This window comes from Pyrgilauda ruficollis, unplaced genomic scaffold (assembly GCF_017590135.1).
Source record: "Pyrgilauda ruficollis isolate IOZ18807 unplaced genomic scaffold, ASM1759013v1 scaffold10, whole genome shotgun sequence".
Taxonomy (NCBI): Eukaryota; Metazoa; Chordata; class Aves; order Passeriformes; family Passeridae; genus Pyrgilauda; species Pyrgilauda ruficollis.
The window spans coordinates 3,416,757-3,487,825 of NW_024508101.1; the positions used below are offsets into that span (position 1 = coordinate 3,416,757).

At 44.8% G+C, this 71,069-nt stretch overlaps 1 protein-coding gene across 2 annotated transcripts; it reads left to right on the forward strand.

The window, feature by feature from the left end:
* Positions 1–1,253: 1,253 nt before the first annotated feature.
* SHQ1 (SHQ1, H/ACA ribonucleoprotein assembly factor) lies at positions 1,254–40,190 on the forward strand. Of its 2 annotated transcripts, none has more exons than XM_041466436.1 (12): positions 1,254–1,280; positions 3,348–3,530; positions 3,988–4,052; positions 4,491–4,613; positions 5,389–5,537; positions 6,207–6,319; positions 8,321–8,448; positions 12,956–13,110; positions 14,339–14,392; positions 16,256–16,379; positions 19,111–19,231; positions 39,095–40,190. In XM_041466436.1, exons 2-12 carry the CDS (start codon positions 3,388–3,390, stop codon positions 39,741–39,743), a joined length of 1,824 nt encoding a protein of 607 aa, XP_041322370.1. In that variant the 5' UTR covers positions 1,254–1,280; positions 3,348–3,387; the 3' UTR covers positions 39,744–40,190. The 2 variants fall into 2 exon arrangements, with proteins under 2 accessions (XP_041322370.1, XP_041322378.1); XM_041466444.1 differs by lacking the exon at positions 39,095–40,190 and adding an exon at positions 20,106–20,233.
* The last annotated feature ends 30,879 nt before the right edge of the window (positions 40,191–71,069 follow it).

The following is a 71,069-nucleotide window of genomic DNA, read 5'->3' on the forward strand; positions in this document are numbered from 1 at the left end:
CTGAGGCCTTGGTCCAAACCAAATCAGCATCTGAAATTAGATATCATTAACTTCTTAACATGAAAAAAAGCTTTTTATATGCCATACATCTTCAATTTCTGCACGTGGAAAAACTGGGCCACAAGGAAGTTTAGGCTGAATATTAAAACCATCCATCAGTTTTAAATCAGTGGGGAGAAATATCTATTTTGAAGCCAATTATTTAATTTTTATGAGTACATGACCTGCTGGTTCAGTTCAGTACATATTCAGTGGATTTCCAGTGTGCAGGATTGTCTACTTTTTTTTTTTTTTGAAAGAAAACTTTATTAGGAGAGGTTACATAATTATGCTTTTTCCCTCCAGGAAAAATATTTGAATGCATTTCAGAGGGGGCAGTAAAACAGTCAACGGCATTTTAAAATTTAGAGAATTATCTAGAACCAGAATTCCGCTCATAGTCCAAAGGCAAAAAAAATAGATTAATTCTACATTAGGTGATATATTTAATAAATTCCAGCTTTTAAAACAACTTTTCTACTCTTGGATCTTCTTGTTCTCCTTCCTGCTGTATTTGTTTTGATCCATCAGGATCTGTCCCCTGTTCACCCTGTCAATGTTTGCATTAATCCAGAAGCTTAGAAGAGCTTTATGTAATTGGGAATTCCTCATCTGACAGTGCTCATGGGGTCACTCTTCTGTTTACTCATCTTCTACCTTATGTGCAGCAAAGGGAAGACAGAGGAGTGTAAACATAACAGAAATAGCACATTTGTTCACAGGAATAGTGCTGGATTAACCAGTGGCATCACAGAAAAGAAACAAACCATCTCCCCAACACACTCAGGTACAATTTCCACGTTTCTTTATGAAAAGCAGCTGCTGAAGCAAAATACGCTCAGTCTGTGCAAGATGTATTTTGCAACAGCAGGTAAGAATTTATTCATTTAATTTGTCCAGACGATGGATTATGATGTTCACCCTAAATGACCTAGCTTTACACAGCCGCACTGCCCACATCCGTACTGCCTGCTAATCGCTCCCTTTCCAACAACTCCTGCAAACAGCAGGAAACTCCACCAAATTTACAGGCAGCAAGAATTCACATCAGCTCTTTGTCTTTCTACACATTTCCCGCACAGGAGCCGAGCTATAAACACCGAGCGGCCGGGCAGAGCCCACCGGGCGAGAAGTGCTGAGGGGCAGCCATGAGGGGGGCGGGCCCGCCCGAATGCGCATGCGCGGCTCCGCCCCGGTGCGGGTGGGCGCGGGAAGCGGCGGCGGGAGCGGCGCGGGGCTCAGTGAGTGACGCGGGCGGGCATGGCCGGGGCTCTTCTCGGTGCTATTCCCGGGATTCTCCCGCTGCCAGCAGCCTTCCCTGAGGGCTATGTTCCATTGCAGGGCTCACTGCTGTGTGGCTAAGGGGGGGTATGGCCGCAGGTCGGCGCGTGGCCCGTTGTGACGGCGCCGGCGGGAGTCTGTGTTTAGTTCTGGGCTCCTGAGTGCAGGAAAGACAAGGAGAGGGAGTGATGAGGGGTCCGGAGCATTTCTCTGATGGGGAGAGACTGCGGGAGATGGACCTGGTTAGGCTGGGGAGAGAAAAATGAGATTAATGTACATAAATACCGCCAAGAGGTGTCAGAGGACGGGACCAGACTGTTAAGGGGTGCCCAGCGATAGGACGGGGAGCAGCGCCCGTAAAATGGGCCTGTTCTTGGCCTCAACGCGAGGAAGAGCTTCGGCATGGCGAGCGGCAGAGCACTGAGCAGGCTGCCCCCGGAGTGTGGAGCTTCCTTCTCTGAGGACGTTCCAAGCCCACCAGGGGTTTCTGTGTTACCTGCTCCAGGTGACCCTGCCTTGGAGGATTCCCCAGGCCCTTCCAAGCCGAGCAATTCTGTGTTTTAACACATGCACCACCCCTGTCCCGGCCCTCTGCCTTTCCCTAGTGCAGGAGAGGCTGGGGAGGGTGATTATTAGCGATACTTGGCATCTCAGTGTTGTGTCCCAGTGGTTCCTCAGCTGTGAGGTACCAGTTATTTGTGTAGGAGCCCCCCAAGAGGGATTTGGGGTGATTAATTTGGGCCAGGGATGCTCCAAGTGCAGCAGGAGCGCAGGGCAGGGAGAGCTGGGCCTGCTGTTTATTTATGGACCTCTGACTGGGGAAAATAAAAATGCACACTGGCAAGTCATCCCTGAAGAGTCCAAATGAGCTGTTGGGCTTTTGGTCCTTCTTAGCTGTGCTTGTCGTATTGAGGGAAGAAGAAAATCCACAGGAAAGTGCATCTGGTGTACTGGTGTAGGTGTTCTACAAGCCAGGTGTTTCCCATTTAGATAAAATTCCATAAAACACCTGGCAGCTTCTCAGCCTGGAATGGGTGGGAATGTTAACCCTGGAATCGTGATATTGTGAAATGGGAAGTTTTAATATTTTTCATGTGTACTAAATAGGGCTAATTACCCATATGAGAAAAAGGGTGCTCTGTTAATTTAGCCTCATTAATGGTTAATGATTTCTGGCTGTTCATGGAATTGTCAGAATGAGGATATGTTTAGTAAAGGTAACTGAAAGTGAGTTAAAAGTAGTTACTTCCCAAATAATAGTTCTATTCTAGTTTTATTTGTTTAAATGTTTAAAATATTTTGGTTTAAAAAGCTAATTTTCAAAACTGTGTGACCTTTTGTAAACACACCTTCCAAAACAAACAAAAACTCCCCAAACAATCCATAACTGGGTTCTAAATAAAACCTGAGATGAGAAGCTATTGAAAGGTCAGACAATTGTATATTAGGTGAATAGTACTATATAAATTCCTTTTCTTGTGCTAAATATGTACATATGCCAGTGTATATACATACATATGGTTTGAGGGATGTTACCTAAACTGCCCTTGAATCTGTTGCTCATATTCTGGCTAATACGTGTGTGAATTACAAAACACAGCTCTATTTTTTGAAAGTATTATTTGTTTTTAGGATTTTTTTTTTAATAGTGGTTTGTGTTCAGTTCACCAGAGAACTGCAAAGGTCTAAGATCTGCTGTGTGTGAAATTATAAGTAACTGTTAGGAAAAGCTGGAAGATTTAGGACTGAATTTTAATGTGGTTTTCCTGTGGCATGTAGCAGGTGCTTTCCTTTGCTCCAGCTCTGCATTCAGTTGTTTCATTAAGGTGCAGAGAGGTGGTACCTTCATCTTTTTGGTAACACTTTTATGCTGTTGGTGTTGTCATCAGTGTTTTCTTCTTGAGCACATGGAGGATAATTATGTGGGAATCTGAAATGTTCTTACAGAATTTTGGAGAGACATCACTTGCTCTCATAAATTGGAAGTTACAATAATCTTTTTTTTTTTTCTTTTCCTGTTTCTGCAGGGCCACACAAGCAGAGTTTGCTTTTCCTGCTGGATTCATCATGATAACTCCAGCTTTTGAACTGACCCAGGACTCAGATTTCCTTACAGTAAAAATCAGAGTGCCTTATGCCAGAGCTTCAGAGTTTGACATTTACTTTGAAGGGGAAGACTTCAAATTTTACGCTAAACCATACTTTCTCAGGCAAGTAGTGGAAAAAGTTTTCAAAAGTTGATCTTCATAGTAGGAAATGAACTTAATCTGGTCCCTTTGGAATGTTCCTCATCTGCAGCTTTTATTCTGTTGACTACAGACAGCTCAGTTCATGCAAAGATTTGGTTTTTTTGGATCTGGCCTCTTTGTTCCTAGGCATTAAATCATGTTAAAGGGAGTTGAAAGAAATACTTTTCTAAATTTACTGTACAATGGCTTTTTAATTGTAAATGGCCAGACAACTCTGTGGGTGTAGATTTTGTAGAGTGTGTCTTTTCCTGGGGGGAATCCAGGGGGATTGAACTGCATGGATTGCATCGCTGTGAAGAGGAGTGTAGCTAAGCCCTTTGTGCTGCTTTTGGAATGTGCCTTACATTTTTATAGGCTGAGACATTAACTTGCAGAATTAGTCAGGCTTTCAGTGAGGCATCTCATTTTTTGCCTGCAGATTGACACTTCCTGGAAGAATTGTAGAGGATGGCAGAGAAAAAGCATCTTACAATACAGACGAAGGTATTGGTATCTGTGTCAAAAACTGTTGTTATTTCCAGTAATTTATGCTTTAAAACAAGAAAAAAAAGAGATAAAGCAATAAATTTGTTGCTTGAACCTTTATTACATGACTTAAGACAATAATCAGGTTGGTGAATGTAGCTTCTGTGGATTGTTGGTGTAAGGATTAAAAATTAAATAAAGCTTGCTTATGTTGGTTTGTGTTTATACAATGTAAGTCAGGAGACTTCAAGTAGTTAAATATTCTCTTTCATGTTTTATCATTAAAATCCTGAATTGTTTTGAAATAAGGTTAAAAACATGCACAGGGATCAATGAAAAATGAAAAGTTATCTGCATGTGTCCTACTTACTCTGAGCCTTTTTCATAGAGGAAAAATGCACATTTGCCTGTCTCAGATATTTTAATTCAATAATTATATTCCTACTTTATTTCAAGGTACTTTTACAATTCAGTTGCCCAAGGAGGTTCCTGGCCAATATTTTGAGGGGCTGGACATGCTGACATCTCTTTTAGCACCAAAGAAATCAAGATCAGCAAAACCTCTGGTAGAAGAGATGGGTATGACAAAATCAATCTAGTTTATACAAGATGATACATGTGTCTAATGAAACAGTTATTGATCTGTAGAGTGATAAATTTAGAAAAGTACAATATTTTTATTATTGACTAGTCCAAGGTATGAGAAGGGTGTGAATAAATAAAAGTATGGATAAGAGCAGAAATAAATATGTTGCAGATCATACACATGTCAACTTTAGGGGTTTAGTTATGTTTAAATCTTTCCAAAATATGCTTAAAATGTGCTTTAAAAAATGCTAATGCTCTGTAGGGCTTTGTACCCCTCTAGTGGCTGTAGAACACACACACAGTTCTGCTTTCTACAAACTACAACTGGACTATTAGCTCAAGTGAGAAGCTAATTAAAACCACAGGTTCTAGTGCATGTCTTGCTTAACATCAGTACTTAACAGACAAAAATGCTTGGCTGTCTCTGATTTTTTAATTCCTGCCTTAAATTACTGATTATAACATCACTTAAGTTCTGTCAGGGTTCTCCTAGGATCAAATGCTGATCTTACTGAATTCAATGGAAAACATATTTCAGTCTAAGGGAGTGAATTTAAAGTTTAGTGTTCCTGATGGTCCTTTTAGAAAGTTGGGGAGTCTGAAGCAGGACTTGTGGGTTGGAGATCTGTATGATTCAGTGTTGAATGAGATTTCTTAAAAGATGCAGTAAAATAAGACAGGCAAACACCAGTAGCACAGTAAATCTTCCAAGGAAATACCATGTATTTTTCTATGCAATGATTTTCTTTTTCTGACCATGCTTTAGATACAGCTGCCTCTGCTGAGCTGTCTGAAGAGAATGAAGAAGAATTTGACTGGGAAATGGATCAGATTCCTTATGAAGAAAGCTCTCCACCACTGCAGCACCCCTATGGCTTTGGGAATTTGCGCTCAGGGGTGTTCCAGAGGCTGCAGGTAGATGCATTTTGTCTTCTCCTGTCCTAGAAGTTCTGGGTAACTTGCTGTGTAGGCTTCCTTGCTCACAAGACAGAAACTTCTGAGAAGGTCAACTCAGTTATGTAACTCTAACCTACTATTGTATGAATTACAATCTTCACAGGGTTTGGAGCAGGATTGCTGTTTATTGATAAAGTATTTACAGTGTTTGGACATGGATGCTGCTTTTTACCATTAAATTTGTGAAGAAATTTCCCATCAGGAAATGGGATGGGAAATAACTACCTAATAATTTTAAAAGGGCACTGCAATTGCCTATTAATTAATGTACAGCCGCTTCAGAGAGTGAGACTATTCTCAAAAGTCACAAATGGTGTGTGATTCTTATCTTGTCTTTATTGGGGTTGTGTGCTTTTGTTTAACATTGCAAATTTATCATAATGCAAAATAACCTCCCTGCCTTATGATAAAATAGCCTGAATAGACTTGATAATATCATGAGTTCTAAGGAGCTTCAAATAATTGCATTTCCTTGTTTTATTTGCATAGTGGAGACTGAATTTGGAGACTGAAGCTTTTCTAGGGATTTCAATGCAATGCTGATAAGCATCCTTCTTGAATTCTTCCTGAATAAATCTTGTGTGCCATACCAGTGGCTTGGTCCTATAATTCTGTTGCCATTTGCAGGATGAGCTCAGTGATGTTATTGACATTAAGGATCCTGACCAAACTCCTGCAGAGGAACGGAGGAGGAGACGTTTGGCAGCTGAGGCTGCCAAGTTTGAGCCTGATCATTACCTGTGAGTACTGATTACCTTCACCTGGCTAAGTGCCTCTGAAACACATTCCCTTCTCACAAATGTTTGGATTTAAGATCACTTTTGGAAAGAACAGTTTTATTTTTGGTCTGGTTTTGTCTCATCAGAGCAGACCTTAGTGGGTATTTTTAGTATGACACTGACACAAAACATTGGTCATTTGTTTTGGGGTTACTCAGCTGTTTAATTACTCTGTGTTTAAAGGGGGCTGCTGTCAGCTGTTGCACAACCTTGTTTCATACTTTACCTCTTTAGCAGCTGAGCAGCCACTCCCTGCTGGTATCTTGGGTTGACAGACTCAGAACTTTGTTTTCACCTTGTGAAAGAAGGATTCATAAGCCATGCTTGTCTAGGAGATGCTAATTTGAGTTTTGAAGCTATGAAATTTTGTCTTGGCTACTTTGTTTTTTTTTTTGCTTTCATTATGTGAAACTTGGTTTACAGCAGAATGAAGAAAATGTCCAAACCAAAACTTTGTGTTTCTTTTATGCTTCATTCCATGTAGTGAGGTGAAAATGATTCTTTATGCCTTTCAGGCTGAAGTATTTCAGGTGAAGTTAGGTTCAGATAAGTAAATTAAAGCCATGAGACTTATTAATAGATTCCTGCAAGATGGATCTGGTGGGAGAAGAGGGTAGTCCTCAGTGGGGAGAATTAGTACTGTGGTGTGTTTTGTGGGACAGGAAGGCTTAACGCATTTTGCGTTGTTTCAGAAGGTAACTTTGCAAAGTTAACCTGGAATTTTTCCTCAGTTGGATATTCCAGAGGCATCCTCATGTCTTCCTGTGACACACAAAAAACAGAAGAGCTTTGTTGAACTACATTCACTGAAGTGAAGTAGCTCCTAACCTCTAATGGGATGCAAATTGCAGTAATTTCAAGTTTCAGTTTTAGACTCTGTGTTCTGGCCTGGCAGAGCTACACAGTTTAGTGTAATGGCTGTGTCTTGGTTGTTTCAGAACAGATGATACCAGCCTTTCTTCAACAAAAATTGTGTTCCTGAGGAAAACAGAAGCTCTGGTAGAAATGGGGGCAAACAACGGCCTTGAGGAGAAGGCCTTGAGAGTGCCCTGGCTGATAAGTTGCTTTGATATTGAAGGGAGGCAACAAAAAAATCTGTCAGCGTGAGAGGGAAGCAAACTGCATTTTGTGCTCAGGTTTTGTGTGAGGATGAAGGTATTGAGAAATTTCCTGTGGTTTTTTTTTCAGTTCTTGGTATTGATACCATTGTTTGGCTTGAAGAAGAAGTTCAGATGGTAAGAGGAGGCTTAGGACTTGAATGCTTTAGGATAAATCCTCCGGGATGAAGAAGGTATTGAGAAATTTCCCATGGTTTTTTTTCAGTTCTTGGTATTGATACCATTGTTTGGCTTGAAGAAGAAGTTCAGATGGTAAGAGGAGGCTTAGGACTTGAATCCTTTAGGATAAATCCTCCCAGAATTACTAGATTGAGATTTTTACCACAGTGGCTTTGTGCTGAGATGGAGGTGGTCTTTCTTCCAGAATTCATGTACAACTCTTCTTTTTCCACCTTGTTGCTGCATGTCCTTGTTTAAGTCCATCCCCATCCCTGATCCACCTTTATCCTTCAGCTGCACGACCTCCTCCCAAAAAACTCCCTGGCTCTTAAGTGGGAGAGCTACCCAACAAAATGATTTGTCTGAGAAGCCTTTGGAGTGTTTCCCTTCAGCTGCATTCAGAGCAAATCAGGTTGGTTCAGCTTCATGTGATGCTGCAAGCTCATTAATTCCCTGGGCTTCTGGGTGGCCCAGGGAAGGTGGAGGAGGTAAGGACTATTGAAACACAGGAGAATATTGGGGTTTTTAAAATAACTATTATTTTTTGCTTTAAAGTCAACATATTTCTAACATGGAAAATAACCTGGAGCCAAGTGAGATGTATTCTCTGGATGTGTTAATATGTACCCACATACAATATGAATTGAAATAAATAGCATATGAAAGTTCTTTTTATTTTCCCTAGAGCTGATTTTTTTGAAGATGAAACTATTAAGCATCTTTTAAAGTACAAACCCTGGTGGATGGATGCTCATAAAAAGATGACAGCCTTGCAGGGAGGAAGTCATCAGGAACATGACAGTCCTGCATTTGGTAAGAATATACATATATATAAAAATATATATATGCACACACATCTGTTGCTTGAGTGATAATTGCTGTGATGCCATGTTATAGCTTATTGTTCTTAAAGTAAATTTATTGCTCTGTTACATTTAATATTTATTACTTTATTACATTATTTTATGGGTCTCAGGGAACTTTTTTCAAAGAAAACTCTCTGTGTCCATTTAGAAGCCTGAAGTAATGTTTCCAGGGTGAGTAGGTGACCTTGTGGGAACACTGCTAACAGATAACTGAGGCTGCCTCCCTGCACACAGTGATTACAGAGAGCACTGCGAGTTACTATTGTGCATTTTCTTCTATTGTTCTTTGTTCATTTCCTATGTTGTATGAAAATCTGATATTCCTAAAGCAGATGATGATAATCCCTTCACCACGGGTTCTCAGTGCACTGATAATACCTGCACTTCCCCATTTTCTCTGGGAGAAAAATAGAATTTGGATAGATGTTGTGTATTTTACTGTGAATGTAATCTGATCTTCATTCCTGGTGTCTTTGCAGCCTCTGAAATTGTTAATTATGTCCATCATAAACACTTGATTTAAAAAGCAGTGGACAAAGGTACAAGAAGCTTGAGAATACAATAATGAGGGCTTCCTTTGTTTGTTTTTATCCGTTCACTCCTTAGTAAATGAAACATTACTCCTGTTTGCTTGGCTTAAGGAATATAATCAAAATGAAGAGCTGCTGGATGATTTTATTGATAAGGAATGTTTCTCTTCCAAATTGAGGTACTGAGGAAAAACATGTCTGTTGTTGTGTTTTAGGGTCAAAACCAGAAAAACTCCTCAAAAGGCTGGCAAGGCTGCTAATGGAAATTACACAGAAAAGGGATTTTATAAAGGATCATCTTTGCTGCATACCATTTGTTATAACAGATATCTATTTCATAAGAATGATCAAAAAAATCTTGCCTCCATGGGGCTGAGTGGAGAGGCTCATGCTGTTTTGTGAATCTTGAGGAAATTTAAGTAACAAAAGAGGCAATCTGGAGTTTGGGAGATGCTAATGCCAACAAACCCACCCTTTTTTCCTTGGAGAAACCTCAGTTTTGGTAACATTTGTGCTGTTTGAATAAGTGACTGAAATCAGTGGAGGTTCCTAGCCCTGAGTGAGCTGTGGTGAAGGAAACCACCATGAGAGGGAGTGCAGGTTCTGCTGGAAGGTCTCCTGTGCATGGGAATGCAGAAGGGCAGGAGGTGGCTCCGGGCTGTTCCACCTGGGATCTGATCAGCAGCAGGATGTATCCCTTGTGCTTTTCTACTGCTGTGCCCAGCCAAAGGAATGGTGCAGTTCATCAGCAATTCCTCTCTGTCCTGTGGGAAGGAAGGATTTGGTTTTGAATAAAGACATGTTGCTCCTCAGGTTAAATGTAAAAATGAGTTTATGGTGGGAAAGAGACATAAAAATTAGCAGATTCTTTAAAAAATTATTTTCTTATTAAGAAACACTGAATAAAGGGAATTATTTTTCTTTCTTCCTTTTCCTGACTTACATTGATGTCTTTTCAGTTGTTGTCTTTATTGGTTTCTTGGAACCAAAATCTTGATTACTTTTGTCTTTATAATGTCTTTGGTTGCAAGAAGTAATTAGAAGTACAGATGGCCTTTTTTATTTTTTGCGTGACATTGCAATTAACTGAAGATTTTCTTTGGTTGATTACTGCTCTTATATTTATCCCTGGTTATTTTCTCTTTGTTTTTAAGTCATCAGGTTCTTCTAATGTCTCATTACCAATTTTTTTTTCTCTTTTTGGTTCATCTCTTCTCATTAACATTTAAAGTTTTCATCTCTCTTCTGTCCTTACTTTCAGTCTATTTTTATTTGACCTTTTTACTTTTTTTCCAGCTTGTGTGCATAGTTTGTGTATTTTGCCTTTTTAAAATTTTTTCTTATCCCAAATGTCTTTTCTTTTTGTCCTTTTTGTACATCTTACCGTGTATTCTCTTGTTCACACTTCCAATGTCTCATTCAAGTCAAGTAATACTCCATAAAGCCTTATTAATTACACAGCCTTTCCCATGAGGGGATAACATTTTTGGAAAGCTTCCTTGCTGCTGCTGCTGAAGTTTACATTAGTGTCTTGCTTCTACAGATTCCAGATGAAAGGGTTTGTATTTTCTAACAGTCACATTCAGCTTGGTTAAAAGTTCATTTTTATTCTACTTCCAATTGCACTACTGTAAAAAACTCCTCTTTAGGCAGCACAATAATCTTCAAAGGCTCAGGCTGACATATGTATTTAATCTAACATTTATATGCTCCAAGGAGATCTTATTTTGTTCAGGGTAACCTCTCATGCTTACAGTGGCTGTTCTCTTTCTTATTTCTTTATAGAAAGAGAAGCAATTTCCTCTCAAAGTTCTGCCTTTCAGTAAGGCTTGGCTCAAATATATGCCATTACTGGTGGATTCATAAGTTTAAGATGGATTACTTTCCTTTTTTTATCAAATTTCTGTCTACCTGCTTTGCTTAGTTTTCAGGGCTTTGCATCTTGTGTTCCTTCCTGGCACTGCTCTGCTGCAGAGCAGTTTTTGTTATGTGAGGAAATTCTGCTTTTTGTTCATGCAAAACTCTAAATGATCAGGCTCCACTGTAAAGTAGCTCAGGTTTTAAAAGGCAAGACAAATATCAATAACTAACTTCATTCTGACTAACCTGCTCTCTGCTGACTATTCTCCTTCATCTGATGTTGCCGATTCCTTAACCTGCAGGGGTAGAGGCACACACTTAAAAACCTTAAAATTTTAACATAATATTTTAGTATTAAAAAAATATATATATAAATATATATAAGGAGGGGTCAGTTCTGCTCAGTTCTTTCCCTTTGGGAGAGCTGTGGGATTCAAGACTTGGCTTGACAGGATTATAAACTGAGGGAGGCTCTGCTCTCACAGCAGATTATCAGAGGTGCTTCCTGAGCTGTACTTTCCTGACTGACCACTGAGTCAGCTCTCTGTGTGGGTCCAGCACATTTTATCTAAGTGCCCTAACACATTTAGAGCTGGAAGTGTCATAGTAGTCTGGAGATACTGATCTCCCAGTGATTTAAGTGGTGTTATCACAGTGTAAAATAGCAGTAGGGCTGTAACAAAACACCCTCTGGCTGTCAGACCTCATCCTCCCCTCAGAGATTAAACTCTGCTTCACTGACACTCTGCTACTGGAGGACAATTTGAAGTATCTTATTTTTTAACATGAGGAATGGCCAGCTTAAAACAAGGAAAAGAGGTGATTAAAATGTAAAGGTAATGTCTGCAGTCTCATCTGTCAGAAACTTTGTGAGATGGAAGTCTGACTCCTTTAGATGTGGGTATATTAACACATATTTATATTCTGGCATGGTTTTGCCATTGGCAAATACACTAAACAATTTAAAATCAAAGTTACAAAAAAACTTGCCAATTTAGCTTTCTTGATAAGTAGCAGCAAGTGCTGCTTTGCATCAGATTAATACTGATTGTGGTACAGATTGTTAGCTAAAACTTGGCAGTGTAAGTGTACAGAAGTGTACAGGCTTAGTACAGCAGAAATGTAATTACAATTTTAATTGTTCTGGTAATTTCACACCACGTACTTGGAAGTACAGGGAAAACAAAGTAGGTGGTGGCTTGGACATGTTAATAATGAGTTTCAGGCTTGGATAATTAATTTTCAAAAACTTCAGGCAATTGACAGGAATTTTTTTTCAGCATTGAAGTATTTTCTCAGAGAAAGATATTTTATTTAGAACACCTGGCACTTTGCAGCAATTTAAGGAGCATCTTGTAACATTTACCTTTGGGAATTGTCTAGTCTACGTCTTATTTGATGTTGTGTAATAGACCTGGAATTTCTGTGTTTATGGTCCAGTTGTAGATGCTATGATGCTTCAGAGTTTGAATTTTAAAGGAAGAAAACTTTATTGCTAGATTTCATTAATTTCATTGGGAGTTTCTTTGGTGTTTAAAAGTGAAGTGTGGTTCATGTTTACACTGAAGAATCAGCTTACAAAGAAATGTCCTGATAGAGTGAAGGGGCATCATCTATAGTTGTGATTCAAGGGGTGATACTGACCTGCTTAGCAGGAACAGAAAAAACAGAGTTAGAACAGCTATAGTCCTTCCAAATTGTCACTTCCCTCTGGATTTTTGTCCCATACACTGTGGGCTTAAGAATCCTTATTTTACTTGGATCCTGATTGTGCATTTATCCCTGTGTAAGATATCCAGGCATCCACAGAAATCCCTGGCACCTGGAGAGGTTCAAAATCATCAGTGTGTACATGCAGTGCTTGACATTGAAATGAATATACCAGAGCTTAATAAAAGTTAAAAGAGAAAGTAAGAGTGATTTAGGCTTTTTTCTTGAGAGATGGGTGACTTGTGATTAGTTCCACGCTCCTTTTTAAAGACACTGTTGAGGTACTATTACCACCTATTAAAGTGAATGTGCCAGCTTTAAATTCATAATCAATTATCCTTTTACTTTTTATAGTTGTCTTCTCTGAGGAAGAGAGAGAGCAGATGAGAAAGTTCACAAATAAAACTTATCTCCTGGATAAAAGGAGCCATCGCCACGTATATCTTGGATTAATTGATATTCTTCTGGCATATTGCTACGAGATCCGTGTCAATGAAGGGGACAAGAATGTAAGTTCAAAAAGTAAAGAATATAATATGTTTTAGGAACTTTGTGCTGGACCCTGTACTGCTATTTAGGGAACATACCTTTTAACATGAACTTATTCCCTGGCATTAAACTTACATGATGAAGTTAAAATGAAGGACTTTATATCTCTAGATTTGGTGCACATGGAGTTTAGTAGGATTTCTAAATACCTGTGTTCTTCTGCAGCAGCATTGGAATAGGAGAGATGTGGAGTAGCAGGAGATTGCAACAATTCTGTGTAGTTCTGATTTGTGTATCTTGGTTTATGCAAATGCATGTTTAACACAATAATTGTTCTTTCTCATTCTGTGTGGATACCTTGCCCCCTTGGAATTGCTTTCCAAGTACAACTTTGTGCCTCACATCTCCTGTGCTGATATGAACCAAGGAGATGTGTTTTCAATGCTTTTAGCCAAAATACTGGCACATGTAATTAAAACTATTCTGGCTTAATCAGAATGACAAGCAAAATGTTCAGACCTGCTGATTCACCAGAATAATCTGGGATTGTGGTTGTGTTGCAGAATTGCAAATCTGCCAGGACCACAGTTGTGCAATTCTTTATTGGTTTTGCAGTAACTGTGTGATGTGTGTGGAAAACACACTGGGGTTTTTTCTCCTTTCCTCCCTGCCCTTGTTTTTATTCCTATTTAATAGGAAAACCAAGACATTCAGGCCACACAACTCTTTACCAGAGCCAGGATTATAGATCAAGGCTTTCTGGCTTTTTGCCCCAATCATCCCACTGGACCACACTTCCACTCAAATGCTATGAATCTGTCACATATTAAGAATAATGACATTTTACATGTACTGCTGGCTTCAGGACTCTCTCTGCAAGCCAAAAGTCTTGAGCTGTTTTCATGAAACAAGGCATTTGAGCTTGGCTTTTGTTGATTCAAGTCTCTGTTGCTTTGTGCAAAGGGACAGAAATCCACTAAAATACCATTTCTCTGTGTATTGCTGTTATATTTTAAAGATTTTGTGCATGGGCTGGATCATCTTACTATGGAAAGCAACTCAGTTATTCAACATCTGCATTGCAATATAATTTTTAATGCTGTCCTGTGGCCATTTCAATGCACATAATGTAATTACTGCTTCTTATTCACAAAGGCTCTTAAATTGCTGCCAGAATGTTATCTTAAATATTTTGCCAGCAGTGTTGGATTAGATAATACTTGTTTTACTGTCTTCTCTTAAAATCAGGTTGAATCATCTTGGAACATCAGGAAACTGAGTGCAACGTTGTGCTGGCTGGAGGTAAGGTAAAAGTAAGGTTTTGTGTTGTGTTTTTACTGGGTTACATGGGGTTTTTTTGGTGTTTTGTGTTGATTTTGTGCCAACTTTGCTCTTTCAGTATTGAAAATAATTAATTGTATATCCTGTTTTTAGTGGTACCAATTTAAAAATTGATTTCTGGGCTCCAGAAGTTAGTGGGCAGATGTTGCTTTACCTGCCCCCTTCTTTTCAGCCATACTCTTGGAATAATAAAGGTTGGAAAAGACCTTTAAGATCCTCAGGTCCAACCATTACCAGCACAATCACCGTGTCCACCATTGAACCATGTCCAAGTGCCACTTCCCTCTTTGAGTTGCTGCTCATCCTTTGGAACCAACAGAGATCAGAGGAAAGCCTGAATTCCATCTCTCCACGTTCAGGTTGTTCACTGAAAGCACCCAGGCCTGTGCAAAGAAATTGTTACAGACCTGGGGGTGGAAAGGCCTGGATCTGTCCTGAAATCCATTAATTCTTAAAATGCAGGAAGGTGGAAAGGCCTGTCCCAGCTCTGAGCTGAGTCTGCTGAGCCAAGTCTCACTTTACAGGATCAAAACTGAAAGTGGACAGAATTTTTGGGTCCAGTCCTTCAATCTTTTCCACTAGTGTTGAATGTTATATTCAGTTATAACTTGTCTTCTGCCAAGGTTTTCTTTTCTTTTGAGTGCTGCAGTAGCAGGTTACAAAGGAGTGCAGTTAAAATGCCCTGTCTTAATTCACTTTTTTTTTGTTTTCCCATATCCATGTCCTAACATAGTGAAGGAGTTTTCTGCACATGCTTACCCTGTGATAGAGCAGTTTTTGGTGCAGCCTGTGCCAGCAGTGTATTTCACACCTAGAAAACTCACAGTCCTGGCACCAAACTCTTAATAACTATCTCTGTTAGACAAACCATTAGGGCTGGGAGTTTTCATCATTCTGTACAAAAAAGAATGCCTCAGCTCTGGTTTGTTTGACTGCCATTTTGCTGGCCATGACATGTACACACCTTAGCCTCTAAATATTCAATCACAAACCATAAATGATTTAAATGCTTGCTGGTGATCCATTAAAATGAACAATGGGTTGAGGTAGACACAGAATGCAAAGAAGTGCTGGCTGTCAGCAAAGTGCTTTTATTAATTTTAATAGATTGAGAGTTCAAGATGAAATAGGTATTTTTTTTTTTAAATTCATTAATAAATGGAGCATTTTGTCTTGAAAAGTGAAAGCTGGAAGGGAAATCACTTTTAAGAAAGTCTTTAATAACTCCTTAATGCCTCTGGCCTGAGTAAATTAGAGGTGTTCTTCACTCATGAAGGAGGACAATGAACTGTTCTCCCCAGGCAGGTATATTTATCCCTGTCTTGAATATCTAGAATTTTCATGAAAAGCAGAGTCATGTATCATTTTTAAAGATCTTACATGTACACATGTATTTGGTTAATATCATGTGGATTTAATTTTCCTTTATTCTTAAAAGGCTTTTTATAGCTTCTCCTTAATATATGTAATAATGTGGGACAGATGTAATTTATTGCTTTAATCTAAAGGATGGCAAAGTCTTGACTGAGATGTTATATTCCCATGTTCTCTACAGTTTTTTTTTAATCCCAAACCACTAAAATGTACAGGACTTCTGTTATCTTGCCATGCAAACTCAGTGTGCAGTGTCTTGTTTCTTTTTAACATGTACATTTCCATATCTATTCAAATACAGATTTTTAGAGGTATAATAAATCAAAATGTGCTTCCCCCCCCATTCTGCTATGGCTTTTTTCCTTAAAGGAAAACAAACAAGCACACGTACTAATGCAGTTTTTCACTGGTGCACACAGACTAATGCAGATTTTTCACTGATGCACACAGAGTTTCTCCAGCATCCATGATGTCCTGGTATCTTTTGGAAGAAGAGTGCTGTGCTATCCCCTGTACAGGCATTTTGAGCTGGTGACACGTGCCTTCAATGACACAGTCGTGATTCTGCAGCTGGGTGAGTGTTTAGGGACTGGAAGTTGTACAAACCATCTTCATACCTTGGCTTGTTCAAGTTACCTGTAGCTTCTTCTCTATTTAGCATGAGTTACTTCTTTGAGAAAAGCATTAGATTTATTTTTTGGACAGAATGATCACTGAGAAGCAGTGCTTCAGTGGTTTATTTTAAATGTGAGTTGCAGGATTAAAAACCCACACAAATGGCAATATTAATCTTTACTACTGCCAAAAACTGTTGCTGATTGAAAATCCCTTTGACATTATAACAGTCAGGGAGTGAAGTTTTAAGGGAAAGATGGATGCTGTCCCTCCTCACTTATCTGCACTGCCTTATGTTGCTGTTCATAAGTGTGAAAAAGAAAATTCTGATAACAAAACTTCAGTGATGCAGTGCTGACAGCCTTTGGGGTTTTTTTTTCTGAGCAGGATACAGTGAGAGGTAAGAAATTTGCTTTTCTTTTAATGTCACAATAGAAAGTGGTGTTGCAGTGAACATTCAGTGATCCAGTGAAATATTGCCTGACTGGGTAAGTTATTACCAGGATGTTCTAATTTAAAAGTTTGTAGAGTTCTTTTCTTGTGTCTCAGAATACTGTTCCGTTAAAAAGAGAATAACAGCAAAGTTCAGTTTATCTTTAGATGAATGCTCCTCCTTCAAAATGTGGAAAAACACATAGAACTCTGTGGGGGGAAGAGAATGTAAAATAGAGATATATGACTTAAACTTTCCTTCCAAATACACAGGATGAAAGCTGGTAGAATTTCATGATGGTGTAAAATCAGATTATCATATCAAATGGCACATACAGAGCTGGGGTCAAATTTTATCCTCATTTTGAAAGAGTCTGTGGGAAGAGGAGTGGATTTCTGAGTCTGTAAAATTGAGGTTTCAGGCTGTTGTGTGGCAGCTCTCAGCAAGGAGCTGCAGAAGGATCCAGTGATGTGCAGACACCTTCTCTGACTTCCCTGTTGCACACACTGGAAGCTTTTTTTTATTCATGGTTTTAAACGCAACTAGTGGGATTTTTTGAATAATCAGGAAGTAATATTTGCACATAAAAAGCAGTTTATTTATTGATCAGTATAATGCAGAGCTGTAACTATGCAAAAAGTGTTAAATATCATGGGCCCATGTTCTGAAAGCAGACATTTGATAGTTTGCCTGATGCAGAATCGCCTGTTTCAAGTCTGGCAAGATTTGCAGCCTCTCATTAGAGACCCATCAAGCTACTATAATCCAAAACTTTGAATTTATGAAGAAAGACATTTTTAGTTGGGAATTAGTGTAACATTCACTGATGTACATTGTTACTTGGCAGATGAGTAACAGGAGTGGATGTTGGAAATGGTTTGGGCTGACAGCTTGACAGCTGGAACCTGAAAAAATCAGCAAAATTTTAATTCCACACATCATTTCTTTGTAAAAGAGCACACTTCTTTTTAGTCAAAATAGTGATGTTTGACAAGCATTGATGGGGATACAATTTAAAAGTTACTAGTTATATTTGGGGTTTTAGGTTTTCTTTGCTGACTTGGTTTCCAAAACTGGTGGGGTTTTTCTGTTCTGTTTGCCATGGCTTTTTGCTCTCTCCATTCTTCCTCCTTATTGCCATCTTCCTCACCCTTAACTTTCACTCTCTGGCTGTATCTTTTTTAGCATGGAATTACTTACAAATAAGCAAACAAATTTTGTGCTTGAACAGCAGGGGGAGTTCTGATCTTTTTTGTTTCTTTTTTTTTTTTTTCTTTTTTTTTTTTTTTTTTTTTTCCCTCTCCTCTAAATCTGTAAAATGTAATTTCATCCCTGTTCAGGTTTCATAGCCTAGGAGGAGCCAGCCTCTTGGGAGAGGGTTATTAGATTCCATTTGCAGTGGTGGCTGTTTTCATTTGAATGTGGGTTTTCTTTCCCCACCATTAAACGGTGAAAATAATTTTTTTAAGTGTTCCAGCACTTAACCCTTTAGCAACTGTCATCAGAAAACTAAGGGGGGAGATAGCAGCTAATTGGAATGTTGAATATGAAGGAAAAGTCAAACTGACAACGGAAGGTGTTATGGTTGTGCACTGAGAACACATTTTTCATCTTTTACTGTATTTTTTGGCTGTGTGTCAGATAGCTCCTTCCTGAACATGAAGTGAGTTTTTTCTTTCATTCTGCCAAACTATTCTGTGACTAGCAGAAGTAGGAAAAGTTCTCCCTAATTCCAGGCCCTGGCCTGCTGTTAGGTAATCCTTACATTGCCTCACACAATTCAGTTCCATGTGCTTGGCCCTGCTGTGAGCTGTGTGTTCCCAGCACTGGTATTTGTGTAGGCACAAAGGGAAAAATGCTCCTCTTAAGAATGATGGTGGGGCATAACTTCTTGTTATTTCTGAGCTACTTTTCAGCTTAGTTTGTCTCTTTTTAAATGCAGTGCCTGTGTGTGCTGCAGTTTGGAGCAGGGGAGGAGCTGGGGGAAGGGGCTGCTTCAGCTGTGGAGAATTACACGCATGGCTGGGCCTGCAGGCTCTGGTCTTGCAGAGATTCCTGCTGAACCCAGGGGCTCCCCATCCCCAGGGATGTGCATGCTGGAGGACACAGTTACAGGGCTGCTGTTCCCAGCCTGGGAATCAAGCCCAGTTTCCAAGGAGGTCGTGGATGCCGTGGTTATTAAACCCTCGGGTGGGAGAGGATGAAGATGATCTGTTATGATTTTTTGTGAATCACAAAAACAGAAATCTGCTTCCAGGAAAGGCTGCTGTGTTGAAGTGTCTGCTGGACATTCACAAGATTTTTATGGAGAGTGACCCTGCCTACATCCTTAATGATCTCTTCATTACAGACTACTGCATCTGGATCCAGAAAGTCAAGTAAGTTCTTCAGTAGCTGCTGATGTGGGAGATGTTTTTAGCATACTTTATCTCTGAACAAATATCAGTAAAATAAATTCTGTCTCCTATGTGTGGGAATGTGATCAGTTTTTCCATTTAGTAACTGTGTCTGTCCAGCACTTCTTGATACACAAGCCAAGACGTTCAGTGCATTTTTTTTATACAGGGACACCGTTGGAGAAGGGAGAGAGGAATTGGATTCTAAATAAAAATATGGATTTTCATTAATATATTAATAGGGGTTTTGGGAGAAAAAACAGTTTGTGGGGATTTCTCATTCTATTGTGATCTTTCCCATGAAGATAAATGTTTATGTAGCACTTACGTAACTTCAGGATAAAGGCTGGAAGCAGCTTCCAGTTCACAGCTGACAGCACATGCAAAGCATTCCCAGCTGCATGGAGCATTGATTTATGGGCTGTAGCAGTTGCACCAATTGATTATTAACACCAGAACAAGTGTCACAAATCCCCATGTGCTCTGTGCTCCTGCCCCTGCAGCTCTCCCTGGCACTGTGGGAAGCTTTGGCTTCCACTACTTCAAAGGAAGGAGGGATTTTGCCACCTCCAGACAAAACCCTTGTACTTCTGTGTCTCACCTGTGTTCTTTTAATGGACTCAGCATAGCTTATTTCCAGAGTTTTGTAGTTTGCAGCCAGACTGGTTGGAATACCAGCATGTTTTAATGGCTTAAAACCAAAAGTACCAGTAGGAAAACAGTGGGACGTGGATTAAATGATTAAAGCAAAGCTGCATGTTCAAATCTTACTAAGCTTTATATTGTTCTTGTCAGATTTATTCTGTTTTTCTTACAGCTTTTATATTATTTTTCCTTCCTTTTTATACCTTCACAGCCTTCTCTGAAAGCCACAAAAGGTGTGAGTTGGAACAGGCATGACTAATATACACACAAAAGATGTCATTGTCTTATTTGTTAATACAGCAATGCAGACTCCTGGACCAGAGGCTAAAATAGTCTTTGTATTTAACAGGAGACTCTGGGGGATAAAATATCTGAAGTGCACAAGACAGGGAGGGGATATAGAGGGAATTTGTGGTATAGAGGGGATATAGAGGTAATAATTGTGATCAGAAGGGGGAATGAGACAGAATTGAGGCAGCCTCCACAGGCTGTTACGTTTAGGTGTGATCCAGCAGTACTTCTTGGAAAATTAAAGATCCTCAGTTCATAGCTGTTCATGATTGTTTGTAGATGTTGATTCTTACTCTCTGTGTGCTTTCAGTGACTCTGTTCCTATAGTTAACAATACATAAAATAATTTAAAACAATTACAGGTATTTCCAAATATTTTGATTCATCAATCCTGCTGAATTCCTGAAACAGCCTGTTCATTTTACACTGTCAAATTTGAAGAGGCCTTTTTCAACCACACCTTAAATGTGTGGGAAATTCACCAAGTATGGGGAAATTCAGAAAAAGTGCTGTAAATAAAGGAGAAAGTTATTTCATGGGTCTTTCACAAAGAAATGAGTCATTAAGCAGTAATACCCTCTGCTGCCCATATCAATGAATATAATGACTAGCAAGTCAGTCATAAACCCAGTTTTCTTTAAATCCAGCCCAGGAAAATGCACAGTAGCTATAAGTGACTGATAGATTAACACATTTCCTCCCAGACTCTCACATTATGTCCCAGTTAAGCAGAACTGACAGCTGCTGGAAAGAGGGCAATTAAGCTATCTTATTGTCAGAGTGACATGGCACAATGGCTGTCTGTCATTAGGAGAGCAAGAGAGAGAGAGAGGAGCTGCAGAACCCAGTCCTATTTTTAGGCCTGAATCAGGACAGCATTTAAGCATATGCTGCAGTCATTGCTGTGCAGTTCAGCAGTGTTTGAAGTTCAGCAAGTGCACAGGGAATGGGAACACTTGGTTTTGTTCCTTTATGTTGAAGGGAACAGCTAAGCTCTCTTGTCATTCAGGGCATACCTTGACAGGGTGGTGATTTGTCTGTTCAAGCAAGGGGTCCCAGCTCCCCAAGGAGAGGCACCTGGAGAGGAGGATGGTGCATCTTCCCTTCCAGGGATGAAGGTTGTGACATCCCTCTGGTAATTCCCTCTGAAGCCCTGGCACAGGGTGCCCAGAGCAGCTGTGGCTGCCCCTGGATCCCGGCAGTGCCCAAAGCCAGGTTGGACACTGGGGCTGGGAGCAGCCTGGGACAGTGGAAGGTGTCCCTGCCCATGGTAGGGAGGTGGATTAGGGTGAGCTTTGAGTTTCTTTCCCACCCCAACCATCCTGTGATTCTATAATTGCTGTTGTGGTGGAAGAGTTTTGGGAGGGGAAGGTGTTTATAGATGTTACTGTGGTGGTCATTCATTGTTAAAGTTATTTCCATCTCCAGTCAGTCTGGATACTTCCCCTGTTTCGTTTCTTAACTATTATTTGCTCCATACATGCTTTATTTACTTCCTTTGTCTCCATTTCCTCATGTCTTTTTGTGGCTGAGGATAATCTCAAAATCCATGGAGGGTTTTCCTTCTCCTTTCCCTGTAAGCAACAAACTCCTGGTGGAGATTGGGGCCTCTGTTTAAACTGTTAAAACAGATTGTAGGTTCTTCTTAGTACTGAATTTGGGCAATTTAAAAACAGCTGGAAACAAGCTCTTCAGCTCACCTGTGCTGGCACAGATCTCTGGGTTTAGGAAGAAAGTTTGGGCACAGGCAAAACCATAACGGATATATCCAGTGAAAGAGAGCACTCAGTCCCATTCCAGATGAAGAGAAACACCCCTAGCTTTTAAATATGCCATGTGGAAAAAAAGTCCTTATAGCCAGCAGGGTGTCAATAGCTGATTACAAATTTGGTTTGAGATCATAGTTTGGCTGTGGGTAAATTAGATGAATAAGTGAATGTGTCACTGGGCTGGCAAAAGCTGATTTATTTTAAGCACAGTGTATCCAGAATTGGAAATTATGAAGGTGCTGAATAAAACACATACAGGTGGCTAATAGTCAATTGGGGATGGGGAGTACAAGCTGGGTCTGGAATTCTAAGGATTTTTTTAGGGTTTTTTTTTTTTTTTTTTTTTTTTTTTTTTTTTTTTTTTTTTCCCCAGCAAAATTACTTTATTTCAGGTGCCTGTTACTAAGCAAAAAGTAGATTCCAAAATGTCTTAGACACTGGAAGATATTAGCAAGTGTAGCTAAAATGTCATCTCTCTGCTTGCAATCTTAAAGACAGTTTTACCTGCTTTCTAGGTTCTTAGTATTTCTCTTCAAGCTGCTAGTAAAGTGACTATTAATAATTCCATCCATTGTGTAAGTGGCATGTAAATCCTTTTAAGTGTTGTTAGGTTTAGAAGAAATGGAGCATGTTGCTCAGCCAAACTTATCAGAAAGGAGGAAAAGTAAATGTTAACCTGGGTAACAAAAGCTTGACAAAGACCTATGAAGGCAGCTTGTGGTAAATCTCAGCAGGTGGTGTCAACATTTCTGTTGAAAAGCCAGATGCAGCCAGATGGAAAATTGCATCTTTAACCCCTGAGGTCATAATGACATGTCATCACTTCATTTGATCCCCCTGCTAAGTGAGCTTATCATCCACCCTGCTGTCACTTCTGTTATTGCTTTCATTTCCATAATAAAATTAAATTTAATTTGCCTGGTTTGCGTGCTTTTGTTCTTCAGGTCCGAGCTTTTACAAGCCACTCTGATACATATGGCAGCCTTTCTGAGGTGAAATTAGAACTGAATTTTTGTTCTAAGACTGGGGTTTTCTCCATCTTTCACACCTTCCTTGAAGCAGAAGGGGATGAAGGAGAGGAGAAGGGTTTTTGGGGAACCCACTGGTTGGTTGATGGCTGCAATATGGGCAGCTGGGACCAGGGCAGTCCAGGTGTGCATTTGGTGCAGGAGAGCTTTTTCTCCCTCCTGTTAGTCTATGTCTGTGACCCCACAGGAGCTGTGTCCTTTAGAGAAGTCAGAAGAGTTTACCCACTGTCTCTTGCTGTGCTGAGGTTCCTTTGTGTGGCCTGATGTCTTTCTGCAGTGTTTTGTGTTCCCCTTTGTGCCAGGCTCTATTCACATGAGGGTTTTTGGCTGCTGTTGAACACATGTGCCTGCTGGCCGTGGCACGGGTGGGAAGCTGAACAGCTTCCTCGAGTCCTTGGCCAGGCAGGCAGTACAGGCAGTTCTGCACTCCTGCTCAGGGAACAGCTCCAGCCCATGGCAATTTAAAGTATTTTTACCTAATACTGACATGCATATTTAGCTTTAAACGTGTACCGCTTTAATATTTGTAAATGACTATTATCTGTGTTCCTGAACTGGAGGTGAAGCTGTGAGTGTTCCTGGCAGTTTTCCAGGGTTTGGTGCTCTCAGTATAGAATCACAGAATGGTTTGGATTGGAAGGGACTGTGAAGATCATCCAATTTCCAGCCCTTTGCCATGGGCAGGGACACTTCCACAAGACCAGGTTACTCATCCATCCAGCCTGCCTGTTGTACCGTTCTTTTTTTTTCTCATAGGTTTATAGTATGATGTGTGCAGGAGAATGTTTGATCCCATGTATGTTTTTCTACTTTCCAACTTAGCATAAGATTATAAAGATCATTGTTTGTGTTGTATTTTGTAGTAGCTTCAACACGTGCAGCGAGGGAGAGCTGTGAGCTGAGACAGCTGAGCTGTTAAATTGCCTTGCTGTGTTCTATGGAACTGTATCTGCAACTTGCTTTGTTATCCTTCACAAATACGTGCTCTGCACCCTGAGACAAATGTGATGGTGCTAATTTTGGTGACTGTAGGTGTAACGTGCCAGTTTGAGCATGGACTCCTTGATTTAAAGTGAAAACCAGGATTCCAGGTGGCATTTATACAGTCTCTGTAGAAGCTGCTGTCTTCATTGGTACTAACTAATTTAAAATCACATACTCCTGAGTGTGTCATATTTGCTTCTTCTGGTTTGCAGGTGAGACAGCCCCTGAAAGGTGGGTTGGCCTCATAGGTCTGTTTTCCTTTTCATCTCTTCCTTACAATGGAAGCCTTGTCCTTGTTACACTGTAATTACCCAGTCTGAAGCCAGCAGGGAGTTGCTGCTTGATGTGTAGGATGTGAATTTCTCCTAAATAAATGTAGGATTAATTACATTCACAGCATGTCACAGAGGTGATGAGATCGACTGTGATTGTTCAGGCCCCCTTTTCTTTTCCCCAGGTTTTCTGAATCCCTTGCTTAATCAATACAGTGTAATGTTGGCCTGATGCTGCAAAGGCATGAAGGAGTCCAGGACTCTGAGAAAAAAAAGATTTGTAAGATACAGGATTTTTACTGCCTGTCTCACATCAGATCCTAAAGTGCACAAGGGAGTAAAGAACTCAAATTTAAGTATTGTAGTCTCAGTCTATTGCGTTGGCTTTACCTCAGGCTTTTGCTAGATTTGGGGAAATATTTTGTAACATATAAACATCTTTAAGCTTCTGTAGTCAAATATGATCTTTCAGTGAATGTAAATAGAATTTCAACTTAAATTCCAATGGTGTGTTAAAATTGTGAAATGGATCATTTATCTGCAAACTGAATAAATTTGATTTGGTTATTATTTGCTAAAATCTGGAAAACTTTGAAAAATGTTTCAAAGTGTGTAGAAAAGATCTTGATTGTGTCACTTTTGCAGCTGTTTCTTCTTGGCATTTTTGTTTTCTTTATCAGGCTTTTGCTAGATTTGGGGAAATATTTTGTAACATATAAACATCTTTAAGCTTCTGTAGTCAAATATGATCTTTCAGTGAATGTAAATAGAATTTCAACATAAATTCCAATGGTGTGTTAAAATAATTTGTGAAATGGATCATTTATCTGCAAACTGAATAAATTTGATTTGGTTATTATTTGCTAAAATCTGGAAAACTTTGAAAAATGTTTCAAAGTGTGTAGAAAAGATCTTGATTGTGTCAAGATCTTTTGCAGCTGTTTCTTCTTGGCATTTTTGTTTTCTTTATTGTTTTGGGGTTTTGAAAAGCTCAAAACGCTTGAAAAGACACAAGCCAGGCTTTTAAAAGTCTTTTGTTATTTGCTTTTTGCTGCTTGTAGGGTTGATATTCATGGATTAATAGAATGGTTTGTGTTGGAGGGGACCTTAAAGGTCATCCTATTCCACCTCCTGCCATGGGCAGGGACTAATTCCACTGTCCCAGGCTGCTCCCAGCCGCAGTGTCCAACCTGGCCTTGGGCACTGCCAGGGATCCAGGGGCAGCCACAGCTGTGCCAGGGCCTCACCACCCTCACAGGGAAGAATTTGTTCCTAATATCCCATCTAAACCTGCCTATACTCATGAAGTCCTATTTCACCTTTATGGCGCTTCCATGTTCCTAGGAAGGGTTTAGTTGTAACCTGTGTAACTCAGGACTGTCCTACGAAATGAGGAGTGAAGGGAGTTTTCCTCGTAGTGTCAGCACCTCTGCTGTGAAAATACTGAGTTCAGGTAGGAGAATTCAGGAACAAAACTGTCCTAAAAGTTTTCAAAGGGTGCACTGCTAATGTTAGTGTATTAAATTTTTGATTTGTGATGGGGGAAGAGGGAATGTGTTAACACATAATAAGAATGAATTGGTGCTTTAAAGCATTCTCAAATGTTAGAGAAATATGCTAATTTTCAGCTGTTAACCTCCTGGATCCAGCAGCCGTGATTCCAAAGAACAAAGGCATAAGCAGTAATATATTCTGGATGAAAATCCTGCCTCTTGGCTCTGTGGGATTAATCTGATTTGTACAGCACGTTTACAGCACTTCATCCAGTTGAGGCGTGAGGGAAAATGCCCCTGGTGGTGTTGTGTTACAGGCTCATGGGCAGCTGTCCTGCTCTGGCTGGGTTTGGGTTCGACTTCACCTTCATTGCATGTCAGCCTTGGTTTAGTGGAGGCTGCAGTGGTTTCAGGTTTGATAAAAACTCCAGTTTGCAGAGTGTGTGGTGCAGAGAAAAGCCAAATGGTTTTCATGGTGCTGCTTTGAAAGCAGCTTTGCCATTAGCATGTGTTTTTAGCTTATGTTCTGCTGTAGCCAGTTGTGTTCACTTATCAGGTAGTGTAACAACCCCATCACAAAACCCCTTGACTTGATCTGTTTTGTAGTGAGAGGATTATATTTTTGACGGTAGCTTTTTAGTGATAATGTCATTGTGGGATGCACTAAAGCCACATAATTCTCTTCCCCCACTCCCTGCAAAACAAAAACCCTCCTACTTTGAAGATTTTTAATTTGAAGGTTATTCTTTCCTTTGCTGTTCTGCTTTGGTGAGAGCCATGCAGGTACAAGGACAAAGCCCAAAACCTTGGTGCTGCTCGTGGTCACACCTGGAACACAGTGAGGCAGCTGGGGCTGCACCCTGACTGTCCTGAGAGTTCTTGCTGCAGGAGCTCAGGACTACAATCCCCAATTACTGTAGCTCAGGACTACAATCCCCAATTATTGTAATTCCTTCTTAGCAGGTTTTACAAGCTGGCATTGCTGCTGCTGGCAGGCAGCTCAGTGTGCAGCACTGTTTGCTGCCTGCTTGGAGTGCTCGTGCTGTGCTGGGTTTGCCTCCCATTCACTTCCTTGGTGGCCTGGAGTGCTGAATTAACTTTGAGCTGTCCCAGCTGCTCTTACCAATAATGAGTGGCTGCTTCAGATGGTCTTTGAGATTAATTTAATGCATATTTAAAAATCTGTAAGAAAATACATAATGTGTCCTGTTAGAATTTTTTTCGTGGTGTTAAATGTTACTTATTTATTGAAAGGTGTAAAATGAATTGCCCAGGCTGCCCCAGACTGGCCATAAGTGCTTATTTGAACAATGTGCATTTTAATACAAGCGAGTCTAAAATGACACACTCAGTAAAAGCTTACAGAGCACAGTTATGGATTGGAGAATAAAAGACAGCTGAGGGCAACAGCTTCAGAAAAATAGGTTGGGTCATGCTTGAGAACTGTTTGAACCTGAGCAGGTGAGAGGGTGAGTGCTCTTCAGCTGAAGAAGCAGAGTAGTATCATTTAGAAGAAGGAAGTGGCATGACCTTAAAATGCATCATTTGTAAGACTGTGTTAAAACACTGATTCTAGTACTTGTTCAAAAAGATGTTGAAAAATTGAGAGGATTAGGGGGGGAAATACTTCATGAATGTAAATGTCTGAGTGACCTGTGTTAAGTCAAGACATCAAATAAACTTAGGAGTGCATTGGTAAGAAAATTAAAGGTTGATTGGACTTGTCTACAAGTATGATGGGAGAGAGATTTCAGGTTTTAGCCATTGAGTTGTATTAAAAAAAAAAAATCACACAGTCTATTTGAACAGGAAAAATTCAGACAGCAATAAATTTTCACATTTTCCTAGTGAAAACTAATTGAGTTGACTCATTCTTCCTGTGTTGTTGGGCAATTCTGTACAGTCTTTCTTGTTTCTATCAAAATTGCGCAGCTCACATCAACACCTTTTGGTTCAAACCCGAGTTCTGGGTCTGATGCAGGAAGTATTGGAGATTCTGAGCAGTTTATTATGCTACTAAAACATTAAATGCTATCATTTTCCTTAAAGCTTAGGTAGGACTTCACCAGTTCATTAGAGAGTACATTGACTGTTGGTAGAACCCCCAAATTTATTTATTTTCATCCCAAGTCATCTGCTCTTACACCTTGGATCACAGTTCTTGGATTTAAGAAGAGTAACTAATAATTTGCAGGCACATTCTGTGTGTCTCCTCTTTCAGTGTTTTGATGCATGTTTTTAATACAAATACAATTTCTGTTTGCTACCAATGCTTCTCCTTAGGTCCTGCATCTTGTTTGAGGCCTGAGCTGTCACTTCAGCTGTCTGTAAAGCAGGAGGTGCACACAGAGCACTTGTAAATAACAATACCCAACTAACACGGTGCTCTGACCTAAGAGCCTTAAGGCAGAACACTGCCCTGAGGGCTCAGAAAGGTGATAGACAGGTGTGTATTATACCAGAAATTCCCTCTCATGTATGTTTTAGCAAGCCCTGTAAAACATGGATTTTTAACAAGGGATTTAATCTTTCCTTCCAGCTGCTAGCTGCAGTTTCCTTTGATGTTTTTGCTCTCCTGCCCTCTGTTGTTTTTTCCTATTTATTCCATCACTTTTCTATAGCTCAGCTTCCTTCAGGCTGTGTCTGAATGCACCTTGCTGTGGGCAGAGAAGGCAAAGAACAAAGCCATTTTTTTCCCCCCTCAGGCTACTGCTTTGATTTTCCAAGTTGTTGGGAGGCAGTTCCTGTGTGCCTGCAGAAGGGTCAGTGATCTGTGTCGTGTCTGTTCAGGCAGCACAGCCCAGCTGAGTGCATTTCTGGTTTGATGAGGGGGAGGATGAGCTCGTGCAGTCCTTGTCTTTCTGAGCAGGTGGAATGTGCTGCTCTGGTCTGAGGGGGAAGCTGAGCTCCAGGCTGGGGAACATCTTCCTGCTTTGTTTCCAACCTGCTCAGCAGCTAACTTAATAATTTTTTTCTATGAGGCATGATCATGGAACAGTTTGGGCTGGGAGGGACCTTTACAGGCATCCAGTCCAGCCCTGCTGCAGTGAGCTGGGACATCCTCAGCACAGTCACGTTGCTCCAAGCCCTCTCCAACCTGGCCTTGAAGATTTCCAGGGATGGAGCAGCCACAGCTGCTCTGGGCAGCCTTTTCCAGTGTTTTATCACCCTCATTGTTAAAAACCGTTCTTATACCTAACCAAACCCTGCTGCAGTTTCAAACCATTCCCCGTGTTCAGTGGTGCCCCAGAGCAGCTGGGAGCAGGTGCCCGAGCACACCGGGGGGAGCTGGGAGCAGGCTCTTCACTCCAGGCCCTTGCAAAAATCTGCTTTCCTGCCAGCAGCTTGCAAGAAGGTCGGGTTTGGTGTCTTTTCCTGTTCAGACTGTGAGTTGAGGATGGACTGAGAGTAAGGGGGCTGCAGGTGGAGTTTTCCCTTCAGGTGTTCCGGGTGTCAGTGGCAGCGATGAAGCAGTGGAAGAGTTAAACTCTGATCAGCCCCACTGTGTTTTTGGGTGGATAAATCCATTGTGAAGGGGTAGGATCATGTTGGAGTAATGTTTGTAATTGTGCCTTTAAGCCTGTTCCCTGCCATTGTTGTTATTTTTGTAATACAGGACTTTGCTAGCATTATCCTGAGACTAAAATTCACATTTTCTGCCCTGCTGTGTGAGTACCTTTCACTCCCATACTGTAACACAAATTGTCTAATCTGCAGCATGAGAAGAGCTTTCTCCTAGATCACCAGCAGTGATGGTGAAGACCAAATTCTAGGTAATGGCAGCAAAGAAACTTGATGGAAATGGGGCTAGTACATCTCAGTGTTCCATTTCTGTAACACAGCCAATAGTACTATCATTTTATAAAATCTCTCTCTGCATCTGTTTTGTGGTGAGTTATCTATTCATCTTTCATTATTTGTGTTTATCATATATGACTTTGGAAGCTGTGCCATTATTAGATGTTTGGATTGGCTGCAACTTACTGGAGCTGTTTTGGCAACAGAGCTCTGTTAAACTATTCTTAAAACATATAAATACACTTCAGTTTCTTTTTATAGTGCAATATTAATTCCAAGTCTGTTTTCTCTTACGAATATTTTCATAATATCATCTACATAAGTAAGCTGTATTTGATTTCTTTTATAATCCACGAGCTGTTTGGTTTCAACTTATCAAAAAGACCAAGTAATGAAAGTAAGATGTTATATTGGAAAGCTTCATCTTTTTTTAAAATATTTATAAATGTGAAGTTCAGCTCATGCAGTATTTAGATTCATTATGAAAGAAGCACTGTGGAATTTCAGAATAAATAAGGGGGGAAAGTCACTTGAAACATTGAGACTTATTAACATAAAAGAAGTCACTTAAATTGAAACGCTGGTGCTGTTTTCTATTTGATTTATGGTTAACAAACTGTAATACTTTAAGCTATGTAGATAGCAGTTCATGTTTACAAGACTGCCAGTTGGATTGCAGTGTAAGTACATCATTCTCTTGGTTTCAGAATCCATGTAATGCCCTTTGAAAGCCAGAATTCCAAGATTAAAGCATTTTATGTTCCCCTTAAGCCCTCTGGATTCTCCCCATCAGCCGTTGTTTATGGGGCAGGGCTGTGTTTGGTCACCTGCACAGAAAGGGGGTTTGTCATGCCCAGAGTAGTCTCCTGGTGCTGCATTTCAGCTTTTCTGCTCCTCTCCACTTGAAGTGGAGGCATGCTGCTCACAGGGAGATGCATTTTCCAGACCTTCTTGAACCCAGCACTGATTTTTCAGTGTGGTTTTCCTGTTTGCAGTGAAGATTTACTGTGCAGGGAATGCTTTTCCAGTCTCTGCTTGGTCTGGTATGTGTGAGGAAAGGAGGAAAAAAGACTTTATAAACTTCCCAGCCCAAGCCTTGTGCTCTTGTCCCTTCCCCACATCCTTTGACACCTCCACCAGGCACGAGGTGTATCCACAGCTGGAATTAGCATGGATCAGCTGGCTGGTGGGTGCCTGCCCTGGCCCCCTACAATAGCTGTGTCCCTGCCAGCCTTGTCCCAGGAGGCTCATTATTCATCCCTCTGCTTCTTTTCATGAAGTATGTAGGAATTCAAAATTCTCGTTGCTCTTAAATTTGATGAAGTTGCCTGCTGTTTCCAGGAGCTGTTAGAAGGGAAATGATTAACAGTCACTGTGGACATGGACAGTGTAACTGTGTAAAGCCTGGTTATTTAGGCTAAAAATCAGAGTCCATCATCTTGAGAGACAGAAAGCAAGAATTCCTACCTGCAGTTGCACAAAAGATCTTGCACAGACTGAGCACTTACTTTTTTGAGTACTGACTTGAAGTTTAGAAATTAAGTAGTCTTTGATATGCTGGGGAGGTGGTTTGTTTCTTTCCTATGAAAACAGTGATTAATCCAGGACTAATTGCTGTGAACAAATGTTCTGTTGTTGCTGTTGTGTTTACACTCATCTGTCTTTTATTGCAGATAAGGTAGAAGATTAGTTAAAGTTTAGGTCAATTGTTACCTGAGTTCTGAAGAAAATGATCCTGTTTTTCCTTTACTAACATTCTTCCATTATCTTCTGTACTCATTGATCAGAGCTAATGATATTTTAATGGAGTTATTTATGGCTTCTCCCTCTTACTATAAAAGTGTATAATAAACTGAGCCCATGAAACTCTTGGATGGTTCTGTTTGTTTTTATCTCTGTTAATTGTATGACCTTGTCTGTGATTCTTTCAGCTCTCCTAGTAGAGTATGATGAGCTAACCAGCTAATAAAAGCTGGAAAGAAATTTAGTAGATTTTACTTATTCATATTTGTGATTATTATAAAATATTTTCTGTGCTCTTCTGAGTGAGGGCCTTTTGCTGCCATGAAAGGGTTCAGGTGCTGTGTGTATTTCTCAGTTCATGCCTGAAACTTCATGGTAGTATTGTGCTTTAAGTTTTAGCCTGATAGGAATAGTTGTGTTCCCAGATCTGGATGAAATAAAATCTGTGCACAGATTGCCCAAACTTGTGGGGAATTGGGGTAAAAGTCTGTAGTAAGGTACTTCAGCAGTAAAAACTGTGTAAAGTGAGTTGTTGTCATGGTCTGTAATACAGCAGTGTGCATGACAGGCAAAGTGGGTGGCACTATTAATACTTACCCAGATTATTTTCTGCTCTGAATTTCCTTCAGAACTTCCTTTGGAGTATTTTTGTTCCCTGATCCTGAACTTGCTTTTTCAAAGCTATTTCACTATGATTGGAGGTCACTGACTAGTGTATAATTGAAGCACTCATTATAAATAACCTTGAAAGTGAAATAATAAATGGTGAAGTATGTGAGATGCTATAAAACACTCTAAAAGGTGTAATTGAGCCTTAGTCTCTTGTCTCTGGGCAGATTCTGAGGCTCAAGTTCTTTTGTAACCCATGACTTTTTAAAGAGTGGTTTGGGCAAAATGGATGGTGCCTTTAGTGTGATGAGTTTCTTATTATTGCACCTAAATGTCCATTTATAAGGGTTCTTTTCCTGAACTGGAGGGGTTTTGTGATCTAACCTCATTGTTGGACCATTTATGCAATTTTGTGCCTGTTGACTCGAGCTGTTTCTGCATTAATGAATTCTGCTTTAGTATTCAGTGCCATCATCATTATTGCTCTTGTGTCTTACCAGTCAGGCCTGATCAAACCTAGACTCTTTCATGTCTTGAATATTTTATTAAAATCAAATTGTCTGTCAATTCTGTATCATAAGAATTCAATCTTTTCTTTTTTTTTTTTTTTTTTTATAAAATTTATTTTTTTTTTTTTTTTTTTTTTTTTTTCTTTCAAGCTGCCTGAAAGTGCACATCAGGTGTGGAGGGATGTTTCTCATTGTTAGTTACCTTGCTGAAGGAATTGTGCTACTTTTGGGTTAAACTCTTGAAGTTTAAGTTCTGTTACAGCCATTGTTTGAATGTGCCTTTCCTCTGCTTTATCCTTCACCCCTGGCTCTCAGAATATGCTGGTCAGTGACCAGTTCGATCTCAGTTACCAGCTTCAAGCTTTCCCCAAAGATCACCAGTTTGGTTGCTCCAGTAGCTGTTTGACAGTAGATAGAAGCTGCATCTGAATTTTAGCAGAGCACAGTTTATTTTGTTCTTGATGGACTAGCTGGGTGCTTTGCCAGCTGTGTCATTCTTGTATGAGCTCACTTTATCTTCTGCTTTTGTGTTTGGCTGTAACTTGTTGAGCTTTGTGCTTTGAGAGAACTTGAGCTGTAGACTTACTGCCATAGGGATATGAATGTACATCAGGATCCTGACAGAGTTCCATGGGGAACTCATCTGGCATTATCTGGATGTTGAACAATGTCTCTCTGTACCCCTGATATCTGGGCAGATAAGGCTTAGGCTGGAAGACAGTGATGGATGGAATCCAGCAAGAGCCACTGTGAGCAGGGGGAAATGAGACCATCTGAAGGGTGTGGAGAGCCTGTCCCTCTGCAGGTGCCCTTGTGTTCACTAGTGACAGACCCTGCAGAAACACCACTGATGTCCTATTGCAGCCCGTCCTCAACCAGTCTTGGTGGCAAGGCAGAAAATTTCATTTTTCCTTATAGTGTAACTGACATTTCAATGTCTCACAGATAGTAAATTTGCACACTCTCTGTATCTGAACTGCTGAGACTCTGGGATAATATCTGGTGATGTCTGAGATAATATTAACTCTAGAGTTGTCTTAATACTTGCAGTGCCTCTGGCTAAATGAATAATTGTGGGAAATTGTAAGCAGTGCTGCCAGCTATGTAATTTGGAGCTCATTTAATGTGGGGATACTGGTCTGGTTGTATTGCTTGGTATCTTATCTGTTTTATCAAAGAAAGAGGCTGTCTGTGAAACTTTCTCTGCTGAGTTTTGCCAGGCCTTGTGGAGAAAGGTGGTGTAAATATAGCCTGATGCTTTCTCTTTAAATGTGGAACTCCTTGTGTGTTAAAGATATAAAATTAAGGCTCTTGTGATGCAGCAGACAGGAAGCCTTTTGCTTAATGCAGCAGCTTTACTATGAGATGGACCCTGTGTGTCCAGAGCTCCTGCTGAGTGGAGATAAGTTAAATAACAGCCCTTTCTGTATGTGTCAGCCCTGCAGAGTGGCACAGCAGGCTGCTGGTTTGTGCTGGAATGTTTGAATGCATCCCGAGGAGCGGCAGGGCCGGACACAGCCCCGCGCCCTCCGCAGGCACGTCCGTGCTTGACACGGCTCTGCTGCCTCTGAGACTTGTTTATCTTGCCTGCAAGGCTTAAAGATAATTAATGTAAAGTGCTTCACACTCTAAAACAGGGCTTGTCAGCCCTGCCAGCATGGAGCACTGATTCCCACTGGCACGATGAGTGGGCCCTAACCACATGTGAGCAGCATCACTTTTAGCTCATTCCAAGATCAGTCGGGTCCCATTCGAGCACCAGGCTGGCCAGCAGAGCTGCTGTCAGTGTTTGTGACACTGAGGGTCCTGTGCTTGTTCCTTTCCTGCTGTGCTGGGGCAGCAACAGCTTGATGTGCCCTGGCAGCTCTGAGCTGTCACTTGGCTGGGATGAGCCAGGGGAGATAGCAGGGAGACTTGGCTGGGTTGTGCCGTGTCTTACACCTTGTTTACACTGGGTACTTCAGAACAGGGGATGTTTGTGTACGTCTGTGAATGCAAAGCCAAATTGATGAGCCAGTAGAAATAATCCTTCTATTGTTTACAAAAACAAAAGCAAGCTGGAGCTTGTGCCTATGCAGGAAAAGTCACTTTCCATTCCACTGTGTGATGTTACTGACTGCACTTTGAGAGGCTGTGCTGCCAGTGTGAATCTTTCATAGAACCATGGAACACTTTGGGTTGGGACCTTAAAGATCAGCCATTTTCAGCCAGGGACACCTTCCACTGTCCCAGGCTGCTCCAAGCTCTGTCCAGCCTGGCCTTGGCCACTTCCAGGGATCCAGGGGCAGCCACAGCTGCTCTGGGCAGTGACATTGACTCCCCTGTTTGCAAGTAATCTGCAGAGTGTTTTAGATCTGTAATTCCCCTGCCATGATTGGGTATGCAGTACCACCATCGTTCAGAATGAGGAGCAGACTGCTGATTTTTATATTTACAAGTTCTCTTTGAGTTGTTTGGTCTTTTTAACATAACTGCTAAAACAAGAGTACTGCATGTAAGGGAAGTACCAGGCAGATGGGAAGGTCTGAGCTATTAACACTCTTTCTTTAACCTTTTTCCTTACATAGTGCTGACTGATGGACATAGTATACAGAAGCATCTTTTTTTTTTCTTCATCATTTGGGAAAAATGAGAGGATTTTGTGGCTGGATGTACTCCCCTCCCAAGTCCTGCATTTGTTTTTTACTGTCAGTGGCTGGGTTGTTTTTTGTTTTCCAGCTTATGTGAAAGCTTCCTTGGAAACAATCAAATCCCTGATGTCTGTCTGCAGTGAGACTTCTTCCTCACAGCTCTATGTTCTGGAGATAACAGCTGTCTTGGCTCTTCAGATCCTGTGCTCTCTGTACTCCCTGGAACAGAAAGCAGCACTGGAGCTTGTAGGAGTTTGGCTTTACCTGGAGTTGTGTCCTGCTCTGCTCCCACCCTGCTTGTCACTCGTGTCCCAGTCCTGCCATCAGTGCCATCACCAGCTCTTCTCTTCATGCTGCCACAGGTGGCCTTTGCTGTAAACCTCTAATGATCTCTCTTTCCTGTTGCCACAATCCTCTTTTTATTTTTCTCAGAGTTCTATCCATCTCCCTTTATTTGCTAAATCTCCTTTGATTCTTTGTTCTTTTCAGCCCAGTTTCACTCCTTTATAATCTAAGATCTGTAGAACAAGATTTTTTTCTTCTTCTAGCACCTGAAGAAACTCTCCTGTGCCTAGACAAGGATTACTGCAGTTCTGTCTTGGAATTTTAATTCCAGACTGCATGGACAAGCCCCGAGATGCTTCTCTTATCTGTTCCTCAAAGCTATGCATTAAACAAAACATGCATCTGATCAGTTTAACCTGTAATTAAACATTTTCCTTAAGCAACTGACATTGTGATAACTAATAATTATCATGTGTAGCACCTTTAAAACCTATTATGCATGTTTATGTAAGAACACTATTACCATAATAATAAGATATCATTACCACAAATGTGCATACTGAATGAGCATGTCTTAAAGTAATCATGGATTCCATTAATCATACTTGAAAAATTAAAGTATTTGCTGTCTAATCTCTCAAACACTACTCGAAAGGTTTTGGAAACAGCAGGGCCTGTTTACTGCAGGTCTCATACACAAGATCTTGTTTCTGGTGTCTCATTTTTGTTTTCCTGAATTGTTGCTTGTCTTTCACCTTAGGAAACCATCAGCTCAGAGACCCACGGCCTCCCTTTGAAAGCATCTCCATGCTGATTTTTAGTCTGCTTGCCTTGTTTTTTGTCCAGGGAATGCTGCCACCTTTTCTTAAGGCTGATGTGAAATGCACTCCTGAAACTTGGTTCTCCTTCAAATTAGATAATTGCCTTAAAGGAGATGAACTGATGGCTAATTGTAATTCTCTTAGTCCCTTGTACAGGGGCAGAAGAGAAACAACCCCATTCTTCACGTGTTCTTTGTTGTTTTTTGGGGTTTTTTAATACAAGATTGCAGAGTTGGGGAGCAGAATTTTTTGGGTTTATGTATAAAATTGTTAAGGGGTGACAGTTTTGAGTTTGTCTCATATTTAAAAGCTGAGCTCTGTAGATTCTGATGGAGACTGGATGAGAAGAGTGAAAGTTGGGAAGAAACATTTGACCTACTGAGAAAACAAATGAGACTTTTTGTAGTCAGAATATTTGGGATTGGAAGGGACCTTTAAAGGCCATCTAGTCCAACCCCCTGCAGTGAGCAGAGACAGCAAATACCTGATGTGGCCAAGAGTTAAAAAAGCAACTTAATTGCTTTAGGGAAATGATTCTTTTATCTGTCAGCAGGACCACTTTGAATTTAGTAGCATAATGTGTGTCGAGTCAAACAAGTTCATCACTGTGTGTTTTCTTCCTTAACACTTGGCACATTTGCATTTGGACACAGCAAAGTATTTATTAATGCCAAAAAAGCACATTATGTCATACAACTCCTTAATACTTGGTGCAGTTCTGTGATATATTTCTGTATCTTAATATATAAACTGCATTATAAGAAAGGAGAGGATTTTAAGGACTGAGTCTGGAGTAGGGGAAATAGGCATGAAAAGGTAGAAAAAATAGGAAAAAGGAAAAAAACATACAGAATTACAGAATAGAGTAGAATTATAGAATATACATATAGAAATTGACAGATACAATGGAAATGTGGGGAGAAACAGGACTTTGAAAATTGCTTTTCTGTCATAATGGCAGCAGTGAAACAGGGGTGAGACAGGCAGTGGGAACTGGGGGGAAATTGTTGTGGCAGAGGGTGTGTGGTGAGTTGCTCATGGTGTCAGTGCAATGAAAGGGAGCCACGTGAAAAGGGACAAAACAGGATTCTGTGACAGGGCACAGCCAGCCTGTGGAGCTCCTGTGGCTGTGGACAGGCAGGACCTGGAGAGGAAAAGGAACTGAACCTTCATGGCCTGAGCAGCTCTCACTGGGGAAGGGGCACGTGCACAGACAGTTAGAAGGAAGGAAAGTAGCATATGGAAAATCAAAGCAAAATGCTTTCTGAAAGGGATATAAACCTGGGGTGTAAATCAGCTTCTCCCCAGCGTGCTCAGGAGGCAGATTTCCCTGCAGCCTCTTGTTCTGTTCCCACCTACCTGCAAGGCTCCATGAACCTCTCAATGCATCACTTGGCTTCTTTTCCTTTCTCTTTTCTGATGGAGCAGGGAGAATGCTTGCTTTGTTCCCAATTAACTTGGCAATTTCTCAAATCCCCCATAACTTTCCAAGAAAAGTGCAATTCCTTGACAAAAAAATGGAAATAAGTTGCCAGAAAGAAAACATTATTAAAATAAGTTTTTAAAAATTGGTACCCCCTTTTTTTTATCAGAGTCTGGTAGGATCATGTTACATTTAATTCTTAGCTTTAGATTTGAAAATTCTGGAAATACAAATTGTTTTCTGTTGCTTTATTTCTGGGAAAATTATTTCACAGTTTCCTGGTCGGTGGGTAGAACTAAGGAAGTCTAGTGTGTTTTATTCCAAGTTTCTAAAGCATTTAAATGTTACCCTGTCTGTAAAACATGTAAGAAGCTGCACTGAATTTCCCTTCCCCCACTTAAAAATGCAATTCCTTTAGGAGCAAAAAAAAAAAAAAAAATAGAAGCATCTATGTTATACTGAGTAATTATGCCCCCTGGGAAATAGAATATAAAGATCTTTAAAATCATTCAAGTGAGAGAACAAGCACTTTAACTTTTGCCTCGCAGGAGCCGTGTATTACATCCCAGCTCCTTGCTGCAGTGTCAGTGTGTGGTGCCTTGCAGGTTCACAGCCCCGGCAGAGGAAATGAAACCCAGTCAGTTACTGCAGGATTTATAGCAGACCTGCTGCTGCAGGAAGTGGTGAAAAGCTGATTGATAGTCTGAGGCAAAACTCCACAACAAGAAACAGGATGTATGTTTGGCTTTTTATACCCCTTTTCCCCTCTGCCCTCACCCCCCTCCATCCCGAGGCACTCTCTTAATTTTAGTCTCTGTTGATAAATCCATGGTGCCCTTTTCTGGTAGAGCACGTGCTGGCTTCCCACACTCCAGGAAATGGATGGGGCTGCACCACAGATTTGAAGCCAGTGTGGTGTGTCTGCTTTATTAGGGGCATTTATCTCAGTGCTCCTGGTACTCCTGCTGAATGATATTTCAGCTGAATTCCAAGTGAAGGGTGAAGTTCAGCTGCAGCCAGAGTTACTGAACATCTCCCGTGATGGTGGGTGAGCAGGCTGGGTGGGAGAGGAGGAGCCTGGATCACTAATCAGAATGTTCTCCTGGTTCATATGCATTTCACAGATATGTCTGGGAGGGTAGGAAACCAAAATTATTTTGCTGCACATAAACTTGATCCAGCCAGCCCTGTGCTTCAGAGTGTGCAGCTAAAGACAGCAAACCTGAAAAGGTTTGCTCTGAAATCTCTCCTCCCTCACTGTGCACTGCTGAAGCATCCAGCAGCAGGATCTTTCAGGAGGGGATCCTCAAAGACTTTCAGTGGGATATTGTCTAACCTCGTGGGAAAAGCTACCCTAAATAATTGTAATTAGGAATCCTTCTGATTGTTTTTCCTCCCGTGACATCCACTTTTACAAAGGAGTTGCAGAAGAAAGTTGTTTGCCTACCAAGCAAATGGAAGAAGTGTTTAAGATGGGTGTTCTCAATATCGAATGGGAAAGTTCTGCTTGTCAGGTTCAGTAACATATCTTGTTCTTTGTTAAAGGTCAAAAAAGTTGGCTGCACTCTGTGAGTCCTTGCAGAAAACCACGCTCAGCAAGTCCCACATGGAGCTGGAGCTGGAAGAGCTGGAAGCAGCAGCAGTGCTGGTACAGGAGGAAGAGAAGGCGTTAAAAGCTGCTGGCACAGTTTCCAAGCAACAGCTGCTTTGCTCCGAGTCGGAGACAAGTGACTCTGAAGAATCCAGCAGCACTTCATCATCTGAGACAGAAGGCTCTGATTCAGATGAGCAGGAGTCCTCGACCAGCGAAGATGGGGAAATAAATTCTTTCCAAGGCACGCTCCAGGAGGAGAGGACAGCTCCACTTACTGACTGTAATGGATTGAGGCAGGGCACAGACACTTTGGCGATGGAGGTCGGGGATGGAAAATCAAAGGATTCCTTGCAATCTACGACTGCTCCTGGAAAACTGGTGGAAGAATTAGAAATGCAAATGCAGTCTGCATTGAGACTTTCAGAGCAGCCTGAAGGATTGGCTACTGCAGGCTGCATTTCACAGGAACAAGAAGAAAACCCTGTACCCGAGCCTGACAGATTTTCAGAAGATGCTGCTGGGAAGGGAAATTTCTTGGAGGTGTCTCCCAAGCCAAACCCGTTGCTTTTTCTATGCAGCACAAATGAAGATGAAGACTAAAGGACTGTGCAGGAGCACAGTGTGACCCAGGAGCTCACAGCTTGTTCTAGAATGAGCTGTCCCAAGGCTGTCCTGTGCTGCACAAAAATGTTTTTCTTTTTTGCTGGAGGACAAGACTGCTTTGAAAATAATTGATAGGACTGTGTGATACTCTCGCAGTTAATTTTTCTTTTTCTCCAATTCAACAGTCTCATATTTGATGTGAGAATGTATAATTTCAATAAACTTCTAGAAACTGTTTTCATTAAGCTTATTCAGTGATAGAATGATGTCCTAATCAAATACAACTGAAATGACTCATTTTAATTTTCTCTAGCTGTTGGGATTTACTTGAAAAATATCCTCATTGTGTTTGTATAAACTTGTTTATGACATTGTACTCTTATTTTAAAATGCTTCATAGCAAACCATTTCAAATAATGGTTACAAGTTTAAAAGTTTAAATAGTGATGGCAAATTATTTTGAATTATATAAATTCTGTATTTTTTGTACAAAATAAAGGAAATTTCTACGCCATCAATACAAGATCCAGTGGTTGTGTATTTTATGTGTAAGAGATAGAAGTTTATATTTTTGCAGTTCTTCCTCAGTTCTTTCAGCAGTTTTGTCATGTGTTCATTCTTTTATGCTGTTTTTGAGCAGTTTCTACATGTGGGCACTTCTGTTGCTGTTTAAAGAACAGAAATCCCAATTATTTCATGTTTTCCTGTAGATGCTCTCAGTTCCACCACAGCAGGGTTAACCAGAGTGAAGGAACAACACCTTTTGTGGAACAGGACTGAGAGCAAACCTGGCCTGGGTAGTCCTGGCTTTGTTAGTCTGGCCCACAGCTTGGGCCAACTTATTTATCCTTTTTTTGCCTTTAAAATGTTCAAATAATCCAGTCAGGTTAATGCAGTTTGTTAGCTAATTTATATTATTGAATTAGGGTGGCTGCTCCCAATCATCTGCTTTTTTGGTTAGATAATTTCTGGAGAAGGATTTGGGAAGACGAAGCCTGGACCACCACGTGTGGCTCAGGAGCACAGAGCCAACAGGAGCATCTGATTCACTCCTCTGGAGAAGCAAGTTTTGATTACTTTTCAACCTTTTCTCTATTAAAGTGTACAAAAATCCTAAGCTAAAGGACTTATTCTTCAGCAGTGCTGTTCCCTGCTGGAAAGCAGCAGGTGAGCTCTGCTCCTGCTCAGTGAGAGCCGCAGCCCTCACCTGCCAATATTTTTTATGTTCTTAAATACCTGCTGCTCCTTTAATCAGTGTCTGTGTTCTGTTCCCTGGGGGAGAAACCTTTCCCATCCCGTGTGGCAGGGAGCACTTATTCTTCTAAATGCCAGCAATAAAATCCACACCAGAGCTGCCAAAGTCTGAGAGAAGGGGGAAAATGCACTTCAGAAGAAAAGAGCAATGGTCCTGCTCTCCCCAAATTCCAGGGATGAACTCAGGAACTTCTACAGCTGCCCAGGGGCTGGAGAGATCTGTGTAAAACTCTGTTTTCTGGCTGTGGAGCTGATAAGGGGTGTGGATTGACTGATGGCAATTTGATGTGACCTCTGTACGGGTGGGGTGTGAAGTTTTTGCCCGTGGGGTGATCGGAATTTCGCCTGAGGCTGAACTACCCAGCACACGTGGAGAGTCGGGATGAGCAGTGTCTGTGAAAGGGAAGCCTTGCTTCTCCAGAAGGAAAGCACGGAGACGCTGCTAAAAGAAAATAATACTTTTAATTTAATACTGTTTAGCCAAAATTGAGGCTTACTGAGTCTGTGAAGTATCAACACTTGAGAAAACAAAACAGACAATAAAAAAACCCAAAAACAAACAAACACACAAACAAAAAGGAACTCCTAAGAAGGCACATTTATTTAGAAGGGAGGGAGACCTTTGCATGCAGGAGTTGGCTGGAAGAGGATGGAGATGTCTTAGGGACATGCTTGTTCATGTAGTACTTTAGGGTGTTAAAAGCAACAAGTGAAATGCTGGAAACCATCAGAAGGAGCTAAACAGAAGTGGGCTTTGATTTTTATTCCTTTTTCTCATGGGAACAGTGCCACATTCTCCTCTTTCCCCAATTCAAAAATTAGAGCTGAATTGATTAAATATCTTTTTTTTTTCCCCCCGGCTTGTCTTAATTCCAAACAGATTTGTGAAAAGCTTGTAAGGGCTTTGCTTGCACGTCAAAACAAGAAAGCATCGATTAGACTTGATTTACTGCAATAAATGATAAATATGGCCAAGGCATTGATTCAGAGCCCTGAGTGGAGGGGCCGGGTGGCCCTCCACCAGTGCCACAGCTGAGCGTTGTCACAGCCCAGCCCATGGCTCAAGGCTGCAGAAAACAAACAGGGAAACACATGTCAGGCAGATAAATGGCTCTGCTGTTCAGAGCTCTCCGTGGAGGCCATTTGTCTCCAAGATAAGGAAGAATGCACTCCAAAGCTGGAGGGAGATAAGCTGGGGGAAGAAAATGGATGTGGAGCCGCTGTGGTGGCACTTGGGCGGTGGCACAGGGAGCAGAGAGGGACCCCAAGCCCGGGGTGTCTGCAGGGAGCAGGGTGAGCACCAGGGGAGTGTCCCATGGGAGCTTGCAGACCCTTCCTCAGCATTTCAGCACTGGATGACATTTACACCTTCCCAGCAAACAAACAAATGGTGTCTGAGTCACCCAAGTGTTCCCTGAGCCTGTCGTGGATCTGTTCCTCCCCTTTTTCGTGCTACGTGGGCACATGTGAGGCATGATTTTGCACTGACACAACAGCTCTGGGTTTGTAGTACTGTGGTAGCCATAAACCAGGCTATTTTTGTATCCTTAGGTTGTGGAGAAGTAACAGTCCCTCTCTGACAAATGCTCATTTTGGTGACCTGACTGGTATCAGATCCAAAACGCACTTGGTGATGTTGGTTTGCATTTCTGTAAATGTTTTCTCATATCAAAAACCACCACACAGCAGCACAGTTGGTGGCACTGTGAGGATGCTTGGAGACAAAAACAAGATATGTGTCCCTTAGGTGAGGACTAAGATGTTGGCAGAGCTCCCTGAAGGACAGCTCTGACCCAAGAGCAGCTCATTTCTGTGCGAGAAGTGATAAGCATGGAAAAGGACAAAAAGTTTCAGGTCTAGAAAGCAGCAAGGTTTGATAATGTGATCTCAGGAGCTCTGTGTTCAGTCCCTCTCTTTAAAGCTGATGTGCAGGGTGACTTAAATGAAATAATTTTCCCCGCTGTCACCAGAGGTACCAGGCCTAACTCAGAAAGGTCCAGACTCTGGAAGGGGAGCACAGAAATAGAGTAAAAAGGAGTAAAACTCAAATCTGACAGTGGAGATTTCTCTGTCTGCTACTGACTTGTGCAGAGCAAGGGTGAGAAGCTAAAATCTGCAGTTTCTGAGGTATTCTTAAATACCTTTCTGTGTATCAGTATCCAAGTGACTCAAGGCCATCGGTGCCTTGGAGCTGTGGTGCTCACCCACACCAGCTGCAGTCACTGCTCCTCTAAATCCCTGGAAATTCAATAAAGCTGACCAAAATTAGATCCCAGAAACCTCCTAAAAATGTAATGTGTCTGAAGGCTTGGCCACTGTTCCGCTGTGTATCAGCAGCTCCATGAAACACCTCTGAGCTCTGTGTCCAGGGCACCTGTGAGGCTCAGCAGCACCTGAACAAGGCTCTGGTGGCTCTCTGGGACAGGTCCTGTTCTCAGGCAGTCCTGGGACACAGCTGACAGGATAAACCCACTGGATGTGTGGCAGGCCTGGAAACAGATTCCTCCTGGCAGGAGAATCACCTTCCTTGAAGAGCCCAGAAATGTAAAAGCCTCTCTCCCTCATCCCTGATTTGCCTTGTACCCCTCTTCTCCATGCAGAGCCCCCCTTCCTTAGTGTTACCCTGCTCCACGAGGTCCCATCTCTGCTCACAGGGTGCTCATCTGCAGCACACCCACTCTTTAACTCAATGCATTTTATTTATTATTTTTTATTTTCTCATTCTGCCACTGGGGTATGGTGAGAGCTCACCCTGTCCTGCTCCCCACGGGGTGGGAGCTGCAAGGGCTGAAGAAGCAGAGCAGGGAAGCTGCTGAGCAGGGAGCCAGCAGTGCCCTTAAACAAAGCTGTGCCTGGGGAGCCACAGGAGGAGAAGCTCAGCAGCCACCTCAGGGCCAGCAGCTGTGTGTGCTTGGCTTCCCAGGGAGGGCAGGCACTGCTGCTGCTGCTTGCATTCCGCAACCTCCAGTTGTGCTTCTGGTCTGGAGTCAGCCGTGGGGTGAACGGCTGCAAACATCCCTCTCTCGAATTATGGGAGTCTAACTCATCAGTGGTAATGAGATTTTTAAGGCATAAATCAACAGAATATCAAGATGAGACCGAGTTGCCCTCAGCTGTGCTGCAGACAAGGCAGGTAAGTGACCTGCTGGCTGCACCCTACCTGCCAGGGCTGTGATCACATTTCATCTCCCGTCCGCAATTTTTGGCAATTACGCAGAAATGTCCCATTTCCTGCGGTAAATAAATAGGGATCCGTGTTTTGCCTTGATGTAACTCCACCTCCTCTAATATGCTGCATTGTCCATTGATTTGCCTAATTATGTGTATTACAACCGCGCGAGGCGCTGGGAAGCAGCAGGGGTCCGTGCTGGGAGAGGAGGAGGGTGATTGCTCCATCTGTTCCTGCGAGCTGCCGGGAGAGGCGGCGGGAGTGGAGTGGGAAATGGAGGGAAGGAATTACCATTTAGTGCAGGTGCCTCTGGAAGGGGAATCCCACTGCCAGGTGCTGGCAGGCGGCTCTCCTGAGCTCCCCACGTGCTTAATTACCCTACAGCGAGTCTTCCCATCTCGAATTAGAGCAGGCAATTGCTGCTGAAGCCTTGAAACAAAACGGGGAGTGCAGCAGGGCTTCATCCATCTCACTGCGGAGACCTGCATCTCCCATCCAGCAAGATTCATGCCCCATTCGGCCGAATTTAAAAAGCACTTACCTGGAATTAGATGATTAATTTAAAAATCTGAATGTAGGAGTGCAGCAGACAAGGTCAAAGCATCCGAGCTGTGAATGTGGGTTCCAGTGATGACACTACAAAAACAGCAAGTGTGCTTCTCTGTGCTGTGGATTTAGGAAGAAGTTGCTCAGGGCTGTGGGAGGCAGTGCAGGGAGAGCCAGGGGAGCATGGGATGAGCTGTCAGTAGTTGCTCTCCTGAACAAGGAGTTTTATTCCTCCACAGCTGCTTCTCCCTGCCACGCTCCGGGATGGCTGATGGATCAGGGGTGGCAGAAGGGTCATGGGCTGCTCCTTCTCCTGCTGGTTCCTGCTGCTGCCAGCAGGTAACTCAGCAAATCAGCCTGTTAGCCCGACTGGAAAACACCTGAGGGGTAAAAACTGCCCAGAACCTGTTATCCCGACTGGAAAACACCTGAGGGGTAAAAACTGCCCAGAACCTGTTGTGTGCCATGTAACAAGCAACACACAGGGGCTGTGACATCCTGGGAATAACACACCTGGAGGGGGAACACTATCAAAGTTAAAGTGGTGGTGTGCATCCCGCGGGGTTTTAAATTGCCTCAGCACTTTTTTGTGGGCTTCTGCACTTTTTTTTTTTGAGGAGTTGCACACAGTCTGTGCAGGCCTGGCTGTGTCCAGGTGATGCTGCAGCGCCGTGGGGAAGGATCCCAGCTGCATCCACTCAGGCTGCATCAAAGAGCTGCGGGTGTCACGTTCGGGAGCTGTGAAACTGAACCGAGGTGCCTGGCAGTGCTCCAGGGCTTTATCCACGGTGTGAAGGATTAGACAAGGATTTGGCATGGGGCGCCGTGGAAAGTTGCCTTTTACCTTCAGATGTCCGACAGAAAAGCCCATCAAGCTCGGTGGTGGAGGGAGGGGAGGCTCTCAGGGAGTAGGGGGAATAGCCCTGCCTAAAAACTGGGATAAGTCTCTATTCCAAGAAGATCCTGGTGCTAACATGGTTATGCTCTGAAATCCTGAAGGTTTGAGCTATGAATAATTGCAGTGATATGCCTTTCCAGAATCTATTACACAGCAGGTTTGGCCAATGCTCTCAGGTGGGACCCGTGGGGTGTCCAGTGCAGGGACGGGAGCTGGATTTGGATGATCTGTATGGCTCCCTTCCAACTCAGCATATTCCAGGATTCTCATAGCTGAAACAGCCTTAATGCCCTGCTCTTAATGACCCTAATGGAAAGTCCTCAATCACACTTTGATCATAACCTGCAGAGCTGTTGGGTGTCAGTGCAAAGCCAGCACGGGCAGGGAAGGATGTGTGTGCGCCCGCACGGCCGTGTGTGTGTTAATCAATTTGCTTTTCGAAGTGGCTAAAAACAGAAGCCTGAGGAGTTCCCCCTGCGAGGTGCTTTCCCTGGATGCTGCTCCTTGCGCTAATGGCATCCTCTCACCAGAGAAAACATCCCACTCCAGAGCTGAAGTGGTTGGCAGGAGCTGTAATTAAGGTGTGAAGAGACTTTCCACACACGAACCTGCCTTCCCGTGTTGGGCTCCTGCTTGAGAACAGCGACTCTTTGGCAATTGGCTTTTACACGTGGGCTGTTTGTATTCCTGCGATTCTGTTTGGATTGCTAATCCTCCAATTTGCACCTTAACTCCCTTAAAATAAAACAAGGGCAGAAATGTTTTCGCGCTGATTTGTAGTAATAAGCGTAAAAGAACAAAATATTTATAATATAAATATTTATAAGACAAGTGTTTCTCGACCCAACTCTATCAAAACCTTGTTCTCAAACTGCTATTAATATATTTTTTTAAAATACTGCTAGTTGCTAGAACAGTATTTCTGAGGCTTAGAAATATGGTTGAGATATTTTTTTCCTTAAAGAATTTCTGGCTTTATTAATTAAGTACAGATTTATATGGGGGAAAGAGAAACGAAAGAAAATAGTGATGCATTAGCTCAGCAGGAGAAGTGATTCAATGTGAGAAAAGTCACAGACCGGTCCATGAAGAGAATCCGTTGGATTTTGGTGAGTCATGGGAAGATATTTTCATTGATAATGTGAAGCAGACCCTGGTGCACGTGTCTGTGGGAATGCAGGAGTCTTTGTGCAGGGAATGCCCAGCCTGAGCAAGTGTCTGCTCAGGGATCCACATCCTGCTTCCCCATGGGCTCTGACCCAACCAGGCCCTGCAGAAAGGGCTTCAGTATCAGCTTTTCCTGGCTGCTAATGTGCTTTAAAACATCCCCAAGTTCCTTGAAACTGGCTGGATATTTCCACTGGATCCCACCCCAGGCACAGTGAGGGCTGAGCATGGGTAATTTTGACTCATTACTCTGTTTTCTTGAGTGACCTCGGGCACCTCCCTTACACTCCTGGCACCCCACATCCCTGAAGATTCCAGCAGTGAAGCTCCCTTGCCAGGCAGTGGTTCTCCCCAGCCACAAGCAGCAAAGAGGTGAAATCTGTGCTCATATTCCCTTTTTCTCTTCCATTTACATTTTGCTGGCAGGTTGCTGAGATTGCAGGTTAATCAGCGGTGCAGAGAAACTGGGTGATCTGGTGTAACTGGGCCTGAACGCCGGAGCAAAGCCGGGATACCGGCATGAGATGGATGTTTTACAGATTAGGGAGAACGGGCCGGATGAGCGGCAGCGGTGGGGAAAGCGCAAATACCCGGAGACATCCAACGCTGGGAATGCGGTTTGAGCGCTGAACTGCCCCTCGCATTACACACGCAATTACCAGCTGTGTGGTGAGCAGATGGGAGCTCCAGGGAGGCTTTAAGCTGGCGGAACACGCGGAGGGAAGGCAGGAGAAGATATCCAAACCTCCCCTGGAGAGCGTGAGCCGCGCACGCCGCGGTCCCGGCTGGATCTGCTCCACGGGCGTGCTGGGCTAACTCCACCCTGGGGAGCTGGATGCTGCTGCTGCTGACTTGAGTCCATCCTAAAGATGCCACAAGACGTGCCTGTGGAGGCTGGCTCTGTGCTCAGCCACAGGAGATGCCATGAGCCCACAGGCTGTGCTGGCCTTTCCTCAGCATTCCCTGCGCTCCAGGATTTCCAAGCTTTGATGAGACCTCTGGGCTCTGTCCTGTGCTGGAGGAAAGCTCCCTGTGAGGACAAGGACATGGTGACTGGAGAGTCCTTTGCTTTTCAAACTCAGTTGTGGCTGCTGCTGCTCTGTCCCGAGCTTGACTTTGTGTCCTTCCAGCAGCCTGGCACAGCAGAGTCCATGGAGAAGGAGGCTGGGAGCTCGGCCAGAGGTGAGACCACGGCTTTCCTGGCCTCCTCCCTCCTTGGTAAGTTTGCATCTTGCTTTGGGGAATATAGACAGGAAAAAAATGGACACATCTGACTTAAAAATAAACTGCTGAATTGCAATTTCCATCAGCTCCAAGAGGCTCTGAGGTGCCCAGCAGTGGCCTCTGCCCGCTCGGGTGGGGTGGGAAATCAAAACCTGGAGATTTCACAGGCGACAGAAGAGCTCCATGCAAAACACACTGCACAACTCTAGTTAAAACGTCTGCAAGTCGCCAGCCTGAATTTTCACTCCACCCTAGTCCAAAACCAGCCCCTGGCAATTCTTTGCTGGCTGAGATTAATCCGTGGGCGTCTTTAATCTCAAATGCTAAATCGGAGCAGAGTTTCAGTCTGTGCAAGCCCGCCCGCCTGCGCCGGGAGTTCTGATTCTCTTTTTCCGTTACTTTTTCCCTATTGCTACAACAATTAATTAAGAATGGTTCTGCTGAACCCTGTTGATTCATTTGGCACTTGGAAGCTTAATGAGGTGTGAACCTGCAGACTGCGGCATCGGTGTAGCTGACACGGTAATTTATATCAATTGCTGTGATTAGTCCAGCTCCTCAATCACCGCGTTGTTTCTCCCAGCAATCTGTCACAGCCTGGACGGGGGGACCTCAGAGCTGGGTTTCTCTTACACTGCCAGCAGCGTTCTTGAGGTGCTGCTAACAAGGAAAACACAACTCGTGGGATGCTTGGAGAATAGCGACACAGAGATTGATTTGGTTGCTCTTCTCTCGCGAGGTGACTGAGATGCAGCCCTGGTTTGCAGTTAGAGCAGCTGCGGGTTGGGGTGCAGGTACCTGCCCGAGCAGCGTTTTGGGAGGGTGTTCTTTCGAGGTCAAAAGGTCTTGTTCCTTCAGCCTGTCAGGAGCTGGCTGTGAGAATCACTCTGTGGGTTGTCATGTTCACTGTGCTGTGACGAGATTATTCATCAGTGACTTGAACTTCTGCAAATTCAGCCCAGGGCCGTTGGAGCCACCCCGGATCTCCTTGCCCATGACATGGGGTCGAGTAGAGCACAGCAAGGGCTGTGTGACCCCTCTGCAATCACAGCCCCCAGTTATGTCCTTGGTGATGGCACTGCATCCTGTTAACTTCCATATTCTAACAACAATCATGGAACCACAGAATGGCTGGAAGGGATTCTAAAGACCATCCTGTTCTATCTCTGCTGCCGTGGCAGGGACACCTTCCACTATCCCAGGCTGCTCCAAGCCCCATCCAACCTGACCTTGGACATTTCCAGAGATCCAAGGGCAGCCACAGCTTCTCTGAGCACCCTGAGTCTCCTCACCCTCACAGGGAAGAATTTCTTCTTAGTGTAAAATTTACATCTGTCCTCCTCCAGGTTGTCACTACAATCCTTGTGAAAAATGCCTCTCCAGCCTTTTAAGCCCCTACAGTCACACAAATGCAACTATTTTGAGTTTTGGGAACGGCTCGGTGTTGAGGCATAACAAGAAGGAGAAGGACAAGCTCCCTTTTGGCAGCCCGGGTTCAACAGAGCCCCCACAACTCAAACCATCATCTCTGCCCTTCAAAAATACCTGCTCTGTGGGTTGAAGGCCCATTGCCTGCCGCGGGATCACCTCCAGGTGCCCCTGTGCACACTGCCTTTTTTGTTGTGAGAGGATGGCGCTTTGTGGGCCACCAGGGAGCCCAGTGTCCCATCCTGGCTGGGGACAAGGGCCGGGATGGCAGCAGTGCCGTGGTGGCAGCTGCTGGAGGCAGAGGAGCCGTGCGGCGCCGGGCAGGGGCCGTAAATCAGCCCCGCTGATGGGGAGGGCTTTAAATCAGCCTAATTGAGCTGGTGTGCTTGCAGTGGAGCTGGTGCTACTTTTGTTTGTTTTACGCCCGGTTAATGGGAAAATAAACAAACCACCCCCCCTGAACTGAAACCAGGAATGGGAGAAACTGAGCTGCACCAAAATAAACCCGCTTTGAGTTATTCCCTTAAGCTGGATGTCTAAACAGGAGAAATGGATACATGAATAAATCTAAAAAGCTGAACAATAAAGGTAAAGATCTTTTTAATGTTCACAGAACCAGCAGGAAATCGTTAAGTTCATGTTTCTGGAAAAGAAAATTCAGCATTTGCAAAGTTAACGCTTTTAAACTGATCAGTGAGGCACGGGCACATCATTTCTGTACCACTGCAGATGTGTAAACTAATTTTAACACCCTTTCTATTTTCAGCACAGAGTCCTTAGAGTAAGTGAGCGTTTGACCTGTAACTGCTGAGAGTAGTGTTCACTTTGGGGCCTATGTGTAGAGAAATATGATTTATTTTAATGATATTTAAGCTAATGAGCTTGGCTAATAGATATTTTTTAAGCCCTTTATAGGGGTTCAGTCATGGGACAACACGCCACTGGGCACAAATGCTCATTTACTCTATAAAATGTCAGTGAATGGCCCAGCTATTAGTAAAGTGCATTCTGTTTGATTTTTAAGAATATATTTCCATAAATTACTGGCCCTAGAAATGAAATAAATCACCCAGCTATTCAGTGAAATCTTAAATGTTAATTGAGAGTTAAGTGGGAGTGGCTGGAGCCAAAGGAGAGAAGGATGTGGGGGATCTCCCTGGGTGCTGGCTCAGAGGCTGCCTCACCCTGTGGCTTGACCAACATCCCATGGATGTGTTCACCCCAGGTGGATTCACCCCAGGTCTGGATTCACTTCTGCTGCTGGAGATCCTGGCAGGAGACCTCCCCATGGCTGGACCATGGTCCTGCCATCCTGGGTGCCACCACTGAGCAGGCTGGGGCCAGCTGGGCAGCCTGGGGCTGCTCTCCTGAGCAACTTGGACAGCCTGGAAGTGAAAAGTGAGCCCTGAGGGAGGAGGAGAATTGAGAAACTGTCTGGGGACCAGAAGGATGATGGCCAAATGAGTCACCTGGTCTGGTGCAGGCACTCGAATTACATCATGTGTAGGCTGCTGTAGGCTCAGCTTCTTCCTGATAGCCCTGGTTCAGTTTGGGTATCAGGATGCTTCCTTGCATGTTCCTTTTTTTATTTATTTGCTCAATGCCAGCTAACCAGTATTTCCCATTGAGGGAAGATGTTCCTTCCACTGGCACCGCCTGGAGCTGGTCACATTTTCAGCAACCCTAGAACTGGGCAGGGGAAAATGTATCCGTGATGTCATTGCATCAGGGAACACCAGAAGGGAACAGACCTTGCAAGGTCTATTTTCTGCCCTCAGGCAGGTTGATCTGTGTCAAAATCAGTCCCTGGAGCTGTTTGTTTATTTAACCCCTTCCTGAACTTTGCCAGCACTGGAGGTCCCACACTGCCAGCACTGTCAGAGTTTTGGTTACAGCCTGTGGCGTGGATGTGTTGTTACACAAGTGCTTCATACCAAGGACAGCAGGTTTCTCTTCTCTCCTCGTTAGCAGCAGTGATGTGAAGCTCCTTCATACCCCAGAACAGCAGCAGCAGAGGGAGGGGGCAAGGGCAGCAATTAAATCTGTGTCAGTGCTCTCTGTGGGCAAACCCAGAGGCTGCTCAGGACTCTGGATCTGAACCCCCCCATCTCCTTTCCTCTTCCTTCTGTCAGCTGAGATGGTCTGGGTTCGTGCTGTGCATCCTCCTCCCAGTCTTGCTCCAGGGCTCCTCTCCTCTGGACATGCTGATCCACAGGTAAAGCTGTGGCACCTCCACGTGCCAGCAGCCCAGGCCGGCGCTGAGCAGATGAAAGATTATAGTGATCAATTTGTTGAGAAGGGAGATTTTTCTCCATCTGTCCACCCTCAAGGCTCTATTTCCTCATAAACCATTCCCCGAGACATCAGGAAAATTGAAGCTGCTCAGAAATGGAAGAGATAGTTAACCCAAAATGAATGAATATCCGACACGCTGGCTGGCTCTCTGGAGCAGGAGGGGAGCAGCCAGCCGGGCTCTCCTGCACCGTGCTGGCTTTTGCAAAGAGCAAAGTGCCTCAGATCCTGATGTTTTCACCCAGCATCACTCCTCTCCGAGCTGCTCTGCTCAGCCAAGCACATCCAAACCCTCCTCCCTTTGATCAAAGATGCCTCTGCCTCAAACCAGGCAGGAGGAGGGCTGGATGAGCCCCCAAACTGAGCTGCTGTTGTACCCTGGCTGTGTGGGAAGTGCTCATCAGCAGAGCCTGGGGCTGGCAGGCTGGTCCTGGCCAGCCACAGCAATTTCCTCCTTGGAATACGGGCTCATGGTTTGATTGGTTTGTATTTTAAGGGAAGAGCAGAAGATGAAGACACTTTACAGGATCTGTGTTTGTGCAGCTTTCCTGTCCCGTGATTCCAATCCTCCCAGCTTCATTTGTCAAATTTTTTGGAAGCAGCAAGGTCAGCTCTGGAGGACTGAGCAGGTTTCCAGGTGGGACTTCAGGACACAGCAGGGCACCTGCCTCAGTTTCCCTCTTGAGGCTGGATGAACTGAAGGGATAAAATCCTTGTCCTTATCCAGGTCCCTCCCTCCCCACCCTGGTTCTTGCAAGGAATTTAATTCTCTTCCTGTTCCATCACTTAGTTTTTTTCCTTTTCCTTTTTGCTACAATGGAGAACATTTGTTACATTCTCACCAAGGTTTCTTGCCAGCCAAACATCTTCAGGGCATCCCCCAGACAGAGCAGAAGAAAAGGGATGAGCCACTGGGTTTGGAAACATCCTGCACGGAAAATGCTGTGGATGAATTTGCAGGTGAGCCTGCTGGAGGAGAAATCCAAGGGCTTTCTGTAGATGCATGGGGTGGTTTTCCCGAGGGCCAGGCATGGCCAGGGGTCAGGAGAGGGAAGGTGTTCCTTGGAGAAGTTGGGAGCTGCAGGGCAGACCTCAGCCTTACTCTTAACCCTGTTCAGCCCACGGATGCTCCAAAGCCCTGAGGAAACGATGGCACTACAGATTTTATTTCTGCCTAAAGCCAAGTTTCTGCCAGGAAAATTTCTCCCACGGATCCTGAACTGAGCCTGCGTGGGCAGCCCCCAGCAGCTGGTGCTGTCTCCCACCAAAGCCCAGAGCAGTGAGTGCAGCAGGGAGGCCAGAGCTGCATCCCAAAATACCTGGGGTCCTCACGAGATGGAGAGCAGCCAGCTCAGCCTGGAGGAATGCTGGAGGAATGAAAACCACTTATCCTAAAACATACCCCTGGAGCCTTGGGTGATGCTGGGGGATGATGGTCCAAGGGAAAACCTTGTGGCAGCAACTCAGCCCATTGATGCTGCAGGAGAGAGCTCAGCTCTTCCCACAGCCACCATCCTCCTGCCATCCCTGTCCCCATCTTGCTGCCATCCCTGTGTCCCTGCCATCCCTGTGTCCCTGCCATCCCTGTCCCCATCTTGCTGCCATCCCTGTGTCCCTGCCATCCCTGTGTCCCTGCCATCCCTGTCCCCATCTTCCTGCCATCCCTCTTGTATTTGTGGGTTCCCAGACAAAGGAAGGAAATTATGAATTTGACTCCAAGTTCTTAAAAGTTTAATTTATTATTTTATGATCTATATTATATTAAAGAATACTATGCTAAACTATACTAAAATAATCCAGAAAGGATACAGACAGAAGGCTAAAGGATACTAAATGCAACTTGTGACTCTCTCCAGGGTCTGACACAGCTTGGCCATGATTGGCCAATGAGTCAAAACAATTCACATGAAACCAGTTAAACAATCACCTGTGGGTAAACAATCTCCAACCACATTCCAAAGCAGCACAACACAGGAAAAGCAAATGAGATAAAATTGTTTTCCTTTTTCTCTGCGGTTTCTCAGCTTCCCAGGAGAGAAATCCTGGCAAAGGGATTTCTCCAGAAAACATGATGGTGACGCTACCCCTGTGTCCCTGCCATCCTTGTGTCCCTGCCATCACTGTCCCCATCTTCCTGCCACCCCTGTGTCCCTGCCATCCCTGTCCTCATCTTCCTGCCATCCCTGTGCCCCTGCCACCCCTGTGTCCCTGCCACCCCTGTGTCCCTGCCATCCCTGTGTCCCTGCCAGCCCCGACCCGCAGCTCCCTCTGGGCTTTCAGATGCTTCTACAATGCCAGCCAGGGTTGGGAGCAGCATGCTATTGTAAGCATGAATGCAGAATCAGTCCCTTTCCTACCAGCTGTCAAAAAGTATTATTTAATCTCAAATAGCTCTCAGTAGCTTTTTTTTTTGTTGTTGTTGTTGTTTCCTCTAGTTTGTTTTAAGAAGGTTGTTGAGTGTGAGAAAGCAGGAAGCAGTGTCAATAACACAGTGGGTTTTTTTCTTTTCACAGACACCCTTTGAACTCCCTTTACTCTGCCTCCCCTCCAGTTACATTTACACACCCTATAAATAACCTTCCAGGGCTTTGAAATGCTTTTATTAAAGCTAAGAGTGGAGATTTTTTTTCCAAATCCAGTGTTATTTGCTGCATTATCTGTAGACAACCTTCAGCATAATTACTATAAATGGCTTTAGGTTTTAACCCATCCCTGTGTGTGCTGAATGAGAGGAAAAGCCAGGCAGAAAAGCGGCAGAAGCTTGGGAAGCAGGTGATGGATGTGCTGGCATCCCATGGCCCCACGTCTCTGGGGTCTGTGGGGTGAGGGGAGCTGAGTCCAAGCCTGACCCAGTCACTGGCCATCCCTGGGGACAGCTGCCCTGGACACTTGCAAGGTCCTCCATGAGCACTGGATGTCTGCTGGGAGGCACTGGGACCAGGAGCTGGGGGTGAAGGCTGTGGGTCCATGAGCAAGGTGTCCCCAAGCCCAGCCTGCCCTGCCCAAAACCCCTGCACGTGTACAGGTGTCACCTCTGCAGCCAGGGAGGGAACCTGGGCCACCATCCTCATGTCTGGGGGCAGTTCAGCACAATCTGGCTCTCTGGGATGGATATTTCTGTTGCTTTGTTAATGCTTTAGCCTATACCTGGGTAACTCCCAATTTTCACCAATTTAAGCCAGAAAATGATGGTTTTTCATTATAATTCTCTGTTCCTTGGCTCCCTATGCCAGAAACATTGCAGATCTGGCAATAAGGTTTTGGGATTTCTGTGCTCTGGGTTTTCTTCCTCCCCACTGTCCTTTGTGGCGCAGCAAATTGAGGGGAACCACCTGTACAGCTTTTACTGACCCACATTTTGCTCTTCTCCCTTTCATTTTTTTTTTCTGTTAGTCATCACTAAGGCTGTGGCTTAGAGAGTGCTGGGATTAAGTTTTGCTGTCTTCTGGAGCCAGAAGATCCCTGGAAAGCCACCACGTCCCCTTGTGTAGCCCTCAGTGACAGCAGATGGAGCTTGCTGGAAACTTAACGAGGTGGAAGACCACTCCCCCCAGCCTTGCAGCCCCCAGGAGCGTTTATCTCTGCCTCTTACCTCACTAAATCATGAAAATCTCCTTCACCATCATCAATCTTCAATTTTCTGTGCCACCAGGCTGATGCAGGGAACTCCTGCAGCTCACCTGGGCTGGGGGTGGCTCTGCTCTGATGAATGTCCCTTGCAGCCACCTGCCACAAGAGTTGGATCTGGATGGCCTTTAAGGTACCCACTAACCCAAACCATTCTCCAATTCTATGATTCTGTGCATTTGAAAGCCAGGAAATGACAAACCAACCCACAATATTTTGAATTAATTGAAATATTTTTGTTTGTGAACACTTTCTTCTTGTTTCGTTAATAACTACAGAGGTACAGTTTAAAAAATTAGCTCCTTAATGATATTAACTAGGAAGTTAAACCTTTACCATAATATTAAATAGAATAAAAATTCGTGGCTGGATTAAGCAGTCTTTAATGCATTTATTCCTTCACAATGGATTTCAGTGTTTGGAGGTGGACATTTTTGGTAAGGGGAATGAGAACCAGAAAAAAAAAAAAGGACTTTTAGAAAAATATTATAACTACCTAAAAATAAACCCACTAGTCCTGAAATATTTATAAATACATTGTTTGTATTATTGGGATGATGCATTTTGGAGGAGCTGAAGGAAGGAGGAATTTTTCTGCCCAGTGTGCTGGGAGTCTGGCAGGTGATTTTCTATTCTAGATGTAGCTTTGCAGGCAAGTGCAAGCGATGAAGGGCATTAGCTAAATAAGAGATGATTTAGTGGTGATGGCACTGTTGGTCCACAGATCCCACAGCTGCTAAATTTCAATATAAACTCCGTAACTCTGGAGGCAGAAAGAACTGAACACGCACAAGAGACTGTTTCTGAATATATTTTCCCCCCTCTCTCCAACAGAAGGCACAAATAATAGTGCATTTTTCAAAGTGCAAAGCACTTTACATTGCAAATAGTTACATTAAATTTACATTTCATGGGTGAGTGGCCGTAGCTGCTGCTTGCCACATCCTTGCTGGTGACACTCCAGCAGTTGTACATGATCTAGTGCCCGCTGGGCTGTGTGTGCCTGGATGCCCAGGAGCAGAGGGAGCAGAGGGCAGAGCACTCTGGAGCTCCACGAGCATCTCCCACAACCTTGTCTCCAGAAGGGAGAGGAGTGGGAGCTCAGGGGAGCAGGGAGAAGGCTTGTGCAGCGAGGTGGTGAATTCTGGGCAAAGCCAAGGGGAAATCCATTCTTCCAGTCCTGGAGGGACATGATTCCTGTGCCCTCGAGGCTGGGGGGAGCGAGACAAATCCTTTTTTTTTGCAGGGTGACAGCCAAGCCGCGCGCTCCCGCTCGGCAGCAGCCGGCCCGCGGATGCGCGGCGCTTCCCTGGAAAGGTCAGCACACTCAGCGTCCCTGTTTTCTCCAGAGGTGATCGATGAGCTGCAAACACTGTGCTGACAGTTGTTGTGGCCGTGGAAAACTCATTTTCTGCTGCTCCTCACTGGGAGGTGCAGGATGGCCGCGGTTCCTTCGATAACGGCTGTGCCCCTCCTGCCCTGCGCCACCTTTCTGGTTTGTGTTGGCAGAGACAATTTTCATGGAATCACAGAATCATTTAAGTTGGAAAAGACCTCCAAGACCATCCAGTCCAACTACTAACCCAGTGCCATCTCCAAGTGCCACATCCACGTGTCTTAAATCCCATGTCTCCATGTGCCACATCCATGTCTTTTAAATCCCTCCAGGGATGATGACTCCAGCACTGCCCTGAGCAGCCTGTTCCAGGGCTTGACAACCCTTCAAGTGAAGAACATTTTCCTAATAGCCAATCTCAGATAATTTCCTGTATAATATCCAATCTAAGATGATTTTCACGCCCTCCTTTGAGGAGCTCCCTGTCGGAGCCACCCTGGCAGTTACAGGCTCTCTGATTATCCTGCCTCATCAGAACAGGTTGCCCTCCCCTCCCTGGCCCTGCAGACAACTGCTGCTGTGCTTGAGGCCACTGACCAAAACCTGGGTGCTCCCTGGGGCTGGATGGGTTGTAGGGATGGTGTTCAGCCCCCTGGCTGTGGTCATGTCCCTCTGCAAAGTCCCTCTGCCACCAGCACGTGATGTCAGACAGGAGCCCAGAGCTCCTTCACTGCCATAAGAAAATGTGGGAATTTTTTTCTCCTTTCTTTGTTTATCTACAACATCCTTGATGACTTTTCTGGTCAGTCCATGCTGTAACCTTCTCACTCAGTGCATTGTTTCATTTCTAGTCTCAAGGTTTACTGTTTGTCATTTATCTGTGTTGGCTTTGGCACCTGCGAGCTCGGGGTCTGCCCCTGAGTCACTCCTCACCTGCAGGGACGATCCCTCATTAGTTTCTGTGCTGGCATTTACCATCCTGGCAGCCTCCAGAGCCTGCCTGGTGTGTGAGGCCAGGCTGAGTCACAGCTGGGTTTGCATCCATGGAAAATTAGTGGAGACCTGAGAAGGCACAGGGGGGTCTGATCTCATCTGCAGAGAGCACAGCAGGGCAGGGATGCCAGCACAGGGAGCCCTGGTGGGAACCTGTCCATTCCAGGCCTGGAACAAGCATTTATTTCCTGTGGGATTTATCCTTCTGTGGGTTTTGCCCACCAGTGCCCACACTCACAGATTAAAAACCCACGTGGGCTTGCCAGCCTGTGCTGCAGCCATGACTTTGCTGATGTATAACTGTAGCTGCCTGCTGCGATTTGCTCTTCTGGATTTCTTTGCAGGCTCCTGGGAGAGATCTCCCGTTTTATGAATCTTTTCACTGCACACTGTGCTCCTGTTCCCTGGGAGCAGCAGCACAGCAGCAGAGTGTCACTGAGCCTCACACAGTGTCACAGCCTGTGCCACATGGCGGGGCCAGCTCCTGCTCGCAGCATCATCATTTCCAGAACGGTCCCTCTATGAAAAAAATCCCAAGCAGTTCCTTAATAAACTAGTTCAGTGAATAAAGTATTTAACTGTTGTGTAATTTCCTGGCAAGCCAGCGGGTCCCCTCATAAATGCAGGAGCGTCGTGCTGGCTCCCGGCCAGCGCTCAGGCGTCCCTGGCCACTTGCCCTGTGCCAGCTCGTAAAATCCTCCCATGCTGGCTCCCCTTCCCGTCCCACTCCCCCACCACATCCCTGCGGTGGCACTGCCAGGTAGGGGGGTTTCTGTGAGCCCCCCAAGTCGTAATTAAGGCTCATTGCCCTGTCCTCTGCAGGGAGGAGGCTGGACAGTGTCACCCGGCCACCACCACGGCCCCAGCACCTGTGTGACAGAACCAGTTTTTCTCCTCCGTTTGCACACACGGAGCCCTTTCCCCAGGGGTCAGATGGTTTCTGGCGCCTGCAGCAAAGCCACAGGAAATATCACCGACTTCAGGGGTTTCTCTGGGTTTTAGCAGTTTCTCACCTTTCTGGGCAGGAGGAAAAGCGTGGAGAAGTGATTCATCCCCCCCTGAAAACCAAGCCAGATCCCACCAGGGAAGCAGCCAAGCCTCGGGCAGCGAGTCAAACCTCCCCGTGCTCTAACCCAAGGTCACGGCTGTGGGCCCTGACTCACACATCTCACCCTCCAGGGTCTGATCCCAGGGGCCTTGTGCCTCACCACAGTGGCCCATCCCTTCTTTCTGTTTATTAATTCCCTGCAATACCCCCCAGCCTCTGCCTTCTCCCTCGAGGCACAGCTCCTGGCTCGCGCTGCCGAGTGCCCGCGGCTCTCGTGGGCCGCTGGTGCATCTGCTGCAGTTCTGCTGAAGTGCTGTTGGGTTTTTTGGGGTGCTGGTGGGTCTGTGGGGGTGCTGGTGGTCTGCCAGGGTGCTGCAGCTGCCCGTCCATGTGCTGTCCTGATGTGCTGGCCGGCTGAGGGAGGCGTGCAGGCCGCGTTTGAACCGGGAGGGAGGTGGGACGGGGATGCAGCTTCAAAGGCTCTGAACCGGTTGCCAAGAAGTTCAAAGTGGCAGATTTGGGGTTTGTTTCAAGTCTTGATACCTTATTTTCTGAGCTGCTGGGATGCTGTGGTGGGGTTTGAGAGGCTCTGTGTGGATGGGAAACAGGTCCTGTGTTTGCTCAGACCCCTCTGGGCAGGGGATGATGCCTGACCTGGTGCTGCAGCCCCCAGCAAGCCTGGAGGAGAGAGGAGGAGAGACCAGATGCCTTTAGGTGTGAAATGAATCCATCTGGCCACAGACAGACAGACAGACACCCGGCTGTGTGGGCCTGGGTGGGTGGCAGGGGCTCTCCAAGGAGAAGGATGGGGAGAGGAGGACATGGAGCTGGGCTGCCTGGAAACACCTGGGCTGCAATGAGAGAAGATTATTATTCATCTGGCTGTGAGACTGGGCACAATGGGCACATTGGGCACAACGGGTTTCCTGTGACACCAGCACAGAGGACAATACCTGACCTGCATGGCAGGGTCTGCTGGAAGTCCTTCCTCTGCCTGGAATCAGTAAGGATTGTCCCAGATGATCTCTAGGGTCCCTTCTAACCCTTCTAATGATTCTTTGATTCTACATTTTGCATTTTTATGCAAAAAATAAGATCCTTCTTTTATTCTTCAGATCCTCCACATGAGGATCCTTTAGATCTTTCTTTTATTCTTCAGATTCCTCCACATCTCTGCAGAAACATCCATTTGGGTGTGAGCAAAGGTTAAGTTCCCACAGCCGTGCGTGGGGCTCCCGTGTTCAACCCCATGAAAACAAAGAGCGAAGGAGATCTGCTGGCACCAGGCCCTGTGCAAAGCTCACTGAGGCTGATGAGTTTTCCTGATAACTTTGAGGACTTTGGACCCTGCCCTTTGGCACTTGTGGCTGTGTGCCCTCAGAAGGGATTGATGCCCTGTGGGTAAGAGAGGGAGTTCCTGGGAAGCCCCTTCCGTATTCTCATCCACAGAGGTTTTTTGTATTAACAGATGTGTTTTGGGTAGGGCAGATAAAACTCATGCAACATCATTATCCATATTTCTGAAGGAGAATCACTTACAGTGTTTGGAAGGATGTGCTGGCCTGAATCTGCTTGAGGATGCAGTTGTGCTGGGGATGATTTGGATCTGTTTGGGTCATTTGTGCCGAGCCAGAGAAGCAGAAAAATCATCGTGCTCTAAATGCTCATTGGAAGGATTTTGTTTTCATGAGATTTCTGTTAATTGTCTTAGTAAGTGGTGGCATGTTTGAATTTGGCAATTCCTACACTAAATGCACAAGAGAACAAAATTTACTGGGAGGTCTTCCCCTGGAAATGCTCCCAAACACCCACCTTGAACCCTTCCTCATCAGTCCAGGTGATCATGGTCACATTTTAGTCCTGCATGTGTGAGTTAGTGGGACTTACATGTACATTCTCCCCTGGGCACCTGCTCAGTACTCTGCAGTCACAGCCTCAGAGCACAGCTTACAGCCATTGTACAAATTAGGATTTTATTCACTATTTTATACCAGCACTATCTCTACCTCGCTGCCTAATGTGCCTAATGTTTTTTCTCTCTTTCCAGGCCAATTTCAGACCAGTTGCTTTTCTTGCTTGTCCTGCATCTATTTCCTCCAACCAGCTTCTGCCCTGGAAGGTTTCATTCGGAAGCACCATCCCACGAGGAAATCAATTGTGTTTTGGTTTGAAATTGCACACTTCTCCATATTTCCTTATCTTTAGCTAAGTGGCCGTCACCTCCTAATTATAGTTTCCTCTTCTTTTAACTACTGGGCTCAATTTACAGCCTAATTACTCTTACCTTGTTTGTTTAATGAAGCTTATATAATGATTCCTGTGATCTTCATGAAACGTTACGCTGGGATTTTACTTTTCACTTTATAAACTGTGATTTTATATTAATGTTTTTAACCTCAGGTTTCTAATCATAAACTCATAAGGAGTTTAATTGATTTGAAACTAGCCATGCCCTGAAGTGTGTACATGTCAGATTGATTCAAATTGATCCAACGTGTTTAAATAAAACTCGTGCCAAAAGCCCGCTGCACCTTATGCTACCAGATATTTGCCCAAAGCCCTCTGGTTACTTAATTATGCTGCCATCTCAGTGTAATAAATTATTGATTAGGATGTGTTTTTCTGTGTGTTTGTTGTAGTTTGGGGAGCCAGAGAAGTCCCCCAGTCCCACAAGCCAGCACAGGCACATCGTGTTGGAGGGAATGGTGCAAATCCATGTGCTGCTGGTACTGGAGGCTCTGATTGCTGCCCACTGCTGCAATTTGCAAGTGTCTGGTCACATCCTTGTGCCTTCTCACAGTTTGGGTCAGTTTGGGAGCTCTGAGAAGCTACTCCTGCAGTTTAAAGACAGGAACAGGAGGCCAGAGGGAGAATACAAGGTGTGCACTCACACTGACACAGCAGCAACATCTGATTTCAAACCCAGTGGTCTGCCTGGAGATCCTCAGTGTCTGATCTGCTGGGTCTGCTTTGCACATGGACCTGCACAATTTGCTGAGATCTGACAGACCCAAACGCTGCCAGCTCGCAAACACTGAGCTCTCTCGTGACAGACACAGAGGCTGCAGCCCCCAAGGCAGCCCTGCAAACTGTGACCAGCTGCCTCCCACAAGATGCTAAATTTGGTATCTCTGGCTGAGGGATGCAGCAGCCATTCCTGCCTTTGAAAATACCCGATAAATACCAAGAATCACTGTTTCATGGTGAACACCCTGAAGCCACGGAAATGCCTTTTGGAAAGTAAGATTTGATTCAAGGATCCCAAGATGTAATCAGCAAAATCAAATGCTGCATTTTTACCTGAATCTGCTCGAGCAGTGCTCAGGTCATGTCACTGTCACCAGGGTGTCTTTCCAGGGCCCCCATCCCTCCCCTGGAATTGTCTACACAGCTAGAAAATCTGATGAGCTGATTGACAGGAGTACAAATCTGTGAAGTAAAATGAAGACAGTTCAATCTAGGAAGATGGCAACAGATTTTTGTCTTTAATTAGACTTCAGTATTACTATTGGATTTTTTATTTATTCTGTAGTAGGATTAGATATTAATAAAATAGCTACGTGTGTCAGTACAGATGAGCAGAGACAAAACTGCTGAGTGGCCTAAAACATGGCAAAGTTGATTACAGTGACTGGTACAGTCAGAAGTAATGAAGTCAGTTTTGGTTTTAACCATCTTGGATTATTTTATTAAAATTTATGCCAAGAAGCATTGGCTGAGCTATGATATATATGAACGCAAAGGTGCATAAATAAATTTGAAAAACCCCAACAGGTGGATGCTGAGCCCCAGTAAATATTTCCTGGCACAGCCCTCTGTCACAGCCATGTCTCCTTCCCAGTTTCAAAGGTGAGAGGTTGTGCCTGGGGTGAAGAGCTTGAGCTGGATGAGGAGAATCCCACAGAAAATTTTCCATGGAGTCCTGGCCTTTGCTGATCTGCCAGGGGCAGCAGAGCAGGGGCAGACAGCAGGGGTGTAGTAAAATACAAAAAAGCTGTTACCAGTCAAGCACCTGATTTCCAAGTTTCGGGGTAGTTTTCCTGTGAGTTTCACGTTTGTTCTCCGGAGTCTGAGCTTCAGAGTGCTCTTTTCTATGTAGATGACACTAATTAACTAAATGAGCTCTGCTCCTCACAAACAGGACTTGTGGATTCAAAGAAACCAGAAGCTCAGAGCTCAGAAAAATCATGTTTGTTTGCTTTTATTTAAGTGTTCATGCCCTTGAGACCACGGGTAAGGGAGAGCTTTGTGCACACAGAAAGTGCAGGGGAGGTGTGACTACATTGCATTGCCACCCTGGCCCACAACAGACACCCACAAAAATCCTGGCTTAGATTGTCATTTCTCCACAGGCCAAACAGAGGGGTTGTGCCTTGATTCCAGGGGAGAATTCCCCATGGAGCACTTGTGCTTGTGTTGCCCATGCCGGGGTAGCCCTCTGCTCACGGTGTGTAAATCACACATCTCTACATTGCCTCGCTAGTAAAATACTGGAGCTCTAGAAATAATGTGCATTGCTCTCATGAGAATATTTTTTATCAATTGGCCCATAAAATCCACCAAGGAATTATGTGAGTACCAATATATCTCTACCATCCTCCCACTGATGAGTGCGTTTATTTGGTATGGACGAAATTGAATTTTAATTTGTTCTCCTTCACGCGGGCAGTTTTCTTCTCCGGGTGTAAATACGGTGCTTAAACAAACCAATGAGTCTTCTGGGACGTGGCTTATGTGCATCACTGCTTCTCCTGCCTTGGTGGCTGATGGCAAACACCCAGCTCTGTCTGAGCCTCCAGAGCAGCACGCTCCTCGTGAGCACTGCTGCACACATTGGAAGGGACAGATTTCCCTGGGTGGCCGTGGCAGCTCTGAGTGCCCTCAGCACTGTCTGTGCCCACGCTGCAGAGTCACACACGCTGCAGGCGGTGGCTGTCTCTCCCTGTATGCACATCCTGGGATTTGCAGCAGGTTCTGGCACCTGAGGACATCTCTGTGCTGCCTTCACGGCTCTGACAGTCCCCAAGTGCTGGTGGTGACATCGCCCACGTGGGGCCTGGGCTGCTCTGACAGCCCAGACGGTCACTGCTGTCCCCAACCAGGACAGTCACCGCTGTCCCCAGCCAGGACAGTCACCACTGTCCCCCAGCCAGGACAGTCACCGCTGTCCCCCAGCCCAGAGGGTCACTGCTGTCCCCAGCCCAGACAGTCACTACTGTCCCCAGCCAGGACAGTCACCACTGTCCCCCAGCCCAGAGAGTCACTGCTGTCCCCCAGCCCAGACAGTCACTGCTGTCCCCAGCCAGGACAGTCACTGCTGTCCCCCAGCCCAGAGAGTCTCCACTGTCCCCCAGCCCAGACAGTCACCGCTGTCCCCCAGCCCAGATGGTCACTGCTGTCCCCCTTCCACACTGACCACAGTGCCAACCCTGCCAGCAGTGCTTAGGGCCAGAGCAAACCCTCTTGTCCACAGCAGTAGGGGAGGATCATGGAATCACAGAATTGTTCAGGTTGGAGAAGCCCTCTGAGATCACTGAGTCCAGCTGTCACCTCACCGTGTTCACCACTAACCAATGTCCTCAAGTGCCACATGCACACATCTTTTGAACACTTCCAGAGGTGGTGAATCCACCACTTCCCTGAGCAGCCTGTTCTAGTGCCCAGCCATGCTGAAGAAATTTTCCCAAATACCCAGCCTAAACCTCTCCATACAATCATTTGCTCCGTGTGGTTTTCTGCATCTCACCGAGGGTCTGGGGCTGCCAGAGGTCTCGGGGGGAAATGTGTGTGGTGGAGCCAAATGTTTCCATGGTGTCCAGTGGTACAGCAGAGCAGCAGCAGCTGCTGGGGGGGCTGATGGCCATGGGATCCATGGGACTTGATGAGCAGCCAGGTTGAAGCAAAAAGGGACAGTGACACCCATGGAGCTGGTGATGGTGGTCTGCAGAAAAACAGGTATTTCCCAGCCAGCTCCTGGCCCCCAGCTGCCCCTCAGACTCCAGCTTGGGGATCCAGCCTGAAAACCAGCTGATCCAAACACTGGTTTTCCTGGTGCACATATTTAAGCTGCAGTCCCGATGGCTCTGTAGAACAGGGCATTCACAGCTGTGCTGTGTAAACTGAGCACTCCCTGCTTTCCCTCGCTGCAGGGAGAGCCCCAGGGTGATGGAAACAGCCCCAGCCACGCTCGGTGGCCCTGGCTGTGGCAGCTCAGGGCTGGAAGGGGCCAGGCAGAGGTTAGGCCTAATGGCAGAGCGAGGACAGGATGATTTATCCGAGTCACTGCTGGGCAGGGGGATATCTTTATCTCTGCCGAGCCCCACAGCTGGCTGATAGAGCACAGCTCGCTCTCCTTGATAAGCATGTGGGCAGCATATATAATTCTTGCAGAGCTTTCCTGCTAACCTAAACAGAGATTCTGCAAACTTTATGTGCTCGGAAGATAAAAGGTAATGAGACTCCATACATTTCCTGGCTGAGCCCCTTTACCAACCTTTCAATTGCTTCCAAAACGCCCTGTCGTAACCTCTCCATTAGAAATAGATTGGCGGTCTTAATTCTCCTCTTATCACCGACAGCGCCCAGGGGAAAGAGTCATGTCCTTCCCCTGCTGCTCTCCGGGAGAGATCTGCCTCCCGAAGCAGCTGTAACCCCGAGCAGGTCCTGGGCTGGGCTGTGCCACACAGATGGGGAGGCGGCAGGGATTCGTGGCACTTCATATATCTGCACTGATGGAGAAGAATTAAAGGAACAAGGGAGCGTTGAAAACAGACAGTTGTATTCCTGAGGTCGGGCTATTACATTTTATTTATCACTTAAAAGTCCCGTGTCTGCTGCCCTTTGGAACCTGCTGAAATCCAGCCCTGCTGGTGCTGTCCTGGATTTGCAGAAAAGAGCAATTTCTGTTCCTCATTAAACAAAGATGCCATCCGCTCCATCAGCTTTTGGGTTTGGCTCCAAGCAGCTCAAAGCTATTTTATGCTTCCTGATTTTTTTAAACCGTGGCTGATGCCCACTTTTCTTTGCTCCTGGCTCCCTGGTCAAGCCAGTGAGCAGAATCACATTGCTTTAGCCTGGTCCCATGCTGGCCCAGGAATCCAGGGGCACTTCCCAGCCCTGAAGCAGTGATCCTGCTTCTAGCACTGAATTCTGTAATTCCTGTTCTCTTTCTGGAGGTAAATAAGGCAAGGTGAGGTAAATGAGCTGTGCTTTGTGCCCTGTAGCCTTTCTGGCTCAGCCTGTGGCTGATCCATGAGCTGGTCCTGGTCCTGGGATGCTCCCTGCCTGCTCTCCTGCCACAGAGGCTCCAGGTGCCCAGGCTCCACACTGGGGACCCCTCTTGCTGGTCTAGGCTGGGATGTGTTCCATATAAATCTGACATTTAAACCTCTCCAGGCTCTAGTGAGGCTGATGCAAGGTGTGCTCCCTGTTTTCCAGGACTTTCAGGATGGGTGTGCTGGGAGCAGTGCTCTGCTGGGATGGGGAGGATGCAGAGAGCCATGGGGATGTTTCCATGCTGCTCTCTGCCATCTGATGGGCTGGGGCAGCCCCTTGGACAGGCACAGAATGAGACTCCTGCAGGTTTGGATGGATTTATCAGGCTGTGCTGCTCAAATGGCCCCACAGTACCTGCCCAAGGCCAGTCTGACTCAGTCTGCTCAGGAGGCTGGCAAGTGGGAGCTGCTCCTCCCAAGGCATTACGATGCAGCCAGCCAAGTGCCAGAGCATCACCAAATGACTATTGATTTTCTGGCAGGGTGTCTGAGCTGTAAGCAAGAGAACTGCTCTTTAGCCTGGCTGCGTGTGGCGAAGAAGAGAAAATCAGCAAAGTGTCGCTTACAGATCCAGTGTGCCTTGCTGACCCCACACTCCCTGGGTGCCAAAGGGAGTGTTACTCCCAGGGGCAGCAGCAGGCACTGGAGATGTTCTGTATCATGTGGATTGAACACTCTGAGGCCTGTGCAGGCAAAGGAGGCACAGGGTGTTTTGCTTTTTTGGGGGGTTGTGCCCACAGTGTGGACGTGGCTGGGGAACTCCGAAGGCTCCTGGGGCAGGCGTGGTGCAGGAAGGGAGCTCGTGCCACAGAGTCACAGAGTGGTTTGGGTTGGAAAGGACCACCTCATTCCAACCCCCTGCCACAAGTAGGGACACCTTCCACTATCCCAGGCTGCTCCCAGCCCTGTCCAACCCAGCCTTGGCCACTTCCAGGGATGCCCAAGCCCTTGCCTGTGGTGTTTTGGTGGCTGTTGCTGCTCAGAGGTTTGAGCAGCGAGTTGCACTCTCTGAGGAGCAGCTGGGAGTTGTGTAACTGCTGCCATCAGGACGGTGCCTGTTGCTATAACTACAGAGCTCAGGATCCTGCCTGGCCAGCAGCACTCCCAGTGTGGAGGGAGCAGGAGGGCTGGTTTGATTCCACATCTGTGGTATCACTTATGGTGGAACTGCATACTGAAATCAAATTCTAACAGATTGTATCTGTGCTGCAGAGACCCCAGGAGGAGATTGGATCTCCAGTGTTTGGGTGCTGGCTGGCACAGCTGGGGGTGTCCCACAGCCACTGTGCCACAGTGTTGGCAGCTCTGGCCCTGGTACAGTTCCTCCCTGAGCTGCAGGGCTGGCCTCCAGCAACAGACAGGTTCATCCACCAGGAGAGTTGTCTGTCTGGGTCAGGACACTGGAGCAATGCTCCTCCGGCACCCTGGGAACTGTTTGTGTTGCACAGAGTGCTGCCTCAGTTTCCCTCTGTCTCTCCAGTAATCTCACACCCACCCATGGTACAAACACAGCTCCTCACCCCATCTGTTAGGAAAATGTGCTAAGGGCCTCTCTGATCTCTGTGGACAGCCCTGTCCTTGCTCCTCCATCCCCACTGCTCCCAGCCATCCTGGAGAGCCCTGCCTGTCCCTGCTGTGGCTGCTGCTGCTCAGGAATCTCAGCAGTGGGTCAGAGCTCTATTCCCCTCGGGCTGGAGGGGTTTTCCTGAAAGCCACACTCCCAGCACAGTCTGACCACGATGCTCTGGCCCAAACTGGTACCTTTAGCATATCCTGCTCTCATCCTCAATCCCAGGCATCGTCCAAGGGATGTTTTCCAGCAGAAAGAGCCTTATAGCAGAAGGAACAAGTCAGTTCTGCCTTGGCAAGTGCCCAGGAGGGATAGCCAAAATCTAGCACCATTTATTCCACTTGTTCTTGAAGCTGCAGCATCTGGGACATGATGGAGGCAGCAGGAAAAGCCCCCCAGGGCGTCTGCACCCCAAAGTGCATCCCTTTTCTTATTCCCCTCTGCCCCAGAGCAGTCAGTTGGCTGTGAGGGAGCTCAGAGGGCATGAAACCCTCTGCAGAATGTGGCCAGGTGGGGTCAGGGTGCTTTGGAACAGGGTTTATCTGCTCCCATCAGCTGCAGCAGGACGAGGTGGTGGCTCTGCCGGGCCAGTGGTTTGCAGCTGCACTTCATTTGGGGCACTGGGGGTTTCTGGGATAAATAAAGCCTCCTAGCAGACCATCTTGAAGAGATGTGTGTGCATCCTCTGCTGCCTCGCAGTGAAGATCTCAGGCGGGTAATGACTTTTCTTGGCTAATTTAGCCCCTGCCCAACTCTGACTAATTACAAGCCCTTTTAGCTTTATTCTTGCATAACCCTTTAAGTGTTTCCTTTGGAAAAGGCATTGCTTGTGCTAAATGCAGAGCCTGTGAGCTTCCCAGAGCCTTTTTTTTCCAGGATAGCATCAAATGCAGGCTGCCAAGAAACCAGGCTGCAACACGTGTGGAAGTGCTGCTGAGCCAGCTCGGGAGTGCCCGGGGCAGGGATGGGGCCAACAGCAGCCAGCAACTTAATTTTCCTCCTCTCCTTTATACAGAGGGAGGTAGGGAGGAGGAGGAAATATGTTGGACATCTTCTGACTGCACTTTGAACTAAGTAATAAAACTGTGCAGGGGGATTGATTTTTGGTGCCTCGAGGCACCTCTTGCAGGAGAGGTGTGGGATGTAAATTTTTCTGTTGGGTCAGGCTTTGCAGCCAGGAGAGGAGGGAGTGTGGGGCTGCTGCCCTGCTCCCTGCTCCAGCCCTGCTCCCACATCTGCAGGGTGTTCCTGTGCCCAGGGCAGTTGTTTGTCAAGGACTGGGCGGGGGAGTCACCAGCAGCCTGAGAGGTTTCTTCTCCCCCAGCTGTGCTCATGTAGGGCTGCTCCATGTGCAGAGTGGGTGCTGCAGATGTGCACCCTGCATTTGGCACTGTTTGATGAGCTGGAGGTCATTTAGATTCATTTTATAAATTAAATGGAGCAGGAAAGGGTCTCCCTGGGAGATACTCCCTGGAGGGAGCAGATCTTGGCTGTGGCTCCCTAAAACCAGCAGCCTCAGCTGCAGAGTCTGGTGCTGCCTCTTGCCCAGCACCCTGGCACGGGTTGGGGCAGCTCATGCCCACATCTGCCCTGATTTGGCAGCCTGGGGAGGCAAAGGCTGGGCAGGGAGGGGAGCTGGCAGTGCCCTCCTGCTGGGCACCTGCAGGCTGTGATCCGTGCATGGCCCGGGAAGTACACGGGCAGTGATGGTGTTAAAATAAAAACAAATCGTGTGGCATGGGAAAAGGTGATTTTGGCAAGAAGCAGCTACCAGAGATATGAGATGGGTCTGACAATGGCTTGGTGTAATAAGCTGTGAGGGGAAGATGCAGGGGGGAACACGTGGCAGAGTTATGCAGGGATCAGTAACCCCTTCAGAATTCATTAACAGCAAAGATTCAGTCTTGATGTTTTAATTATCTGCTAGACACAATGCCCTGGACAACCAGTGGCTTATTTTCTCTCCTGGGCTCTAAACCAGGAATGATTTTCTCTCTCTCCCAGCTTAAGAAGGGATGGAGCAGTGCTGGAAAAAAGCAGCATTCAGGCTGGGGAGATGGGGAAGGACCTGGGTGTGTTCCCAGCATCACAATGTAACTTCTCCTGCAGCCCCATGGAATATGTGGCACCCACCACACTTACAGGACAGGGAGGTGTGTGTGGCACGGCCGTGACACAGAGATGTGTTTGTGAATGTAAAAGACTTATTTAGCAAATGCCAGAACTCGAGGCTAAGTGATGGTAAATGGAGCAGCTGTTGGCTTCTATTTTCCTCCAGCAGCTTATCAGAGATCATCTCTTCAATCAAAGGCACTTAAAAAATCTTTGACAATCAATTCATATTCTCCTCTGTGCCGGGGAGAGAAGAAATACTAATAAAAGACCTCCCATGATTGCCTCTGTAATTTCCTTTGTACAAGATAAGTTTAGGTCCCAGTTCATAAAGTACAACACGTAGGACATTAAGTTGTTGTTTTATTCAGAAAAATGCTGCCAGCCCCTAAAGAATTCAATTTTGTGATTCATAAAACCTTTATTCCACATCTCTATGTCACGCTCTTTGAATACATAATCCCAGACAGACTTTATTGGTAAAAAGATAGTCCTATTTTTAGCTTGGAAAAACTACACAACAGCAAGGAAAACTTTCCTAGCAGAGCAAAGAAAAATGTAAGGTCCTGAAACATTAGGTAACAACAAAACACTCATTAAAACTGATGGCTTTATAGAAGCTACCTGGAGCCAGGGAAAAGCCCGTTCACAAATACTTGAATGTCTCTTTGTTGTGTCGTTATCCCTTGTTATCCGTGTCCTTGAAGTGTCTCCTGCAGGAAACAAGGAGCATGTTGGGATCCGGTGGAGATGTGTGAGGCTGGGGCTGCCAGTGCCAGGGGAGGATCTGCCTGGGGCAGGGGAGGAGCTGCTCTGCTGCTGGCCTGGGACAGCTTCTGCCCGAGGAGTGCAGGGGGCACGACCCCAGGGGCTTCAAGGTCAAGATGTGACTGTGCTGCTGCGGCTGGTTTTAACCTTTTGCACCCCAGTGAAACAGGTTTGCAGACTTTGTGCTGTGAAACAGGTTTGCAGACTTTGTGCTGCTCGGGGATCTGAGCTTTGCTCTTGAAAAATGAGCTGGGGTCTGTGGTTTTATTGCCTTTTCCTTTTGGTTAAGGAAGGCTGGCTGCCTTGGGATGCTTCAGAAAGCAGCTCCACTCCACTGGAGAAACAAGCCTAATAGGAAAATGCAAATTCACCAGAGAGCAGGTATCAAGTGGAGGCATTTTCCCTGTCCAGGTGTTTGTGCTTAGAATACAGGCATTTGGATGTGCCAGCTTGGATTTTGCTCTTTCTCCTAATTGTAACTAATGGGAAAGCAGATGTTTAGGGCCATACTCAACAAGGCACTGAGGTATCTAATGGCCACTGAAGGGTTTGTGAGCCCCAAACACACATATTCAACTCCCTTCCTCCAAAACCTCAAATCCCAAAATGTTGGGGTT

Excerpts from the sequence above, each read along its gene's own strand:
- SHQ1 (XM_041466436.1), top strand. The coding sequence starts at position 3,388 with ATGATAACTCCAGCTTTTGAACTGACCCAGGACTCAGATTTCCTTACA. Across the intron at positions 8,449-12,955 it reads ACATGACAGTCCTGCATTTG|TTGTCTTCTCTGAGGAAGAG; the intron begins GTAAGAATATAC and ends TACTTTTTATAG. Across the intron at positions 19,232-39,094 it reads ATCTGGATCCAGAAAGTCAA|GTCAAAAAAGTTGGCTGCAC; the intron begins GTAAGTTCTTCA and ends TCTTTGTTAAAG.